A 72,089-nucleotide genomic window follows, 5' to 3' on the forward strand; every position below is an offset into this window, starting at 1 on the left:
TCCAAAAAATGTGAGACCAATTGCATTTTTCTCCTTTTAATTTCTAGTTTCTAAAAATGATTTTTAATATGTTTTTATTTTATCATTTGATATTTTTTATGAATTTTCTCTTTTCTACTTATTTTTAATTCATTTTAAATAGTTTTTGATATTCAAAAAATATAAAAATATTTTTCCAACCTCTTTGAATGATGATAGATCTATGAAAAATATTCTCATCAATTTATTAATTGATTTGAGATTTATTTGAGATTTTAATTCAATTAGGTTATTTTTATGCATTTTTAATTGATTAAAAATAGTTTCTGACTTCTAAAAATGTTGAAATTATTTGTCAAACCTTGTTTGACCTTGTTGAACTTAGGATAATTCACTTGGACTTTTCAAAGTTGATTTGAAGTGAGTTTGAAGTTTGACCTTTCTTTATTATTTTAATTCAAGTTTTATTTTAATATTAAAAAATACCAAATATATTTTATTTGTTTCTTGACTTCTAATCTTCATTTTGCCTCTGTTTACTATTGTTTGACCTTGATCTTCTCTATCTTTGGTCAATGCTTGTTGATTATTTCATTCCATTTCCATTAATGCACTTTAATATTCATCTTCTTCTTCTTCTCCTTCTTTTTCTTTTTTGATCAATGAGTTAAAGATTGGTGGTTAGCCTTGATACATGGGAGGCTTAACCTTCCTTGATTCAAATCTAATTCATCTTGATCATGGATCAAGTGAATGGCTTTGCATTAAGGATAAGTTGCTTCCTAATCAAGCAAAGAACCTATATCAATACAAGATCATTTCTCATCTTCTTTTTGGCATGGCAAGTTGTAGGAGTTTGATTCACTAATAAAAATCTCTAACTTGTGTTGTTGCCTACATTATTATTGACCGGCCTCAGATAGTTGTGACTTCTACATAAGTCCAATTACGATTGCTTAACATAGCGCAAAATTGCCTTATGGCACACTGACTCTAACACTAACCATTAACCATTAACATTTAATTCTTGCACTTTACATTTATGCAATTTACTATTCTTGTACATATTATTCATTTGCTTTTGCTCTTTGCTCATTTGAGCACATGTTTATATTAATGCAATTTGCCTTTTGCTCACTTGAGCACATAATTGTGTATATATTATTGTATTTGTGTTTTGTTTTGATTGTTATGGACCAAATGCAAAAATGGACAAAATGGACTTAGATTCTAGGACATTCCCTATGCAAAAATGGAGTAGAAATGCCTCAATGTTGAAGATGGATTAGAAGGATCAAATCTCTAAACTCACTCTTGTCCATTCTTGATTTACTTAATGGAACCTTTTGATGTGTGTGCTTTTGTGCTAGGGAATCCTATTTGAGCCAAATTGAAGAACCATTGTCATGTGCTTCAAATAGAAAGATACAAGAGCCATTGGGGATCTTCTAAGAGCTTGCTTGATTAATTTGATTGCTTGAGCTTACACTTATTTGCTTGCTTATTCCAAAGGATGGGAGCTACTTGGATCATCAATATGATCTCAAGAGAGGAACTCCATTTGTGGTCTTGTTTCTTATCCTTCATCCCTTGTATGATTAGGACTTTAGCCATTCTTCTTCTTCCCTCCACTCTAACCCAAGCCAAAACTTTTGTGCAAACATTAACACTTGTTTTCAAACATTAGAAACCTAAGAGTTATGCTTTTGATTTTCAAACTTTCTTTTCATAACACTTATTTTGAATTGAATCTTTAAATCAACTTTGACCATATTTTGTAAATACTTTTCTTTGGTAAATATAACTCATTCAAATACTTTTGTGGTTTCAATGGCCACTTCTTATCAAAAACTTTTCATAACCTTTAGTTATTAGGTTTGAGTTATCCTTGAGGTAGATGTAATACTCACCTATATCCTTAGTGATGGACAATGAGTCTTCCATGCTTATTATAGGATTAACCCCTCACTAGCATGTTGAAGCTATCCTCACATGGTGGATTTGTAGTTTTTAGGTTGAGTTTTCTCCCTTGGATAACAAAATACCTTAAAGCTTTTGGACCAATCAATTCACCAACTTGTTTTGAGATTTTTACCCCGAACTACGAGGTTTTGATCCTAATCTTTTTTTAAGATGGTACGTAGGCAATGGGTTTATCCATCCAAAAACAAATTGTAAATAACTTGTATATTCTCTTCTCATCTCTTCAATCATGTTTGCACAAACAATTTTTCACAAAAATACCAACCTTACAACAAGTGTGAAAAGGGCTCCCTAGGAGTACCTAGGATGTTTTGGGTGCTTAAAACCTTCCCATTGCATAACCAACCCCCTTACCCCGATCTCTGACATTTTTACTAGTTTTTGATTCGATAAAACTATTAGGTTTTTGTTCGCTTTCTAACCATTCCTTTGGATAAATAGAAGTGCGGTGGCGACTCGACTTGTATGATTTACTTTTGATTTAGTCAATAAATCTAAAGGTAACAAATACCCCGCTACAGAAAAGTGGCGACTCTGCTGGGGAATATTTGCCTAGTGGGTTTTGCCTACTTTTCATATTTGTTGTATTGTATTGTATATTATTTTGTGATATATTTTTGTGCAATTTGGGATTACTGTATTGTATGTAATGATTGAATTTCTTGATACAATAATTCCTTGTATGCTTGGTGATCTTTGTGAGATGAGTTCTATACCCGAACTCGAGTGCACTTAGGATAGGAGAATGGCATAGTCTTGTTGACTTGTGAGGAGTTATTCCATAGCAAGTTGACTTGCAAGCCCATTCACTTGGTGGAGATCATGTTGGGATCAATAATGTCACACGAGTAGTCGTGGTTAGACATTACTCTTTCCAATATAGACCTTAGAAGCCAAGGACCTTAGTTTACCAAGCCCATCTTGGCCTATTTTTTAGGACGTAGTGCGAAGGTCGTTCAAGTGTAAGATTTGATACGATTGTTACGCGATACTACACTCATAAGAGTCTCTCTTGAGAATATTTTTGGAATATGAGTAGTCGTTTATTCGATAATATTCGAAAGATGGGATGATGACTGTGGGAATCTCTTGTAGAACATGTTTGGCAGGTTTAAACCCTAGTACACTCCCTTTGGGCAGTTCTTGACCGAGACTCCATGCTCGTGACTTGCAACAAACCCTTGATTCATGGTTGATCAGTTCTTGTGTATCCTTAATATCAATGGAACTTGGGTGTTGATAAGGTGTAAACCATAATCCACCAAAATGGATGATTGATATTAAGGATGACTTGATCCATCCCATGACCTTTGTGTGGTGTGCTTTGCTTGATCCTTGAGTGTGATTGTTGCATCCATGCATTCATGCACCCATTTGCATCCATATCATCAATAATGAGAAAATTTTCAAGGAACTTAAGAGGTCTATTTGCAAATTTTCAGACATGGATAAACAAAGAAGGAATACGAAGAAGTACAGTTTCAGACAACCCGACTTGAAAGAGTTAAGGAATTTGACATCCTATGTACTAGATCCCTAGGGTTTCAAGGCTCGTCATGGGAAGCTTCTATCTATTCTGGCTACTTAAGTGGACGAAGGTTTGATGAGTGTATTGGTGCAGTTCTATGATCCCTTGTACCGTTGCTTCACATTTCCGGATTTTCAGCTGTTGCCCACGCTTGAGGAGTATGCCTATCTTGTGGGTATACCTATCCTAGATCAGTTGCCGTTCAGTGGCTTAGAGAGAGTTCCTACTTCTCAAGAGATAGCTGATTTGTTGCATATAGATGAATCTCTGGTTGATGCTCATATGACTACCAAAGGTGGAATTCAAGGTCTCCCTTCTGAGTTCCTCATCGCTCAAGCTACTATGTATGGGAAGGCCATGAGTGAGGACGCCTTTGAGGCCATATTTGTACTTCTCATCTATGGGCTAGTGTTATTCCCCAACATCGACAAGTTTGTGGATGTGAACGCTATTAGGATTTTCTCTACTCTTAATCCCGTTCTGACTCTGTTGGGTGACACTTATTTCTCTTTGCATATGAGGAATGCAAAGGGTGGTGGTACCATTGTGTACTGTTTGCCTCTGCTGTACAAGTGGTTTATTTCGCACTTGCCGCAGACGGTCGCCTTCAAGGAGAACAAAGGATGTCTACGGTGGTCCACGAGACTTATGTCTCTCACTAATGATGATATCTTTTGGTACAACCGTGTATATGATGGTGTGCAAATTATCGACTCTTGTGGTGAATTCTCCAATGTGCCTCTTCTTGGTACATGTGGTGGGATTAACTACAACCCTATTTTGGCACGTCGTCAGCTTGGGTTCCCCCTAAAGGATAAACCTAATAACATTCTGTTAGAAGGTGTGTTCTTCTAGAAGGGTAAAGATCCCCAAGGCTTGAAGGGAAGGATGGTTCACGCTTGGCGCAAGATCCATAGAAAGGGAAGAAAGGAGCTTGGTCTGAAGAACTGTATTGCTTTGGAACCCTATACCTCTTGGGTTAGGAGGAGAGCTTCCGAGTACCTTATGCCTTATGAGTATCCAAGACCTACGCCTTTGGTTATGGCTGGGCCTTCAACCCTTCCGGACCAAGCAGTAGAGGAGTTGAGAGACGAAGACCGTTCACGTGCCTGGATAGGTGAACGAGAAGAGCTACTTCAACAACTGAGAGAGAAGGATGCTTTGATAGAGTTTCTGGAGCACCAGGTTATTGATGAGCATGATGCATTGATTTCTCTTCTTCCTCAGTCTTCCAAGTTCTAGAAGAGGAAGTACGATCGACTCGCCAAAGAGAAGGCAGATATGGAGGCAGCCTATGAGAGGGAGGTGAAGAGGCTTCGTGCAGCTTATCTTCCAGTTTCCAGAGCTTTAGACGATTGCTTCTAGGGTTCCATAGGATGTTCATTTTCCTTCTCTCTTGTATTGTATTTGGTTACCAAGACTGTACTTCTTTGGTGTAAAAATATTTTCCAGATATTATTGATGTGATATTTCCATATATGTCTAAATGGTTAATATTTTCAAATATTTGCAAATAGGACTCTAAAGTTCCTCTGATAAAAAATAAAAAAATAAATCATATGCACAAGCATTGCATGCATCATGTGCATAAGCAGGTTTTGCTCCAAGCTTCTTGTTCAATGGTCTAACTCTGTGTTCTTCATTTATTTTGAAGACAAGCTGACTCACCGGTACTACACTCGAGCCAATGCTTCAAGACTGATGGATCATTTGGAACAAGAGAACCGTGAACTCAAGGAGGAAGTGGCCAGATTGACTGCCCTGATGGAGTCTTTCATGGCCGCCCAGAGCCAGTCGTCTCCGACACCTTCAACTCCTCCCTAGAGGACAGTCATCTCTGAGATTGCCTCTTCAACCGTGCCTGCGGCCAGCGCCCACTTTGCACCAACTGCTATGCCAACCGGGTTTCCTTGGGGGATGCCTCCCAACTTCGTCCCTGAGGGTCCTGCCCCCACATTTGCTTCTCTACCGGCATCTAGCCCGGTCCTCGCCGTTCCACCTCCTGTCGTGCATACTATACCCAGAGTAGACGACACCATCTACCACTCTGAGCCGTCTGAGGGGCCAGATGTCTATGAAAAGATGGATGCTATGAATGATCAGTTTCTTGAGCTCCGCAAGGAATTGAAAAATCTCAGAGGAAAGGACCTCTTCGGCAAGTCTGCTGTTGAACTCTGCTTGGTTCCAAACATTAAAATCCCTGTAAAATTCAAAGTACCTGACTTTGAAAAGTACAAGGGAAACACTTTCCCTCTCAGCCACCTGGTTATGTATGCAAGGAAGATGTCGACTCAGACCGGCAATGATCAGCTTCTTATTCATTATTTCCAGGACAGTTTGTCCGGTGCTGCCTTGAGATGGTATATGGGCTTGGACAGCGCGAACATCCGATCCTTCAATGACCTTGGCGAGGCCTTCGTCGAGCAATACAAGTATAACATGGATATGGCTCCCGATAGGGATCAATTAAGAGCCATGTCCCACAAGGACAAGGAAACTTTCAAAGAGTACGCCCAGAGGTGGCGAGAGTTAGCAGCACAGATTGTGCCCCCACCGGAGAAGAAAGAAATGACCAAGATCTTCCTGAAGACCTTGAGCTCATTCTATTATGAGCGGATGATTGCGAGCGCTCCTTCTGATTTCACACCGAGATGGTGAACATGGGGATGCGTTTGGAAGAAGGAGTCAGGGAAGGGCGCTTGACCAGAGAAGAAGGCTCTTCTGCCAAACGATATGGGGCGTTTGGAAAGAAGAAAGATGGTGAGGCACATTCTGTGACCTCCCATGTTAAACCAAGAAGACCCTCAGTAAGGAGGAAGACCGTGCGTCCTGCCGGTAATCAGCATTAGGTGGCTCACATAGCACCTGTTTTCAGAGAAAATCAGCACTATCAGCACAACAATAACCAGCAACAGCAATATCAACAAAAATTAACAACAACAGCACCATCCTCAACAGCAGACCTACCAGCCTCGAAACAACAATCAGACTAGTACAAGCTATGAGAGAAAGAGGGTCACCTTTGATCCTATTCCTATGACCTATGCAGAGCTCTATCCCTCTTTGATAGAGAGGAAGCTGATTACTCCACGAGACCCACCGGCTATACCTACCAACCGTCAGTGGTGGTATAAGCCCGAGCTACACTGCGTTTATCATTCCAGTGCTCCCGGACATGACGTGGAAAACTGTTACCCGCTGAAGACCAAGGTTCAAGACCTTGTGAGATGTGGTATCTTGTGTTTCGAGGACGTAGGTCCCAATGTAAAGAAGAACGCATTGCCCGAGCATGGGAAATCCTCTGTCAACATGGTCCAGGGTTGCCCTGGTAAATATAAAGTCAAATATGTCAGCCATATTCGACAATCTTTGGTCGAGATACACAGACTATTGTGTGAATACAGTCATTATGAGCACGACCATGACAGATGACGAATCTGCACTGTCAATCAGAGGGGATGTCGCCAAGTCCGTAAAGACATCCAAGAAATACTGGATGAAGGTGTAATTGAAATACTTCAGAATCGAGATGTTGATGATGATGAAGTTAATGTGATATCTCCGGTATTTTGGATCCCTGAGCCTGTTGTCATCAGGTATGATGGTAGCAAACAAAAGGCTTCTCCCTCTTTGATTATTAAACCAGCTGGCCTTATGCCATACTCTTCTGATAAAGTTGTCCCCTATCGTTACAATGATGTGGCATTGGAAGATGGGAAGGAGGTGCCCCTGCCCTCTACTTCTGTTGTTAATATTGCTGATGTCAGCGGCCTGACCCGTAGCGGTCGTGTTTTCTCGGCTCCACCGAAACCCCAGGCTGACGTCCGAAGGGCCGATGTTGCTAATTGTGCTGTGCGCCCGGTTGGGAATGCTGTTATTGCTCCGAATCCGGCACTTGTTGCCAATAAACCTGCCTTTGTTGTAAGAACTTCTGTCTCTGCTGGCCAGAGTGGCACCATGAAAGAAGACTGTGATGAGATGCTGAGCCTCATCAAAAGGAGTGAATACAATGTTGTAGATCAGCTTCTACAAACGCCATCAAAGATCTCGGTGCTATCTTTGTTTATGAATTCAGAACCACACCGTGAAGCTCTGCAGAAGGTGTTGGATGTGGAGTATGTAGATCATGACGTCACAATAGAACAATTTGATAGTATTGTTGCAAACATTACCACTTGTAACAATTTGAGTTTTTGTGATGCTGATCTCCCCGAGGAGGGAAGAGACCACAATTTGGCACTTCACATATCCATGAGCTGTACGGATGATGCCATGTCCAATGTGCTGGTAGACACTGGATCATCACTGAATGTGTTGCCGAAATCCACTCTTGCTAGATTGTCATTTCAGGGGCCTCCCATGAGGCAGAGTGGAGTAGTGGTTAAAGCTTTTGATGGATCCCGCAAAATGGTGATTGGCGAGGTTGAACTCCCAGTCAAGATCGGATCAAGTGATTTCCAAATCACTTTTCAGGTCATGGATATCCACCCATCATATAGTTGTCTGTTAGGCAAACCATGGATTCACGAGGCAGGCGCCGTGACATCCACCCTACACCAGAAACTGAAATTTGTCAAGAACAAGAAGCTGGTGGTGGTAGGGGGAGAAAAGGCTCTCCTAGTTAGCCATTTGTCTTCCTTTTCTTACATAGATGCTGAGGATGAAGTTGGAACGCCGTTCCAAGCTTTATCTATTGCTGAGCCTACTAAGAAAGGAACTTCTTCATTTGCGTCCTACAATGATGCTAAGTTGGCCATTGAGCATGGCACAACTACTGGTTTAGGACAAATGATCAAGCTAGAAGACAACGAATCTCGGGCTGGCATAGGGTATTCTTCGGGTGATTTCAACAAGCATGGGCTGTTTCAGAGTGGTGGGTTCATCCATACCGTCCAAAATGAGAAAGCTGTTGTTGTTGAGGAAGAGGATGCAGAGGAAGATTCTGGCAACTTTGTCATCCCTGGAGGGGTCTACAATAACTGGCTCGCTGTTGATGTTCCAACAGTCATCCATAAGTCAACGTAATGTTCATTTTGTTCAAAAAACCCTTCTCCCATGCCAAAAGGAGGAGTGATGACATTGTTGGCTCATAAATACAATGATATTTTCATTCAATAAATTCATGTTAAATGTTTGTTTTTCCAATTATTTTCACTTTTCATTTTTTTGCATGAAATTGGTGATCACATAAAACCTTAAAAATAGAATAAAATCAATCTTTTCATCTGCATAATGATTTTCCTTGTTTGAATTCTAAAAATATCTTTATATCCAAAATCATTATGCAGGTTGATCAAACCCATTGAACATAATGATCCAACACCATCTCCCAACTTTGAGTTCCCTGTATTTGAGGCGGAAGAAGATGGTGTTGAAGAGATTCCTGATGAGATTAACCGTTTTCTTGAGCACAAAGAGAAGATCATTCAGCCGCATCTTGAGAATCTGGAAACAGTCAACTTGGGGTCTGAAGATTGTGTGCGAGAAGTGAAGATTGGGGCACTCTTGGAAGAATTTGTAAAGAAGGGGTTGATTGAGTTGCTACGAGAATACGTCGACGTCTTTGCCTGGTCATATGAAGACATGCCTGGTCTGGATACTGATATCGTGTAACATTTCTTGCCTTTGAAGCCTGAGTGTGTGCCTGTGAAGTAGAAGCTCAGAAGAACTCATCCTGATATGGCAGTGAAGATTAAAGAAGAAGTTCAGAAGCAAATTGATGCAGGGTTTCTAGTGACTTCTACATATCCTCAATGGGTGCCAATATTGTGCCCGTGCCTAAGAAAGATGGAAAAGTCCGAATGTGTGTGGACTATAGAGACTTGAATAAAGCTAGTCCGAAAGATGATTTCCCTCTACCACATATTGATATGTTGGTAGATAATACAGCTAAATTCAATGTCTTCTCGTTTATGGACGGATTTTCCGGATATAATCAGATCAAGATGGCACCCGAGGATATGGAGAAGACAACATTCATTACACCTTGGGGAACATTATGTTATAGAGTGTTGCCCTTCGGTTTGAAGAACACCGGAGCCACGTATCAATGAGCTATGACTACCTTGTTTCACGATATGATGCACAAGGAGATCGAGGTATATGTTGATGATATGATTGCAAAGTCAAGAACGGAAGTTGAGCATGTAGAGCACTTGTTGAAGCTATTTCAGCGTTTGAGGAAGTATAAACTTCATCTGAATCCTAACAAGTGTACATTTGGAGTCCGTTCCGGCAAGTTATTGGGCTTCATTGTTAGTGAGAGAGGTATTGAGGTTGATCCTGCAAAGGTCAAAGCAATACAAGAGATGCCTGCACCCAAAACTGAGAAGCAAGTCCGAGGTTTTCTTGGCCGCTTGAATTATATTTCCAGATTTATATCCCACATGACTGCCACGTGTGCGCCGATAATCAAGCTCCTCCAGAAAGATCAGTCTCATGATTGGACCGAGGATTGCCAAAAAGCCTTTGATAGTATCAAAGAGTATCTGTCCGAGCCGCCGATTTTGTCTCCACCTGTGGAAGGGAGACCCTTGATTATGTATCTAACAGTTATTGAAGACTCAATGGGTTGTGTCCTTGGTCAGCAAGACAAAACAGGGAAGAAAGAATATGTTATTTACTACTTGAGTAAGAAGTTCACCGATTGTGAGTCTCGATACTCGATGCTTGAGAAGACATGTTGTGCTTTGGCTTGGGCTGCTAAGCGCTTACGCCAGTATATGTTGAATCATACGACTTGGTTGATATCCAAAATGGATCCAATCAAGTATATCTTTGAGAAGCCTGCTTTAACTGGGAGGATTGCCCGTTGGCAGATGTTGTTATCTGAGTATGATATTGAGTATCGAGCTCAGAAGGCTATAAAAGGTAGTATCTTGGCTGACCACTTGGCACATCAACCAATTTAGGATTATCAGTCAGTTCAGTATGACTTGAAAATGAAAGATTGTGATGAGCCTACGCTTGATGAAGGGCCAGAGCCTGGTTCCCGATGGAGCATGGTGTTTGATGGCGCTGTAAATCAATATGGAAATGGAATTGGGGCAATGATTATTACTCCTCAGGGCACACATTTTCTTTTTACAGCAAGGCTAACTTTCAAATGCAGGAATAATATGGCTGAGTATGAGGCATGTATCATGGGATTGGAAGAATGTATTGATCTTAGGATCAAGCATCTCGATGTATATGGTGATTCGGCCGTTGTTGTTAATTAGATCAAGGGTGAATGGGAGATGAATCAGCATGGCCTCATCCCATATAGAGATTATGTGAGGAGGATTTCAACATTCTTTACTGAGGTTGACTTCTATCATATTCCTCGAGATGAGAATCGGATGGCAGATGCACTTGCTACACTTGCTTCGATGATCATGGTGAGACTCTGGAATGAAGTTCCCAATATCACTCGGATGCGCTTGGACAGACCAGCTCATGTATTTGCAGTAGAAGAGGTGCAGGATGATAAACCATGGTATTATGATATCAAATGTTTTCTCCAAAGTCAGATTTACCCGCCTGGGGCATCTGTGAAAGATAGAAAGTCTTTGAGGAGATTATCAGACAGTTTCTACCTCAATGGTGATGTGCTTTATAAGAGAAATTTTGACATGGTTTTGCTCAGATGCGTGGATAGACACGAAGCAGACCTGTTGATGACTGAGGTCCATGAGGGTTCATTTGGTATGCATTCCAATGGACATGCCATGGCTAGAAAGATGTTGAGAGCGAGCTACTATTGGCTGACAATGGAGTCTGACTGCTGCAAATATGTTAAGAAATGCCACAAGTGTCAGATTTATGCGGATAAGATTCATATTCCCCCGACACTTCTGAATATGATTTCATCACCATGGCCTTTCTCCATGTGGGGAATTGACATGATTGGCATGATAGAGCCAAAAGCGCCCAACGATCACCGATTTATTCTCGTAGCAATTGATTACTTCACCAAGTGGGTTGAAGTGGCACCGTATGCGAACGTGACCAGGCAGGTGGTTGTGAAGTTTATCAAGAACCAACTCATATGCCGTTATGGTGTGCCAGATAAGATCATTACTGATAATGGATCTAATTTGAACAACAAGATGATGAAAGAGCTGTGTAGCGAGTTCAAGATTGCCCACCATAATTCTTCCCCTTATAGACCCAAGATGAATGGGGCTGTTGAAGCTGCTAACAAGAATATCAAGAAGATTGTCTAGAAGATGGTTGTTACGTACAATGATTGGCATGAGATGCTGCCATTTGCTTTGCATGGATACCGTACATCTGTCCGCACTTCAACAGGGGCAACCCCTTTCTCTCTTGTTTATGGCATGGAGGTTGTGCTCCCAGTAGAGGTGGAGATCCCATCAATGAGAGTCTTGATGGAAGCCAAGTTGACTGACGCTGAATGGGTTTAGAGTCGTTATGACCAACTGAATTTGATAGAAGATAAGAGATTGACTGCTATGTTCCATGGTCAGTTATATCAGCAAAGGATGAAGAAAGCCTTTGATAAGAAGGTCAAGCCTCGTGTGTTCCGAGAAGGTGACCTCGTGCTCAAGAAAGTTTTGTCTTTCGCGCCCGATTCCAGGGGCAAGTGGACTCGAAACTATGAAGGTCCATATGTTGTTAAGAGAGCCTCTTCAGGCGGTGCTTTGATACTTACAACTATATGAAATTCTGGTATCAGATATAAGATGTCGAAGGTAATGTCACGACACTGATATCTGGTTATAAACAATGGATAGACATATACATAATGGTAAAGCAATTAACACAATCAATTGTTAACCCAGTTCGATGCAACTCACCTATGTCTATGGGCTACCAAGCCAGGAAGGAAATTCACTAAAATAGAATTAGTTCAAAGACTATCCGTACACTTCACCAAGTTACAGTCTTTCTCACCTAATCTCTACCCGTACAATTTCTACCTAAGCACTCTTAGATATGAGAACCCACTCACTTCCCTTACAATCACACACCCGTGATTTTAAACAACAATCCCTTCTGAAAAGAAAATACTTTTCAATTACACACTCTTGATTTTACTTCACAGTTTCAATCAAGAAGACACACTCTTGATCTTGCTTCAAAGCTTTGATCAAGAAGACACACATTTGATCTTGCTTCACAGCTTTGATCAAGTGGACACACACTCTTGCTTAACAGCTTTAGAGTGACAAATTACAACCACAAATCAGTCCAATTCAATCATCAATGGATGACTTGAATGACCTACAAGTCTTACGACTAAACAGACACAAACCCTAGCACTCTCTCTCAATTTCGCTCAGTCTTGGTTGTGTGTAAAAACAAGTTTTCTAAGTCCCTTTTTATAGAAGCATTGGACATCCTGAAAACCCTAAATATATTTTCCAATCAAATCTTTTTATAACAGCTGTAAAGATCTCCTTGGAAAATAAACAAATCTGGTTGTAATCCATGATTGAATGCGCCAGCTAGCCATATCTTCAACCATCCAATGATTGCCATTAATTGTGCAATCACAAAACACCAGACATTCATGCTGAATGTTCTGTGTACAGGATGTCATGACATCGAGTCTGACATCCTGGAAAAATCCTGCATAATCCAGTTTCCTTTTATAGCAGGTACAACCATATCAGATACCATGACATTATGTATGTCATCTGAAACAATCTTGCATGAACAAGTCTTCTATAAAAGCTCCAGCAGGTACAACCAATATCAGAAGCCTTGTCATTGTATGTGGCATTCTGAAACAATCCTGCTTGCATATGTTCTTTAACTCCAGCAGGTACATAGGATATCTCATGTTAAGACATCACACATGACATCTTGTGAACACTCTTTGTTTTACCAAAATTGCTGCCAACACTTAGAATCAACAAACTCCCCCTTTGGCAAATTTTGACTAAAACATATATCTGTCCTTTTTGTTCACAAGGCAAACTATCAGTAGTTTAATCAGCAGCAGAAGCAAAACAATTACTAGCTATGGTAACTAGTAATACACACATGCACAAGGGTACTTCTCCTCCCCCTAAATTTGTGCAACAACAATAGAATTACTAGTTATGGATGCAAGTAGTAAGACACACAAATGCACAGTGCACAAGGGTACTTCTTCTCCCCCTAAATCTGTGCATACAACAACCATAACAGCTACTGAACTCCAGTACCTGTACCAGCCAGAATGTCATACTGACATCTGCTTCAACATCAACACCTGTGCACTTCTTTCAATAATAGCTGTCCTCCTGTTCAGCCACAAACAACTCTCCACAACTGCTTCCATATCAACACTGTCTTCTCCCCCTTTTTAGTCAAAATTGACCAAAGGTGACCAATCAGACAAAATAAATGTCCATTAGTCTGTCAGAGAATGTCAGGACAGATGTTATAACATTAAACATGTTAAAACATAATATTCATGTAGTACAAACCATCATTATACACAGCTGTGATAGCTGGAATAATGAACAAATCCAAGGAACTCATTAAGAGCCCTAAATATTACATAACAGGCATCAAGAGGACTGCCACAAAATACAAAGAAACATTCAAGACAACAGCCTTTCAAACAGCAACAGCTTCCACCAACCCTTCCAGCACCCCCTCAAGTCTTCAATACAGGCAGGAACCATTAATCAGAAGAAGAAGTATCTTCTTCACCATCATCTTCATCTTCAGAACCCTCAGAGCTTCTAGAGCTGCCACTGGATTGTGTTTTTCCATCTGAATCTTTTCCATCTTTCTCCAACTCCTCCTTTTCCAGGCTACAAATAAGAGCTTCCAAAGCTTCTTTTCTTGCCTTGGCCACCTTCATACCTTTCTCCAATTCCTTGCAGGTATCTTTCAATTGATCAATTAGGCTCCCTTGAGATGAAGGTTCCCTTCTGGCAGATGTCATAACAACATCATTGACATGACTACCCTCAAAAAGCTTATAGTGAATTGATAGAGGGGTCTTTCTCCTGCTTGGAATATCACTTGTACTCAGGATTCCTGGTTGTTGACTTAGGATGATCCCACAGATGATAGATGGGAATGCAATGGGCAACTTTACAGCATTGGTGGAGGCATGTCTGATGGTTTGATCAAACACAAACTTTCCAAAATTATAGTTTATCTTAGTTCCAATGGCATGAATGATCCTCCCAAGAGCAATGGAGATGGTAGATATGTGATTAGTAGGTACCCAATTTGCAGAACCAATCTTATGCAAGATGGCATACTTGACTGTTAGTTTACTAGCTGAAAGGTGTTTCCTACTAGGCCATTCCTTAACTTGACCAGCTGTAATCCTCCTACAGATCTCATTATCTGTGGCCTCTAGATCTACTCCTCCATCAGTTCCTCTCCCTAGGAACCTGTTGATAATGGTTGGTGTAAGTTTCACACACTTACCCCTAACAACCACTTTGCAGACCTCCCTGCTTCTTTTTCCATAAATCTCATCAGGAATGTTTACAATGAATTCTTTGACTAACCCTTCATAGCATTGAGGCAGAGCAGTCACAGTTTTCATAAGACCAGCTGCCTTGATTAACTCCTTACTTCCTTCACTTCAACAGTCTCTTTTCTCAATTCTCTTTCAACTGCTACCCTTCTTTGAGTGACAAACCTCCATTTGTCTAGGTGCTCAGCAGCTACTTTGTTGGAAGACTTCTTTACAACCTTTCTTTTGTCAGAGGAGATGTCTGGGACATCGTCTTCAACATTCTCATTGGATTCAGAACTCTCACTATCTTTCTTCTTCCTGTCCTCTACTTTACTCCAAGATTTGGAGGGACCTATACCAGCAACCCTTTTCTCTTTTCTATCTTTCCTTATCTCAGCCACACTCTTCCTTTTTCTCAGTCTATTAGCAACACTTGTTTTCACAAGATTGACCAACGTGTCATCTTCTTCCTCAGACCCTTCTTCCTCTTCTATTTTAGATGAGTTGTCATCTTTCTCAGCTTAGCTTTCCACCTCAGGTGAGGGGTCCCTTCTGGACAGAGGGGTAAACATGTCCTTAACTTCATGCTCTTCGTTCAGTATCCTAGTAACTGGTATCATATGCAGAGGAGTCACGTCCATCGAATCTTCATCTAAAAATTCCATGGAGGAAGTTCTAGTATGACAGGATTTTGAGCTAGATGTTGTAGGATGTTGAGACATGTAGTTGAACTTTTGAGAAAACTTTCTTTGCCCTAGCAGAGGTTCTTTGAGAAGTTTGATTGTGTTCAGGCAGAGTGTGCTATTTCCAATACTAGGAGATGGTTCATTACTAATGTGGCCTTTTCTTTTCATTGGGCAGACAATATTCTTGTTGCCTTTTCCACTCCTCATTAATTGCCATATTTTCTCAAGAAACCAATCCCCTAATTTTCCCCAATCCCTTGCAGTCCTGTTGGTTAGTTGCATTTCATGCTGTAGAACTATGAGTTTGTTTTCTACATATTTTCTACATGAGCAAGTGATGGACTTGGTCCAGCTGTGTTGAATATGATCTTTGGACAAGGGTGTACCAACCAGGTTGTCATAATATAATGTCATAACATCGAGTGTGACATTGTATGTAATCATCAGAATTTTCATCCAACTTTGTTGAGCATTGTTGCTATCATCTGATATCTTCTTAATTTCCTTTGCACTCATAGTCCCTTGTGTCTCAGCAAGGCTCTTACTACCTTCAGACTTCATACCACCAGTCAAATGTTCAGGTGTTTGGGCCATCATGACCTTTTCTTCCTTGAGGTTTGGCATCCTTATCTGACACTTTTCCTTTCCCTTGAAGATTTTTCTTGCAACTGTACTTATCTTAGAGGGATTATCTATTTGAGAGCTCCACATGTAGCAGTTGTTGTTGGTCCTGATTCCTTTCATAATTACTTCACTGTCTTTGTTCATAATCAGACATTCAGTATTAGTGAAGATGATACTCAGACCTTGATCCCCTAGCTGACTGATGCTTATTAGATTTGAAGTCAAGCCCTTGACCAGTAGAATATTGTCAAGTTTAGGAGCTCCAGGACACTCAAGCTTGCCTATCCCCTTTATTTCACCTTTAGCTCCATCACCAAAGGTTACATAGCTTAAGTCATGAGGGTGAAGATCAGTTATCAAGTCTGAGTTCCCAGTCATGTGTCTAGAGCATCCACTATCAAAATACCACTCTTCTTTGTGAGCCATTAGACTGGTAACATTAGTCTTAGGAACCCATTGCTTCTTGTTGATAGGCCTGTGATGTTTGGGTCTGGGTTGATAGTGGGTCTGTTGATGAACATGGCTAGGATAACCATACAGCTTATAACAGGAAGACCTAGAGTGTCCAGCTTTCCTACAGTAATGACATCTCCATCTTTGGTTTTTGCCACCCTGATTTTTTCTCTTCTGCTGATGTTGATGAAGGGGGGGGGGGGGGTAGGGTAACCATACAGCTTATAGAAGAAGGGCCTTGAGTGTCCAAATTTCCCACAGTAATGACATCTCCATCTTTGGTGTTTGTATTTCTGCTGTTCTTTCTTCTGATGGTGTGACATATGATGTGACATCTTGGAACTGCTCTTACTATTGCTGCATTTAGGTTTAGCTTGAGGTTTGCAGCCAGTGTAACTACTTTCAGCCTTGGTTTTATGGTACCCTATTCCTGATTTGACTCCTGTGATTTGTCCAGTTTGAAGAATCTTGTCTAAGGAGTCAGATCCATTGTTCAGCATCCTTACATACTTGGTTGTCTCTTCTAATTTTGAGGTTAAGAGCACAACTTCAGTTTTTAGCTTGAAGATGGTTTCCACATGTTCTGCTTTTTCTTTCTCCAGTTGAACTATCTTCTGGCTCTCAACTTGTTGATCTTCATCTAGCTTGACCTTTAGAGCCACAGCTTCTGTTTTCAATTTTGAGATGGTTTCCAAGTATTCTACCTTCTCATTCTCAAGTTGAGTTATGTCTTTCTTCTGGTTTACAGACTGCTTGTTCAGCTATACACTTCTCTGACACAGCTCTCTGTAGGTAGAGGCCAATTCCTCAAAGGTTACTTCACCATCACTTGAGTCTTCATCAGATCCCCATCTTCCTGTCAGAGCAGTCACAAGATTTGCAGCCTCCTTTGTATCACTCTCATCAGACCAGGTGGCAGCAAGACTCATCTTCTGCTTCTTGAGGTAGGTACCACATTCTGTTCTAATGTGTCCATACCCATCACATTCATAGCACTTTACTTCTTTTCCGTCTTTGGTATTTTCTTATGGCCTTAGTCTTCTTCCATTGCTGATGTCAGATGAGATGTTTTTGATATTTGCCTTGGATCTGACATCCATTTTTTTTAACAATCTGTTAAACTGTCTCCCCAGCATTGCAACTTCATTGGCCCACTCTTTATCCATATCTTAACTGTTTTCTTCTTCTGTGTTGGATACAAAGGCAATGCTCTTGGTTTTCTTTTCAGTTCCTTCAATCAATCCCATCTCAAAGGTTTGGAGGGAGCCAATTAGCTCATATATCCTCATGTTGGAGATGTCTTGAGACTCTTCTATGGCAGTCACCTTCATTGCAAATCTCTTAGGGAGTGACCTAAGTATTTTTCTCACCAACTTTTCATCTGTCATCTTCTCTCCCAGGGCTCCTGAAGCATTAGCAATCTCAAGGATACTCATGTGAAATTCATGAATGTTTTCATCTTCTTTCATCCTTAAGTTTTCAAACTTGGAGGTGAGCAGCTGAAGTCTAGACATCTTTACCCTAGTGGTGCCTTCATGAGTGACCTTGAGAATGTTCCAAGCCTCTTTGGCCACTTCACAGTTATTTACCAGCCTGAAAATATTCTTGTCTACCCCATTGAATATTGCATTCAAGGCTTTAGAGTTTCCAAGAGAAAGATCATCCTCCTCCTTGGACCATTGTTCTTCAGGCTTTTTCTCAGTGGTGGCTACTCCTTCGTTAGTAATGACAGGATGCGCCTAACCTGTTAGCACAGCTTTCCAAGCCTTGTTATCAAGGGATTTCAGAAACGCTACCATTCTAGGTTTCCAATAGTCATAGTTAGAACCATCCAAAATTGGTGGCCTATGAACAGATCCTCCATCTCTCTCCATTGTACCAGAAAGTATTGCCCCTAGATCTCACCCAGAACCAGAGCAGGATGCCTGCTCTGATACCAATTGAAATTCTGGTATCAGATATAAGATGTCGAAGGTAATGTCACGACACTGATATCTGGTTATAAACAATGGATAGACAGATACATAATGGTAAAGCAATTAACACAATCAATTGTTAACCCAGTTCGGTGCAACTCACCTACGTCTGGGAGCTACCAAGCCAGGAAGGAAATTCACTAAAATAGAATTAGTTCAAAGACTATCCGTACACTTCACCAAGTTACAGTCTTTCTCACCTAATCTCTACCCGTGCAATTTCTACCTAAGCACTCTTAGATATGAGAACCCACTCACTTCCCTTACAATCACACACCCGTGATTTTAAACAACAATCCCTTCTGAAAAGAAAATACTTTTCAATTACACACTCTTGATTTTACTTCACAGTTTCAATCAAGAAGACACACTCTTGATCTTGCTTCAAAGCTTTGATCAAGAAGACACACATTTGATCTTGCTTCACAGCTTTGATCAAGTGGACACACACTCTTGCTTAACAGCTTTAGAGTGACAAATTACAACCACAAATCAGTCCAATTCAATCATCAATGGATGACTTGAATGACCTACAAGTCTTACGACTAAACAGACACAAACCCTAGCACTCTCTCTCAATTTCGCTCAGTCTTGGTTGTGTGTAAAAACAGGTTTTCTAAGTCCCTTTTTATAGAAGCATTGGACATCCATGATTGAATGCGCCAGCTAGCCATATCTTCAATCATCCAATGATTGCCATTAATTGTGCAATCATAAAACACCAAACATTCATGCTGAATGTTCTGTGTACAGGATGTCATGACATCGGGTCTGACATCCTGGAAAAATCCTGCATAATCCAGTTTCCTTTTATAGCAGGTACAACCATATCAGATACCATGACATTGTGTATGTCATCTGAAACAATCATGCATGAACAAGTCTTCTATAAAAGCTCCAGCAGGTACAACCAATATCAGAAGCCTTGTCATTGTATGTGGCATTCTGAAACAATCCTGCTTGCATATGTTCTTTAACTCCAGCAGGTACATAAGATATCTCATGTTAAGACATCACACATGACATCTTATGAACACTCTTTGTTTTACCAAAATTGCTGCCAACACTTAGAATCAACACTATGGAAAGGGAGGATTTCACTCGTCCTGTGAATTCAGATGCAGTCAAGAAATACTTCGCCTAAAATAAAAACAGAATAACTCGCTAAGTTGAAAACCCGAAAGGGCGGCTTAGGCAAAAATGAGCGTCTCGGTGGATTGAAAACCCGAAAGGGCGATCCAGGAAAAAGTTAGAGACATAAAAATGAATCCCGCTAGATTGAGTACCTCACCCTGGGGCAATCTAGGCAAAAATTAGGGATTTGGCAAGTAACTGCATCCTGACAGGACTTTGTTCTACAGCTGTCATCTGTCAAAGATTCTCGCTCAGTCATCGTCAACTGAAGCTTCAAATACATCGGATTCAGAGTTAGTGGAGAAATGGTCATTATGTTCAATGTAGCCCTTTTCCAATATATATCACCAATTTCAAATTTGTAAAGATCCATGGAGTCTTTCCATTTGCAGACTACCATTCCATCAAATAAATTTGAGCCTTTATCCAATTCTTTGCACTCTTATTTGTTCAACAAATGTTTTGCATATTTTAATTGAAAAATATCATTGTTTTAAATAATTAAAATTTTCATAAATTGTTTTTAAACAAAAGTGAACATTCACAATGACAAAACGAATACTTGGGACGTCTTCAGTGCTCTCCCAAGGATGGCATGATTCCCAAAAGGGTAAGACATTTGTTCATATTCCCAGCATACTTGTATCCTCATTTATCTTTCAGGTGGTCTCCTCTGCGAGCACAGAAGAAAGTTGTACATCCCACCAAATCCCCCAGGGAGTTTGGAGTTTTGGATGCGGTCTCAATCTCCTAATTCCCTAGTGAGTCTGGATTTAGCATCGGTGTTATCAATTATATGGTTGTCATCCCTTGCGCGGATTGACCTAAAATCCCTTATAAATTGATAAATTGAATATGCTAATCTTTCCGAAGGAGTTGGTTTTCCCTCGCTTCGATTTAGAATTTTTTTCCCCGCTGGAGTGAGCAAGAAATCCCCCAGCATAAGCAGAGTCATCCTCATGTTTGGTTTGTGGCTTTTCCCCTGTGGGCTTGTCTATTTTTGCTCTCCAGCAAATTTGATCTTCGAATATCCTCAGCAGGGTTGATCCCACTTTTACTCCCCAGAAAGTGTCTATCTTTTCTTCCATATTCCCCACTGAGTTATGTCCTCGTGGATGATTGTTATTTCCCAAAACATGTATTGGGATGGAATTACTCCCCTGAGTTATATCCTCATTGGGTTGAGTCTTGTTTCATTATGTCTCTCTAGTTTGTTCCTAGATTGGTTACCTCTTGTTTTTCCCCTGCACTTCCTTGCAATATTAGATGAATGATTGCTCAGTAACCGGTAATTGTCCATCTTTTCCCCGGCGGAGTCTGTGGCCTTCTACCCAGTAACCGGTATTTGTAAGTCCTATTTCTGCGGTTTTCTACCCTCATACCGGTAGTTGTAAACCCCATTTCATCCCCTTGCAGAGGTAACCTCGTTTTGTTCATCCTAAACGATGACGGTTACTCTTCCGTGGTTTTCTACCTAGTATCCGGTAGATGTAATCCCCTCTTTGTCGGTTATCTTTATCCAATATTAGGTATTGATATTCCTTCACTTTTTGAGTATATCCCCCAGTAACCGGTGATATATCTCTCGGATCATTGCCTTTGTCAATGTATCCCAAGCGAGTCATCTTTCATTTAACTTTGGTTGGTAATGATCGTTTCTCCCTTTGATTGGTCATCATTATATACCTAATATTCGGTATCCCGATGTCCTTTCCTTTCGGTCGATTTGTCCTTTATTAACCCAGTAACCGGTTGTGGTTAATCTTCCATGCGAGTATGTTATCTACGTTCTGACGGTAATAGATAATATATCTCATGTGCTCTTCAGTCGAAGTCTTTTGTTCTTCCCCAGTCGAGTAAGATTCGTATCCCCTTTTGCGGAGTCGAATGTTGATCACACTAAAATTTACGTATTTTCGACTCCGATTTCACATGCATTCTAGTTGTTTTATTGTCATTTTGTTGTGTTATTAGTATGTTTTCCTTTGTTTTCAGGTTTTTACTTTAATCGGAGCCCCGATCGTGAAAAGAAGCGAAAAAGAGCCAAAAACCCTAAAAATCAGCATTTTGTTCTTGTGGCCTACCCCATGGCGGGCGCCATAGACCATGCCATGACGTGTCAAATTCAACTTCCGTCAACTCCCACGTTTTCCCACTACTTCCACTAAGGCGCCCCACATTGTGCTTGTGGCGGGCGCCATGGCCTTGTGGCGGGCGCCACAAGAAGAAAAACGGTTTCCTCTATTTTCAAGTTGAAGGGCATCCAAGTCAATTCCACTCTTTTTATTTGCCTATAAATAGAAACGCGAATTCAGTTTTACAATTACCCAAACTTAGAGCAGACGAAGATCCGAACTTGGAACAAGGCAAACGCAGAAGCAACTTTGTTTCACTTAGGCATATATTCAGTTTTATAAAGTGGTCCAAACTCGATTACAGTCTCTATCACAGACTCAATTACACAATTGTGGTAACACTCCAATGCGAAGCGATTACCACTTTATAAAACTGAATATATGCCTAAGTGAAACAAAGTTGCTTCTGCGTTTGCCTTGTTCCAAGTTCGGATCTTCGTCTGCTCTAAGTTTGGGTAATTGTAAAACTGAATTCACGTTTCTATTTATAGGCAAATAAAAAGAATGGAATTGACTTGGATGCCCTTCAACTTGAAAATAGAGGAAATCGTTTTTCTTCTTGTGGCGCCCGCCACAAGGCCATGGCGCCCGCCACAAGCACAATGTGGGGCGCCTTAGTGGAAGTAGTGGGAAAACGTGGGAGTTGAGGGAAGTTGAATTTGACACGTCATGGCATGGTCTATGGCGCCCGCCATGGGGTAGGCCACAAGAACAAAATGTTGATTTTTAGGGTTTTTGGCTCTTTTTCGCTCATTTTCACGATCGGGGCTCCGATTAAAGTAAAAACCTGAAAACAAAGGAAAACATACTAATAACACAACAAAATGACAATAAAACAACTAGAATGCATGTGAAATCGGAGTCGAAAATACGTAAATTTTAGTGTGATCAAACTCTCCCACACTTAAACCTTTGCTTGTCCTCAACCAAAACATCGAAAAGCTCATAAAAGAAAATTTGTGTAAACGAGTGCTTCAGGTAAAAATTCCAAGTTCAAGTCGGGATGCAGTGATAGGTACTAACTGAGTGAACTAAGGGTATCATGATGACACTAATCCGCAAATATGGACATAAACTTCATTCCTATATTAACCAACCTATATTATCCCACAATACGTAGGCCTGCCTCTTCATCTCTTTTGTGTCCTTTTCATTCAGGCGCAATCACATTAAGCCCGTTATCCGTACATGCTTCGTAGTAGAGTGGCCTGTTAGTGATTATGATCTGAACATGGGATTTCTGGCATATAAATATGTGTAAATCCTTTTATTGGACCCAACTGTAATTGTGGTGGATCGGATCGTAATCCGCCCTACCGAGTTCAGTGCCAGATACCTCTGAACCAACTAGCAGTGGGTACTGCTTTTTCTTTTTTCTTTTTCTTTTTCTAGCAACTTTTTACAATTCTTTGGTTTAAATGACTTTGTGAGGGTCACCTATACCGGAGTTGCCTTTTTGCTTTCTTTTGTTTTTTTTTTTGTTTTTTTTTTGTTTTTTTTATTTTTCTGGATCATTCACTTATTTGCATCGGTCCCCTACGTAGAGGATGCTTAGGCCGGAGCTGACTGCTGAGATAAACTACTAAGGACTTATACGGAAATGATGATTAAGGCCATGGTATATGGGGTTTCGGGAATGTTTCCTATATTTACGAAGTCTATGGTGCTAAAACAGATACTGATGTTTCGCAAAGTTCTCCCAAGTCACCGCATCCTTACTCAAAACATGTCCTTAAAACCTAAAAACTTTCGAAATAACACTATTTTTCTTTTGCAAAAAAACTTTTGGTGAGGCTAAAGGTATGGGGAGGTAGGATTGTACTAAAGATCTACTATATTTGGTGACTCGTCAGACTCATGCATTATACTAGAAAGCAAAATAAACAACTAAAAGGAAATAACAATAAATAAACTATCTAAAAACAACAAAGAAAACGATAAAGGAAAAAGGAAAAACAAGAAAAACAATAAAGAAAAGACGATAGAGTCTCCTCCCACACTTAAATCGAACATTGTCCCCAATGTTTCGAAATAAGATAAGGAAGAGTTACCTGGCAACCTATTGCTGACCACTAGTGCCCTCGCCATCCTGAGGTGGACGACGGGATCGGGTACGACGACGGTCTCTCTGATCCATCCTCGTCTGCAGGGCATCCTGAGCGGTCCTCACTTCTTGAAGGTTACCTATAATGGAACCTTGGGTGGCTTCAATTAGTGCCATGTGTCTCTGGTGGTATTGTTGCTGACGGGCTTGTGTATTTGTAATCACCTGCAGAGACTGTAGAACAGTGTCGTAGGACCTGTCTGACCTCCGTTGTGATTCTTGCATGAAGTTCATATTATCCGTCATTTGTTGCTGGAGGGTAGAGAGTGGGTCATCACGCCTTTGCTCTCTAGCCAGGTGGTCACGCCACATCTCCTCTGTAATATAGAAGCCAGGAGTGGTACCTGCAGAAGAAGGAGATGGTGCGGTGTGTGGTGGTGAAGGATGATGGGGGGGACACATGTGGTACGGGAGATCGCTCTCTCCGATCATATTCATCATCAGTGTCTTGTCCCGCCTCATCAGGAATGTTAGGGGGAAGAGGACCCAAAATAGGTGGAGCATCTAAATCGTAGGTCCAATTCCTGTCATCGCGTATGTCTGTACGTCTAGTGCAAGCTAGAATGACATATGGGATGGCTACACCATGAATCATAAGTGTATAACCTCCTTCTCTCCTTGAACGACACAATTTCATGTCTCTCAGAAATTTTAAATTAATTGTGCGAGGAGGTAAGGGGTCTAGGGTAGCCATCTCATTGTTCAGGTTAAGTGCCCGAGCAATAGACGTAATCAATCCACCAAAAGAAATCGGTCCCGCCTTATTCAGAGTTAAAATCATATGGGCGAGCATAAACGGAACCGAATTAATTTTCCTATTTGTGAGGCTTCCTTGCAAATATAGAAGCTCTCTAGCGTTAACCTTATTTGGATTCTCCCGGCCAAAAATAGTGCATGCCAACATATATCTAAAAACTCTGATGGCCGGGTTATGGATGGTTGAGGCAAGAACTCCTTCAAAAGAGTTAATGGAGGCGTTTGATAAACGCTCCCAGAAGGAAAATACCTCAACCGGCCATTCGGAATCCAAAGGGGCCTCACAAATAGCACCCTCCCCATGAGGGATCCCTAACAGACTGGCTAGTTCATCGGTACTGAATTGGTATTCAACAGCAAACATTCTAAATTGGACAGTACCGACTGTGCTAGCAGTGTTAGGGCTGACAATATAAATTAAGGAACTTAGAAATTCGATTGTCAGCCGCTCATAGGTGGGTTCTTTGTTGATAAAGAAATTATGCAAACCTAAGATGTCTAATAAATGGAAAATGCTATGGTAGATACCTAAAGTGTAGAGACAATCTTCGTCAACATACCTTGTCGGGAGAATTTCCCGATTTTGCAACCGTTCAATGATTTTTCTTTGTCTCTCCCCCTGTTTCCCTCCTCGAAGAATGAATCCGTTGAACTCCATTTGAATGCTCTTGAAATGTGGATGAAGAAGATGAAGTGGTTGGTGAAAAGGTTGGATTTTTACAAAATCCGGCGGATGAAATCAAAAACGGAAAGTGGAACAATGATATGTGTGGTATTATGGTTAGGAAAGTATGAGCTTTTTGTGGGTTCAAGGACTTTTTCTCAAGGTGAAAAAATGGGTTTTGGAGGTTGTAAGTTGCAAAAAATGGTGAAGAAAAGGGGTCTGCCCCGACCATTTACAGACGTTGTGGCGGGCGCCACAGGTCCTATGGCGGGCGCCACAAGGCAAAATCTGGCTGGGCCAGATTTTGGTCCTTTGGTTTGGGCTTCGCTTGTCTTTTGGCTTTGAGGGGTCTGGATAGCATTTGTCTTGTGATTCTCCTAGTAACTTCGACTTGCATAATTTTTATAAAAGTAAAAACAAAAATAAAAATTGAAACTGAAACAAAAACAAAAACAAAAACAGAAATTAAATGTAAATAAATAAATAACTGAAAAATTAAAATGCAAATAAAATAAACATAAAACATATATAGATAAAAATACTAATGTATGGTAGTAGTTCATATAATATTCTAAATGCGGTAATATAAAATGAGTAAAGCAAATACGATAAATATAAAAATGAGACGAAATAAGATTAAACGGTGAGATCATGTAGTCGGGATGTCATCTTCCTGAGTGGAACCACGGAGCATGGCTACTTCTTGCTTTAGCTCTGCGATCTCCTGATATAGACAATCTGCTTCAGTAGCATGGGTGAGATCAGACACTCCTATCTGTAAAGTTAGGTCCGCCACTTCCTGTCTAAGCTCTGCAATCTCTCTACGGCACTCAGCGATCTGGGTGCGTATGTCGGGTGTCTGCAATGAATGATTATTAGAGAAAACAGTGATTCTAGGAGATGGTGGTGTAGGCGTGTATTCAGCAACGGGTGGTGATCTCGGTGCTTCGACGGTCTCTCCCTGTCCCTCTAGAGCATAACTCCAATTCGCTGGATCATGCACACTGGTCATCATAGGGTCTGGCAATATGAAGTAATGGATGGCCTCACTTTCGACTAGCAATCGGAACTGACATGGGTGGAAAGAGGCTCTCCTCATCAATCCTCTGGTCAAACAGAAATCGATGTCCATGGTAGTATATCCACAGTAGGTCCGAAGATGCAACAGTTTGCGAGACAGACCTAAAGCGACAACAATCTGTGTGATGATTCCACCAACATGGATGACTCCTTCGGTGGATCTAGAGATACCGCTGAGATTATTCAATAAAAAGTTCCCACATGCGACTGGGCGAGACTGGGACGCGCAAATAATAGGAAGATCTCCTCTTCACTCAGTAGTGTCTCTGCATCCGGTCTTCCCAAGAAGGAATGTGCTAATATCATCTGAAAATATCTGAAGGCTGGGTTATGTATGACATAAGATAACTGTGTAGATGGATCCTGGCTTCCGCCACCTGATATATCACTCCAAAACTTCTCCACTTCTTTACCCAGGAAATATCCCAAAGGTGTCTCCGGGATAGCATCAGGAGTAGTCTGGAAACCCAATAAGTCGCCGAACTCTTTCTGGCTGAAGGAGTACTCAACTCCAAAAAGTCTGAAAGCGGCATTCCCATCTGGTCCAGAATATGGATCGTAGTCGAATGAACTCAGGAACTCTAGAGTCAGGTTCCTATATGTGTTTCTCAAGTCATCAGCAAATTCGTCCCAGTGGAGCTGGTGGCTAAGGAATCGGATACTAGGCTCGATACCCAGTGCCTCCATACAGTGCTGATCAGGGTAACGTGTGGGTGCCATATGGCGCTGATACAAAGCAATGTAGCGCTCCCTCTGAGCATTGTCTCTATAGGCAACATGCATGTCATCAAAACCCTGCATCCTGTAAATGTTAAGAAAGTGATCCTGAAAATGCAAACCATTCAAATCTTAGTCTCAATGCAAAATATGATAAAATAAAATAAAAAATGTAAATAAATGCGAAAAGAGTAAAATGAAAAGAAAAACCATGGGTTGCCTCCCATGCAGCGCTTGTTTAACGTCAATAGCTTGACGATCAGAATTTATACACCTGTAGTAGTAGGAATCGGTGGATCAATCAGGGTGTGGCTTGAGTAGTATGTTGGAATGTCTCCTCCTTCGTAAAGCTTCAGTCTTTGTCCATTTACAATGAATGGGATACAGGTTTGGTTCTTGATTTCTACGGCTCCGGATCTCAGAATCTTGGATACTTCGAAAGGACCAGTCCATCTTGAACGTAGCTTTCCAGGGAAAAGTCGTAACCTAGTGTTGAAAAGGAGAACAGAATCGCCTATATTGAAACTTTTCTTTACTATTCTTTTGTCGTGATAGGCCTTTGTCCTCTCTTTATATATTTTTGCGTTCTCGTAGGCAGATTGCCTAAGTTCTTCTAATTTATGAATATCTAGGGTACGCTTTTCTCCAGCAGCTAAGTAGTCTAAATTCAATGTTTTAATGGCCCAATAGGCTTTATGCTCTAACTCGAATGGCAAATGACATGATTTTCCATAAACTAGTTGGTAAGGAGTAGTTCCTACAGGGGTTTTGAAAGCGGTTCTATAGGCCCATAATGCTTCTTGAAGTTTCTGAGACCAGTCTCTCCTAGAAATAGAAACAGTTTTCTCTAGGATTTGTTTTATCTCCCTATTAGATACTTCTACTTGGCCACTAGTTTGTGGGTGGTACGGTGTTGCTAATCTATGCCTAACTCCATATTTTCTTAAAAGGTTGTCAAATATTCTCGATATAAAGTGTGATCCTCCATCGCTTATGACTAAACGTGGTGTTCCAAATCTAGGGAATATATAGTTTTTAAATAATTTGATCACTACCCTAGTGTCGTTTGTGGGTGCAGCTATAGCTTCAATCCACTTAGACACATAGTCTACAGCTACTAAGATATACCTATTTCCTAAGGATGGTGGAAAAGGTCCCATGAAATCTATACCCCATACGTCAAAGAGTTCTACTTCCTGAATGTTTCTTAAGGGCATTTCATCTCTTCTTGAAATGTTTCTAGTGCGTTGGCATCTATCACACTTGACAATGAAAGCATAGACATCACGCCACATGGTAGGCCAGAATAGGCCAGCTTGAAGAATCTTGGCGTATGTCTTAGAGGTGCTTGCATGTCCACCATAAGGTGCTGAATGACAATGCTCGATAATACTATTTACCTCTTCTTTTGGAACGCAACGGCGAAAAATGCCATCTTTACCCCTTTTGAAAAGGAGTGGTTCGTCCCAATAGAAGTTTCTCACATCATGGAAGAATTTCTTCTTGCGGTGGTAGTCTAGATCAGGGGGTACTATATCAGCAGCTAGGTAATTAACGAAATCTGCATACCAGGGTACGTTACTTATTGCTAGGGAATTTTGGGGGTGCTTAAAAGGATCTGGGTTATTGTCTTCAATGGTTTCTACTCTAGCGATCAGTCTATCATAGGCGAAATCATCATTTATGGGTACTAGTTCAGGTTTTAGATGTTCTAGCCTAGAAAGGTGATCGGCTACTACATTTTCAGTGCCTTTTTTATCTCTTATATCTAAATCAAACTCTTGTAGTAATAGAATCCATCGGAGTAACTTGGGCTTGGCATCTTTTTTACTTAATAGGTAACGAATGGCAGCATGATCGGTGTAAACAATAATTTTTGCTCCTACTAGATAAGATCTAAATTTGTCTATAGCGAAGACTACAGCGAGTAATTCTTTTTCAGTTGTTGCATAATTAAGTTGGGCAGCATCTAGGGTTCTACTGGCATAATAAATGGCATGTAATTTTTTATCTTTCCTTTGTCCTAGAACGGCTCCAACTGCATAATCACTAGCATCACACATTATCTCAAACGGTTCTGACCAATCAGGTGGTTTCATAATGGGTGCAGATACTAATGCTTGCTTTAGAAGATTAAATGCGTCATTACATTTTTCATCGAAAATGAATTCAGCATCTTTCATTAAAAGTCCGGTTAAAGGTTTAGTTATTTTGGAGAAGTCCTTAATAAAACGCCGGTAGAATCCAACGTGTCCAAGAAAGCTTCGGACCTCTCTGATGGTTTTTGGGGGTTTTAGGTTTTCTATAACTTCTATTTTAGCTTTATCTACCTCTATACCTTTTTCGAAAACTATATGTCCTAAAACTATTCCTTCGGTTACCATGAAATGACATTTTTCCCAATTAAGCACGAGGTTTACCTCCACGCATCTCTCCAGGATTTTCTCAAGGTTAGCAAGACAATTGCGAAAATCGAATCCACAAACCGAGAAATCATCCATAAACACTTCCATGATACCATCTAGGTAATCTGCAAAGATTGACATCAGCAACGTTGGAAAGTAGCTGGGGCATTACAGAGGCCGAACGACATTCGTCTGTAGGCAAAAGTTCCATAGGGGCATGTAAAGGTAGTTTTTTCTCGATCTTCAGGGTGAATAGGTATTTGGAAGAATCCAGAGTATCCATCTAGATAGCAGAAGTAAGAGTGTCTGGCTAGACGTTCCAACATCTGGTCAATAAATGGTAAAGGGAAATGATCCTTCCTAGTTGCTTTATTTAATTTTCTATAATCTATACACATCCGCCATCCTCCTTCTAAACGTTTTGCTACATGTTCGCCTTTATCGTTTTGCACGACTGTGATGCCTCCCTTTTTAGGTACTACATGCACAGGGCTCACCCACTTACTATCCGAGATCTGGTAGATTATACATGCCTCAAGCAACTTAAGAACTTCCTTCTTAACAACATCACTCATTATAGGGTTTATTCTTCTCTGATGCTCCCTAGAGGGTTTTGAATCTTCTTCTAACGAAATCCGATGCATGCATACGGATGGGCTTATACCTTTCAGGTCAGAGATATTATATCCTAAGGCTGAGGGATATCTTCGTAAAACGTCTAAAAGTTGGTTCGTCTCCTCTTGGCTCAAGGTAGCACTGACTATGACTGGGCGGTTCATCTTTTCATCGAGGAACTCATATCTCAGGTTCTTAAGCAGTTCCTTAAGTTCTAAGGTTGGTTTCTTAGGGCATGGCATAGGATCTGGGGTAAGGGATAAACATTCCTAAAGGTTATCATCGATGTAAGGTTCTTTAAAGTTATCATCTTCCTTTATGGGGGTTGATGGTAACTTGATTGTTTTTATAATTTCTTTTTGTTCTAATTCTCTAACACATTCAACAATGATATCTAAGGCATAACACGAGTCTCCCATCACAGATGCCATAAGGAATTTCGAAAGTATAAATTCTATTTTGTCGTCACCTACCTCAAATGTCAACTTTCCTTTCTTGACATCTATTATGGCTCCTGCAGTCGATAAGAATGGTCTACCTAGAAGAATTGGTATATCATTGTCCTCTTTGATGTCCATGACAACAAAATCAGTAGGGATAAATAACTGACCTATCCTAACAGGAACATCTTCTAAAATGCCTATCGGATATTTAACAGATCTATCGGCTAACTGAAGTGACATCTTAGTGGGTTGTAATTCTCCTAAGTTTAACCTCTCACAAACCGCTAGAGGCATTAAGCTCACACTAGCTCCTAAGTCTAGAAAGGCTTTCGATCTTACCCAACGTCTTTTTAAACTTAATTGTTTTTAACTATTTCAAAAACAGCGAAAGCGCTTTGTTTAGTTCATTAGGAGATTTTAACATAAAGAAGAAAAGAGATTTTAAAACTATTTTTAGACGCGTTTATAAGTTTAGAGTTTGGTTCGTGAGAACCTCTTTTGGTTAAGATATCCAGGTTATAATACTTTTCAACTTAGTCAAGATACTGTATTTCTTAAAAATAGGTTTACTACTCTAACGCAATGCGCGCCTTTTTATAAGTGACAATAAGAGGGTTTGATTAGGGAGTACAACTCGGTTCTGAATACGCGAAAGCGACAGTTCCTGTTAAATTAGTTCTTTTCAAAGTAGGAAACACTGCCCATAAGTAGTTCTATTAGCAAGTACTTGGATTATCAATTAATTATGTGAATTACATTCGACCCTGTCTTTATTAACTATCTTTATTTCAAACTTTACTTTTCAATTGCACACTACAAAAACACCTATTTTATTGCCTTTGATAAACACCATAACAACAGATAACGATAGATTGACACTTGGTCTCTGTGGTTCGATAATCTTTTATATTACTCTGACGCGTTCGTACACTTGCGAAAAGCAACAAAAAGCACGCATCAAATGTCCATCCTGTAAATTGAGTTTTATTTTTAGCCCTCCTTTTGGATGATGAGTGTCTTGTAAATATTCCCCAATTCACGCTTGGTTGGTCACCTATTATATGCCTAGTAGCCGGTATCCTTGGTGTTCCTTCCTTTCTGCTCCCTATTATGACTTTTTGTCCCCTGTGGAGTCAGATTTCCCTGAGTTGAAATACACCCTTTTAGGTTTTCCTCAGATGTTTTGGTTGATTGATATCTCTCACCCTTATACCGGTCTTAGATATTCATTCTCCCCGAGCGTGTTATTCTCTCACCCTTATACCGGTGTTTCGATCACATGTCTCCTTGAGCTTATTATCCAGTAACCGGTAATACCTCATCCTGTTGTTTCCTCAGATGAGTCCTCTTTAGACATTTCCCAATGAACTCCCATAGTGGATTTTCCACGTCTGAGTCCGGATTTTTATCCGAGGTATCCGTTATGGATAGTTTTGTTGTATTGGCATATTCCCCAATACATGCATCTCTGAGTCAGCTCAAGTCTTTCCATTGATTTATTTTCATGGAATCCCTCTCGTGTCTCTCAGCAAGTCTTAAGTCGTGACCTGCTCACGCATTTTATTCCCTCTCTTATCCCCATAAGAGTTCCTAGAGTCTCTGTCCCATTGAGTGTACTACTCATATGGATTGTCAGTTTCTCCTGATTTCTTTTCTCTTTGTGGACACACATCTCCATAGAGTATTACCTTTTGCATACATACATTTGCATCATGAGGTCTCTTAGGGACCAAAATTCGTCTCTTTGTTATTATTTAAGCCCATTCTACCTCGTCGAGACGAAGATTTTAACCTTCACTTCCCCGGCTAGAATGACCTTAAATAGGGGCATCTGTAAGACCCTAATTTTGACCCTAAGATCCCTCATGGCATCATAACATTGCATTTGCATCTTGCCTCAAGGATCATAGCATCTTGGCTCCTTACCTTTAGGAGGGAACTTTTGAGAGTTGGTTTGAGATCACCAAGCATGCTTGAATTGTATATTATTGCTTTTCTCATTTTATTTACTAACCAAAAGCACAAAAATATGTCACTAACATCTTGTGTTTGTAGCTTGAGTAGTCACAAGATCCAAAGCTTCTAGGAGATCCTATGTGCATTGATATGGCCAAGAGGAGATGAAAGCAAGCATGGCAATGGTTCCCAAAGCTCTCATCCATCAAATATGCATTCCAAGTATCTCAATTCATCATTTTGATCAAAGCAAATCAAAGGGTTTGAGGCTTGTTTCCCAAGGAAACCCTAATTCATCTGTTCATCAACTGTGCCTTGCTCATGAAGCAACCTCAACTCATGATCAAATACAATCAAGGGAAATTATTTAATTCATCATTTAATGCATATTTGAACTTATTTGAGTGCCCTCAATCATCAATTCATCAAGATATGAGGTTTGGACTTGAGAAGTTGATCAGTCAATTCATCTGACTATTTTGAAATACACTGAGACCTAACTTTTGATGTATTTGTCAAATGGAAATGACCCCAAGAGCAAAAATGTTCTTAAGAACCATATGAACAACTTTTCATGTTCATCAAAAATTGATTTGAAGCTTGAAAGGTCATCATCCATTCCAAAACATTATAGGTCATTTTAACTGAAACCCTAATTTTGGGTCAACTTCCCAAAGACATAAATCATTCATTTTTCATGATTTTGAGGTGGGATCAAATGCGTTGGAAAGCTTAAGATGTCTAATTCAAATGTTATGTTGAGAAAAATTTCAAAATCTTAAAATAAATGCATGTGATAATGCAAAACATTATAGGTCACTTTGGACCAAAGGCATTGAAATATGAAAAAGTCCAATTTCAAGTGCCCATAACTTCTTCATAAAAAACCCAAATGATGCAAAATTTAAGTCCAAATTGATTGCCTTGAAAAGATATACAACTTTGATGTTTAAGATTTTGTCATTTAGAGCGTGCATCATTGAAACAGAAGGGCTTGAACTTTGGTCAATTTTGAAATTCTCACATGTACATGTTTTGCACCCTACACTTCATGACCACTTTTCATGAATTTCCAAGTTTCAAATGAAGTTTTGATCAACATAACAAATGATCCTCATGCAAAAAGATTTCCAACCATTACTCATAAGGTTGTGTTTCAATTATGGACATGGCATTTTCGAAGACATGAACACATTGGTGCATTTTTGAAAATCAATAAAATTTGCATTGCATGAGCCAATACTACATAATCTGCACGTCCAGTTTGCATATGCTGATGATTAGCTGCCAAATCCAAGTGGAATTGGGCCCTCCATGCGCCTGTACAGGCCCATGCATGGAGGCCCTTTCCATTCATGCAACACTTTGATCATGCATTTCAGCCATGCTTTTGCTATAAATACAATGCTCATGCCTCTCATTTCAGCAACCTAAAGGCGCCCTAAATGCTGCACGACTAATCCCTCAACCACACTCAAAAGGAACTCACCAATTTTCTCTCAAATTTTCAGATCTAAAATTCAATTTCATTGGTTGTTTTTAGATCTAAAGTTCCTTAGCCTTGCTTACACTAATCCATATAGTATACTGCAAGCATCCACAATAAGAAATTGTGCTCTCAAACTCTGCAAATCAGAGGTTTACTTCAAACATAATTTTCTTCGAATCTGCTCAAATACTGATTGTTTCTTGTTATTATTGTGTGATCTGAAGTCCTCTCCATAGAGGCAGTTGATTTGAGCTTTAAAATTTTAAATTCCAACAAGTTCAGTTGAACACCACAGAAATTCAACCTCTGATTTCTCTCAATGTAGAAACCTAGAGTGGATTTGGTTGGCACAGGGGTGATGTACATCACACCAGCTTTCGTTTGGTACCTGGATCGTGGCTTTTCATGCACATTTATTTTTCTATAAATTTGAGCCTCGCCGGAAGCTGGCCGGAGAAGACGGTGGCGCAGGTCACCGTCCAATCTCTAGATTGAATCTGAACCATCCATTTGCTTTTCCAGATTTAATCCAGGCCACTCAATGTTATGACTTGTTTTAAGGCCATGTGTGTTTCAGTTGACTAGAGTGTATGGTGAACGCGCGCTTCCTGGCCGCGTGATGATCCACGTCAATTAATGATATCACATCAGACGCTCCACGTTTTTTCATTATTTTAATTTCTGATTTTTATTTCCTTTTATTTCTTTTAATTCCATTTCATTTTTAAAATTCATATCTCCTTCATTATTGGTCCAAACAATGTGAGACCAATTGCATTTTTCTCCTTTTAATTTCTATTTTCAAAAAATGATTTTTAATATTTTTTATTTTATCATTTGATATTTTTTAGGAATTTTCTCTTTTCTGCTTATTTTTAATTCATTTTAAATAGTTTTTGATATTCAAAAAATACAAAAGTATTTTTCCAACCTCTTTGAATGATGATAGATCTATGAAAAATATTCTCATCAATTTATTAATTTATTTGAGATTTATTTGAGATTTTAATTCAATTAGGTTATTTTTATGCATTTTTAATTGATTAAAAATAGTTTCTGACTTCTAAAAATGTTGAAATTTTTTGTCAAACCTTGTTTGACCTTGTTGAACTTAGGATAATTCACTTGGACTTTTCAAAGTTTATTTGAAGTGAGTTTGAAGTTTGACCTTTCTTTATTATTTTAATTCAAGTTTTATTTTAATATTAAAAAATACCAAAAATATTTTATTTGTTTCTTGACTTCTAATCTTCATTTTTCCTCTGTTTACTATTGTTTGACCTTAATCTTCTCTATCTTTGCTCAATGCTTATTGATTATTTCATTCCATTTCCATTAATGCACTTTAATATTCATCATCTTCTTTTTCTCCTTCTTTTTCTTTTTTGATCAATGAGTTAAAGATTGGTGGTTAACCTTGATACATGGGAGGCTTAACCTTCCTTGATTCAAATCTAATTCATCTTGATCATGGATCAAGTGAATGGCTTTGCATTATGGATAGGTTGGTTCCTAATCAAGCAAAGAACCTAAATCAATACAAGATCATTTCTCATCTTCTTTTTGGCATGGTGTAAGACCCCAATTTTGACCCTAAGATCCCTCATGGCATCATAACATTGCATTTGCAAAGCCTCAAGGATCATAAGCATCTTGGTTCCTTTTACCTTTGGGTGGGACCTCTTGTGAATGGTTTGAGATCACCAAACATGCTTGAATTGTATATTATTGCTTTTCTCATCTTTATTCACTAACCAAAAGCACAAAAATATGTCACTAACATCTTTTGTTTGTAGCTTGAGCAATCACAAGGTCTAAAAGCTCCTAGGAGATCATTGGTGCAAAGATGTGGCCAAGAGAAGATGAAGGCAAGCATGGCAATGGTTCCCAAAGCTCTCATCCATCAAATATGCCTCCCAAGTATCTCAATTCATCATTTTGATCAAAGCAAATCAAATGGTTTGAGGCTTGTTTCCCAAGGAAACCCTAATTCATCTGATCATCCATAATGCCTTGCTAATGAAGCAACCTCAGCCCATGGTCAAATACAATCAAGGGAAGTTCTCTAATTCATATTTCATGCATATTTGAGCTTATTTGAGTGTCCTCAATCATCAATTCATCAAGATATGAGTTATGGACTTGAGAAGTTGATCAGTCAATTCATTTGACTATTTTGAAATGCATTGAGACCTAACGTTTTATGTGTTAGTCAAATGGAGATGATCCCAAAAGCAAAAATGTTCTTACGGACAATATGAACAACTTTCATGTTCATCAAAAATTGATTTGAAGCTTGGAAGATCATCCCCCATTCCAAGACATTATAGGTCATTTTGAATGAAACCCTAATTTTGGGTCGACTTCCCAAGAACATAACTCATTCATTTTTTATGATTTTGAGGTGGGATCAAATGAATTGGAAATCTTATTGTGTCTACTTCAAATGTTATGTTGAACAAAATTTCAAAATCTCAAAAGAAATACATGTGATAATGCAAAACATTATAGGTCACTTTGGACCAAATGCATTGAAAGGCAAAAAAGTCCAACTTCAAGTTCCCATAATTTCTTCATCAAAAATCCAAATGATTAAAAATGTAAGTCCATATTGATTGTCTTGAAACGATCTACAACTTTGATGTTGGAGGTTTTTCCATTTGAGGCTTGCATCATCAAAACAGAAGGGCTTGAACATTGGCCAAATTTGGAAACTTCACTTATGCATGCTTTGCACCTTATGTTTTAAACTCAAAATTCACTAATTTCCAAGGCTCAATTGAAATTTTGTTCAACATAACAGTTGTTCCTTACATCAAGACCTTTCCAACCATTACCCACATGCCTATGTTTCAATTTTTCAAGTGGCATTTTCGAAGAGATGAAGTTTTAGGCTCATTTATGCATAACATGTTGAAATTCATTACACAAGCCAATTCAATCACATGTACACGTCCATTTCATCTTGCTTGCATCTGAACACTCATTTGCCATTGCATTTGGGCCTCCCATGCGCCTGTACAGGCCCATGCATGGAGGCCCTCTCACTTCATGCACACGAGTTTTCCACCTCCTTGCATCACCTTGTGCTATAAATAGATGCACTGCTCCATTCATTTGGAGACCCTGAATCAATCTGAAATGCTGCAGAAATCAAAACCTAGCCATCACTAAAGGAATACTCGTTTTTCACTTCTGATTTCCAGTTTGAATTTCAACAAAATTAGTTGATCTTTAATACTTATTCCTTAACCTTGCACTCATACCATACTTCAAGTTCAAGCTGCAAGCAAGAGTTGGAAGGAATCGTGTGAATTAAAGCTGATCTTCAAAGGTTTACACCTCAACTGTTTTGATCCATATCTCTTTGTATAATGTGATTTGTTTGTGTCCAATTGGTTTTCTGAAGTCCTCGTGCAAGAGGCAAGCCAGTGGTGGCTTTGATTTTATGTTTTGATGAACTTCAGTTTATGCATCTGGATTTTCCAACTTTGATTTCTCATTCCATAGAAACTTTGAGTACACTCCAAGGCCATAGGGGTGATGTACATCACCCCAGCTTTCCAATGATATGAGGATCGCCCATTTTTATTAAGATTTTTGAACCTGCAAATGTCACCGGAAAACGCAAGCTCGCCGGAGAAGACGGTGGTGTACACCACCGTCTCTTTGCCAGATCAAATCTGAGCCATCAGATGCGTTTTCCAGATCAAATCGTGACCATCAGTTGTTATGACTTTTTTTAATTCCACATGTTACTCAGTTGATTAAGGCCTATCATGGGCGCGCGCATGTGGAGCGTCTGATCAGCCACGTCAATTAATGAGGCTTGATCAGACGCCTCTCCTTTTTTCTGATTTTCTTAATTTCCATTTTATTTCTTTTATTCCATTAAACTTCAAAAAATCATAACTCTCTCATTTTTAATCCAAAAAATATGGGACCAATTGCATTATTTCTCTTTTTAATTCTAGTTTCTAAAAATGATTTTTATTTTTTTTTATTTTATAATTTGATATTTTTTGTGAATTTTCTCTTTTCTGGTTATTTTTAATTCATTTTAAATAGTTTTTGATATTCAAAAAATACAAAAATATTTTCTCAACCTATTTGAATGATGATGGATCTATGAAAAATATTCTCATCAATTTATTAATTGATTTGAGATTTATTTGAGATTTTAGTTCAATTAGGTTATTTTTATTCATTTTTAATTGATTAAAAATAGTTTCTGACTTTTAAAAATGCTGAAATTTTTTGTCAAACTTTGTTTGACCTTGTTGAACTTAGGATAAATCACTTGGACTTTTCAAAGTTGATTTGAAGTGATTTTGAAGTTTGACCTTTCTTTAATATTTTAATTTAAGTTTATTTTGAATATTAAAAATGCCAAAAATATTTTTATTCATTTCTTGACTTTCAATCTTCATCTCACTTCTATTTTTGAGTGTTTGACCATGATCCTCAATGTCATTTGACAACACTTGTTGATTGGTACATTCTATTTCATTTAATGCACTTTATTCTTTTCATTTCCATTTCCATTATTCATCTCCTTCTTCTTCTTTCTTTTTCCTTTTGATCAATGAGTTAAAGGTTGATAAGTTAGTATTGATTATGAAGGTTTAATCTTCCTCAATACAAATCTAATTCATCTTGATCAAGTGATCTAGTGAATGGCTTTGTATTAAGGATAGGTTACTTGCTAAATCATGCAAAGGACTTAAACCAATACAAGATCAATTCTCTTTTTCTTTTGGCATGGCAAGTTGTTGGAACTGGATTCACTAATCAAGACTTCTAACTTGTGTTGTTGCCTACATTATTATTGACCGGCCTCAGATAGTTGTGACTTCTACATAAGTCCAATTACGATTGCTTAACATAGCGCTAAATTTGCCTTATGGCACACTAACTACTAACATTAACTATTAACCATTAACATTTACTTTTTGCACTTTACATTTATGCAATTTACTATTCTTGTACATATTATTCATTTGCTTTTCTCTTTGCTCACTTGAGCACATGTTTATGTTAATGCAATTTTCCTTTTGCTCACTTGAGCACATAATTGTGTATATACTATTGTGCTTGTGTTTTGTTTTGATTGTTGTGGACCACAATGCAAAGAATTGGACAAAATGGACTTAGACTTTAGGACATTCCCTATGCAAAATGGAGTCAAAGAGCAACTAGGCCTCATGCCTTTAGAGTGCTATAAATGTCAAAGAGCAACTAGGCCTCATGCCTTTAGAATGCTTAATGTTGAAAGATGACTTTGAAAGGACCAACTTCTAAACTCTTCTAGTCCATTCCTTCTTTGTTTGCTAGAATCTGTTAATGTGTGTGTTCTTGTGCTAGGGATTCCACCTTGATTCAAATTTGAGGAACCATTGCCATGAGATTCTAAGAGAGAGAGAGATCCAAGATACATTGAGGAGCTTTCCAAGAGTTCATTTGATTGTTGGTTGCTTGAGCTTATGCTTATGTGATTGCTTATTCCAAAGGATGGGAGCTACTTGGATCATCAATATGATCTCAAGAGAGGAACTCCATATGTGGTTTTGCTTCTTATTCCTTACCTCTTGTATGTTTAGGACTTTAGCCATTCTTCTTCTTCCCTCCACTCTAACCCAAGCCAAAACTTTTGTGCAAACATTTCACATTTGTTTTCAAACATTAGAAACCTAAGCATTATGCTTTTGATTTTTAAACTTTCTTTTCATAACACTTATTTTGAATTGAATCTTTAAGTCAACTTTGACCATATTTTGTAAATACTTTTCATTGGTAAATATAACTCATTCAAATACTTTTGTGGTTTCAATGGCCACTTTCCTATTAAAAACTTTTCATAACCTTTAGCTATTAGGTTTGAGTTATCCTTGAGGTAGATGTAATACTCACCTATATCCTTAGTGATGGACAATGAGTCTTCCATGCTTATTATAGGGTTAACCCTCACTAGCATGTTGAAGCTATCCTCACATGGTGGATTTGTGGCTTTTAGGTTGAGTTTTCTCCCTTGGATAACAAAAGACCTTAAGGCTTTTGGACCAATCAATTCACCAACTCACTTTTGAGATTTTTACCCCGAACTATGAGGTTTTGATCCTAATCTTTTTTAAGATGGTACGTATGCAATGGGTTCATCCATCCAAACACAAATGTAAATAAACTCGTACATTCTCTTCTCATCTCTTCAATCATGTTTGCACAAATAAATTTTCACAAAATACCAACCTTACAACAAATGTGAAAAGGGATCCCTAGGAGTACCTAGGATGTTTTGGGTGCTTAAAACCTTCCCATTGCATAACCAACCCCCTTACCCAGATCTCTGACTTTTTTACTAGTTTTTGATTCGATAAAACTTTTAGGTTTTTGTTTGCTTTCTAACCATTCCTTTGGATAAATAGAAGTGCGGTGGAGACTCGACTTGTATGATTTACCTTGGATTTAGTCAATATCTCTAATGGTAACGAATACCCCACTACAGAAAAGTGGCGACTCTGCTGGGGAATAGCATATTGACCTAGTGGGTTTTGCCTACTTTTCATATTGTGTTGTATTGTATTGTATATTGTTTTGTGACATATTTTTGTGCAATTTGGGATTACTGTATTGTATGTAATGATTGAATTGCTTGAATATTAACTCCTTGTATGCTTGGTGATCTTTGTGAGATGAGTTCTATACCCGAACTCGAGTGCACTTAGGATAGGAGAATGGCATAGTCTTGTTGACTTGTGTGGAGTTATTCCTTAGCAAGTTGACTTGCAAGTCCATCCACTTGGTAGAGGTCATGTTGGGATCAATAATGTCACACAAGTAGTTGTGGTTAGACATTACTCTTTCCAATATAGACCTTAGAAGCCAAGGACCTTAGTTTACCAAGCCCATTTTGGCCTATTCTTAGGACGTAGTGCGAAGGTCGTTCAAGTGTAAGATTTGATACGATTGCTACGCGATACTACACTCATAAGAGTCTCTCTTGAGAATATTTTTGGAAAACGAGTAGTCGTTTATCCGATAATATCCTAAAGATGGGATGATGACTATGGGAACCTCTTGTAGAACATGTTTGGCAGGTTAAACCCTAGTACGCTCCCTTTGGGTGGTTCTTAGCTGAGGCTCCATGCTCGTGACTTGCAACAAACCCTTGATTCATGGTTGATCCGTTCATGTATCCTTAATATCAATGGAACTTGGGTGTTGATAAGGTGTAAACCATAATCCACCAAAATGGATGATTGATATTAAGGATAATATGATCCATCCCATGACCTTTATTTGGTGTGCTTTTCTTGATCCTTGAGTGTGATTGTTGCATTCATGCATTCATGCCCACATTTGCATACATATCATCAACATAAATAAGAAAATTTTCAAGGAACTTAAGAGGTCTATTTGCAAATTTTCAGACATGGAAAGACAAAGGAGGAATACAAAGAAGTACAGTTTTAGATAACCAGATTGGAAAGAACTAAGGAATTTGACATCCTATGTATTAGATCCCTTGGGTTTCAAGGCTCGTTTTGGGAAGCTTCTTCCTCTTCTGACTACTCAGGTGGATGAAGGGTTGATGAGTGTATTGGTGCAGTTTTATGATCCTTTGTACCGTTGCTTTACATTTCCGGATTTTCAGCTTTTGCCCACGCTTAAGGAGTATGCCTACCTTGCAGGTATACCTATTCTAGACCAGTTGTCGTTCAGTGGCTTGGAGAGTATCCCTACTTCTCGAGAGATAGCTGACATGTTGCATATAGAAGAATCTCTGGTTGGTGCTCATATGACTACCAAGGGTGGAATTCAAGGTCTCCCTTCTGAGTTCCTCATTGCTCAAGCTACCGTGTATGGGAAGGCCATGAGTGAGGATGCCTTTGAGGCCATATTTGTACTTCTCATCTATGGGTTAGTGTTGTTCCCCAACATCGACAAGTTTGTGGATGTGAACGCTATTAGGATTTTCTCTACTCTTAATCCCGTTCCTACTCTGTTGGGTGACACTTATTTTTCTTTGCATATGAGGAATGTAAAGGGTGATGGTGCCATTGTGTGCTGTTTGCCTCTGTTGTATAAGTGGTTTATTTCTCACTCACCGCAGACGGTCGCCTTCAAGGAGAACAAGGGATGTCTACGGTGGTCCACGAGACTTATGTCTCTCACTAATGATGATATCTCTTGGTACAACCGTGTGTGTTTGATGGTGTGCAGATTATCGACTCTTGTGGTGATTTCTCCAATGTACCTCTTCTTGGTACATGTGGTGGGATTAACTACAACCCTGTTTTGGCACGTCGTCAGCTTGGGTTCCCCCTAAAGGATAAACCCAATAACATTCTGTTAGAGGGTGTGTTCTTTCAGGAGGGTAAAGATCCCCAAGGCTTGAAGGGCAGGATGGTCCGCGCTTAGCGCAAGATCCATAAGAAAGGAAGGAAGGAGCTAGGTCCTAAGAACTGTGTCGCTTTGGAGCCTTACACTGCTTGGGTTAGGAAGAGAGCTTCTGAGTATCTCATGCCTTACGAGTATCCAAGACCTACACCTTTGGTTATGGCTGGGTCTTCAACCCTCCCCGACCAAGGAGGAGAGGAGTTGAGAGACGAAGACCGTTCACGTGCTTGGATCCGTGAACGAGAAGAGTTGCTTCAGCAGATTAAGGAGAAGGATGCTTTGATCGAGTTTCTCGAGCATCAGGTTATTGATGATCCTAATGATGCGTGGACTTCTCTACTTCCTCAGTCTTCCAAGTTTTGGAAGAGGAAGTACGATCGACTCACTAAGGAGAAGGCAGATATGGAGGCAACCTATGAGGAAGAGGTGAAGAGGCTTCGTGCATCTTATCTTCCTGTGTCCCGAGCTTTAGATGATTGTTTCTAGGGATCCATAGGATGATTATTTTCCTTTTTCTCTTGTATTTGGTTACCAATGCTGTACTTCTTTGGTGTAAAAATATATATTTTCCAGATATTATTGATAAGATGTTTTGAAAGTGTAATATTTCCCCAAATTTGCAAATAGGACTCTAAAGTTCCTCTGAAATAAAAATAAATCATATGCACAAGCATTGCATGAATCATGTGCATAAGCAGGTTTTGCTCCAGGCTTCTTGTCCTATGGTCTAACTCTGTGTTCTTCATTTATTTTGAAGACAAGCTGACTCACCGGTACTATACCAGAGCCAATTCTTTGAGACTGATGGATCACTTGGAACAAGAGAACCGCGAGCTGAAGGAGGAAGTAGCCAGATTGACTGCCCTGATGGAGTCATTCTTGGCCGCTCAAAGCCAGCCTTCTCCAACACCCTCTACTCCTCCCCAGAGGACGGTCATTTCTGAGGTCGTAACTTCTATTGTGCCTGCTGCAACGACTCATTTTGCGCCATCTATGCCAGCCAGGTTCCCTTGGGGAATGCCCGCCAATTTTATGCCAGAGGGTTTTGCTCCTACTCTTGCTTCGTTGCCGGCATCTAGCCCGGTCCTCTCAGTGCCACCTCCCGTCGTGCACACATTGCCAAGAGCTGAAGATACCATCTATCATTCTGAGCCATCTGAAGGTCCAGATGTTTATGAGAAGATGGATGATATGAAAGACCAATTCCTTGAGCTTCGCAAGGAACTGAAGACTTTGAGGGGGAAGGACCTCTTTGGTAAGAGTGCTGTTGAGTTGTGCCTTGTGCCCAACGTGAAAATCCCTATTAAATTCAAAGTGCCTGACTTTGAGAAGTATAAGGGAAACACATGTCCTCTCAGTCATCTTGTGATGTATGCTCGCAAGATGTCGACACAAACTGATAATGATCAACTGCTCATCCACTATTTCCAAGACAGCCTGTCCGGTGCCGCTCTACGGTGGTACATGGGTCTGGAAAGTTCGAACATCCGTTCTTTCAACGATCTTGGCGAGGCCTTCGTCAAGCAATATAAATATAATATGGATATGGCTCCTGATAGGGACCAGTTGAGGGCGATGTCCCAGAAAGAGAAAGAGACCTTCAAAGAATACGCCCGGAGGTGGCGCGAATTGGCAGCTCAGATAGTGCCACCCCTAGAGGAGAAAGAGATGACCAAGATCTTCTTGAATACCTTGAGCTCGTTCTATTACGAGAAAATGATAGCTAGTGCTCCCTCATACTTCACCGAGATGGTGAATATGGGAATGAGACTGGAAGAGGGGGTCCGTGAAGGACGTTTGACTCGAGAGGAAGGCTCTTCAGCAAAGAGATATGGAAGCTTTGCAAAGAAGAAGGAGGGAGAGGCACACGCTGTGTCTTCCTATGTCAAAAGACCCTCTGTGAAGAGGAAGATTGCTCGCCCAGTCAATAACCAGCATCAGGTGGCTCATATAGCACCCGTTTTTAGGGAAGCTCAACATTATCAGCAACCACAAACTCAGTAATATCAGCAACAACAACAGCGTCCATAACAGCAGGCCTACCAGCCTCGAAACAACAACAACAATGCCAGCACCAGCTACGAGAGGAAGAGGGTCACCTTTGATCCAATTCCAATGACTTATGCTGAACTCTATCCATCGTTGATTGATAGAAAGTTAATCACTCCACGAGACCCTCCCACTGTACCTGCTAACCCCCAGTGGTGGTACAAGCCAGAACTTCATTGCGTATATCATTCCGGTGCTCCCGGACATAACGTGGAGAATTGTTATCCCTTAAAGACCAAGGTGCCAGACCTTGTGAGAAGTGGGATTTTATTTTTCGAGGATGTAGGTCTGAATGTAAAAAAGAACCCATTGCCCGAGCATGGGAAGTCTGTTAATATGGTTCAGGGCTGTCCTGACAAGTATAAAGTTAAATACGTCAGTCATATCCGGCAATCGCTGGTTGAGATGCATCGCTTGCTGTGTGATTATACCCATTATGAGCATGACCACGATAGATGCAGAGTATGTTCTGTTAATCAGAGAGGATGTCGCCAGGTGCGTAGAGATGTTCAAGAGATGTTGGACGAAGGAGTCATTGAGATCCTTCAAAACAGAAATGTTGACGAAGATGCTCTCGAAGTCAACGTAATTTCTCTAGTATTCCGGATACCTGAGCCTGTTGTCATCAAGTATGATGGAAGCAAGCAGAAGGTTTCTCCAGCTCTGACAATCAAGCCAGCCGGACCCATACTGTACTCCTCCGAGAAGGCGGTTCCTTATCGCTACAATGTTGTAGCAGTGGAAAATGGGATAGAGGTGTCCCTGCCCTCCTCATCTGTCGTAAACATTGCTGACGTCAGCGGTTTGACCCGCAGCGGTCGTGTTTTTTCAGCTCCGTTGAAGCCTTAAGCTGATGCTCGAGGAAGTGTTGATGTTGATTTTGTCGAACGCCCGATTGGGAATGCTGTGAGCGCTCCAAATCCGGCACTTGCTGTTAAACCCTCCTATACGTTGAGAACTCCTACTCCTGCTGGCCCGAGTGGCAATGCGAAAGAAGATTGTGATGAGATGCTGAGGCTCATCAAAAGGAGCGAGTACAATGTTGTAGACCAACTTCTACAAACTCCATCCAAAATATCTGGGTTATCATTGCTTTTGAATTCAGAACCACACCGAGAAGCTCTGCAAAAGGTATTGGATGTAGTGTACGTAGATCACGATGTCACGCTAGAACAATTTGATAGCATTGTTGCAAACATCACCGCTTGCAACAACCTGAGTTTTTGTGACGCTGATCCACCCGAGGAGGGAAGAGACCACAACTTGGCATTACATATATCTATGAGCTGTAAAGACGACGCCATGTCCAATGTGTTGGTGGACACTGGGTCATCGTTGAATGTATTTCCGAAGACCACTCTTACGAAGTTGTCATATCAGGGGCCTCCCATGAGGCAGAGTGGGGTAGTTGTGAAGGCTTTCGATGGGTCTCGCAAAACTGTGATTGGGGAGGTTGATCTCCCAGTCAAAATCGGACCAAGTGATTTTCAAATTACCTTCTAGGTTATGGATATTCACCCATCGTATAGCTGTCTCTTAGGCAGACCATGGATTCATGAGGCTGGCACCGTGACATCCACCCTACACCAGAAACTGAAATTCGTAAAGAACAAGAAGCTGGTGGTGGTAGGGGGAGAAAAGGCTCTCCTGGTTAGCCATTTGTCTTCCTTCTCATATATAGATGCTGAGGATGAAGTTGGAACTCCCTTCCAAGCTTTATCTATTGCTGAACCTATTAAGAAGGGAACTCCTTCATTTGTTTCCTATAAAGATGCAAAGTTGGCCATTGAGCATGGTGCAACTGCTGGTTTGGGGCAAATGATTGAGTTGGAAGACAATAAATCCCGGGCTGGCATAGGCTATTCTTCTGGAGTCTTCAACAAGCAAGGTTTGTTCAAAAGTGGAGGTTTCATCCACACTGGTCAGGACGAAGAGGCTGTTGCCATTCTAGAAGAGGAAGAGGATTCTGGCAATTTCATCATCCCTGGAGGGATCTGCAATAATTGGGTCGCTGTTGATATTCCGACAGTTATCCATAAGTCAAAGTAATGTTCATTATGTTTAAAAACCCTTCTCCCATGCCAAGAGGAGAATTGATGACATTGTTGGCGCATAAATACAATGATATTTTCATTCAATAAATTCATGTTAAATGTTTGTTTTTCCAATTATTTTTCCTTTTCACTTTTGCATGAAATCGGTGATCACATAAAACCCTAAATAAAAATAAAATCAATATTTTCATCTGCATAATGATTTGCTTTGTTTGAGTTCTAAAATCTTTTCATACCTAAAATCATTATGCAGGTTGATCAAACCCATTGAACATAATGATCCAACACCATCTCCCAACTTTGAATTCCCTGTATTTGAGGCGGAGGAAGATGATGATGAAGAGATTCCTGACGAGATTACCGGTCTACTTAAGCATGAAGAAAAGATCATTCAGCCGCATCTGGAGAATCTGGAAACAGTCAACTTGGGGTCTGAAGATTGTGTGCGAGAAGTGAAGATTGGGGCACTCCTGGAAGAATCTGTTAAGAATGGGTTGATTGAGTTGCTACGAGAATATTTTGACATCTTTGCCTGGTCGTATGAAGACATGCTTGGTCTAGATACTGATATCGTGCAACATTTCCTACCTTTGAAGCCTGAGTGTGTGCCTGTGAAGCAGAAGCTCAGAAGAACGCATCCCGATATGGCAGTAAAGATCAAAGAGGAAGTTCAGAAGCAAATTGATGCAGGGTTTCTGGTGACTTCTACATATCCTCAATGGGTGGCCAATATTGTGCCCGTGCCTAAGAAAGATGGAAAAGTCCGGATGTGTGGACTATAGAGACTTGAATAAAGCTAGTCCGAAAGATGATTTCCCTCTACCACATATTGATATGTTGGTAGAAAATACAACTAAATTCAATGTCTTCTCATTTATGGACGGATTTTCCGGATATAATCATATCAAGATGGCACCCGAGGATATGGAGAAGACAACATTCATCACACCTTGGGGAACATTCTGTTATCGAGTGATGCCCTTCGGTTTGAAGAACGCCGGAGCCACGTATCAACGAGCTATGACTACCTTGTTTCATGATATGATGCATAAGGAGATCGAGGTATATGTTGATGATATGATTGCTAAGTCAAGAACGGAAGTTGAACATGTAGAACACCTGTTGAAACTTTTTCAGCGTTTGAGGAAGTACAAGCTTCGTCTGAATCCCAACAAGTGTACTTTTGGAGTCCGTTCCGGCAAGTTATTGGGCTTTATCGTTAGTGAAAGAGGTATTGAGGTTGATCCTGCAAAGGTCAAAGAAATACAAGAGATGCTTGCGCCCAAAACTGAGAAGCAAGTCCGAGGTTTTCTTGGCCGCTTGAATTACATTTCCATATTCATATCCCACATGACTGCCACATCTGCTCCACTATTCAAGCTCCTCCGGAAAGATAAGTCTCATGATTGGACCGAGGATTGCCGAAAAGCCTTTGACAGTATCAAAGAGTATTTGTCTGAGCCTCTGATTCTGTCTCCGCCTGTGGAAGGAAGACCATTGATTATGTATCTGACAGTTCTTGAAGACTCAATGGGTTATGTCCTGGGTCAGCAAGATAAATCAGGGAAGAAAGAATATGCAATATACTACTTAAGTAAGAAGTTTACTGATTGTGAGTCTCGATACTCAATGCTTGAGAAAACATGTTGTGCTTTGGCTTGGGCTACTAAGCGCTTACGCCAGTATATGTTTAATCATACGACTTGGTTGATATCCAAAATGGATCCAATCAAATATATCTTCGAGAAGCCTGCTTTAACAGGGAGGATTGCCCATTGGCAAATGTTGTTATCTGAGTATGATATTGAGTATCGAGCTCAGAAGGCTATTAAAGGTAGTATCTTGGCTGACCATTTGGCACATCATCCAATTGAGGATTATCAGTCAGTTCAGTATGACTTCCCAGATGAGGAGATTCTGTATTTGAAAATGAAAGATTGTGATGAGCCTACACTCGATGAAGGGCCAGAACCAGGTTCCAGATGGAGCATGGTATTTGATGGCGCTGTAAATCAATATGGAAATGGTATTGGGGCAGTGATTATTACTCCTCAGGGCACGCATTTTCCTTTTACAACAAGGCTAACTTTCAAATGCACAAATAATATGGCTGAGTATGAGGCCTGTATTATGGGATTGGAAGAATGTATTGATCTAAGGATCAAGCATCTTGATGTTTATGGTGATTCGGCCCTCGTTGTTAATCAGATTAAGGGTGAATGGGAAACGAATCAACCTGGCCTCATTCCATATAGAGACTATGCGAGGAGGATTTCAACGTTTTTTTACTGAGGTTGACTTCCATCATATTCCTCGAGATGAAAATCGGATGGCAGATGCTCTTGCTACACTTGCTTCAATGAGTGTGGTAAGACTTTGGAATGAAGTTCCCAATATTAGTGTGATGCGCTTGGACAGACCAGCTCATGTATTTGTAGTAGAAGAAGTAAAAGATGATAAGCCATGGTATTATGACATCAAGTGTTTCCTTCAGAACCAGATTTACCCGCCTGGGGCATCTGTGAAAGATAGAAAGACTTTGAGGAGATTGGCAGGTAGTTTCTACCTCAATAGCGATGTGCTTTATAAGAGAAATTTTGACATGGTGCTGCTCAGATGCGTGGATAGACACGAAGCAGACCTGTTAATGACTGAGGTCCATGAGGGTTCATTTGGTACTCATTCCAACGGACATGCCATGGCTAGAAAGATGTTGAGAGCAGGCTACTATTGGCTGACAATGGAGTCTGACTGCTGCAAATATGTGAAGAAATGCCATAAGTGTCAAATTTATGCGGATAAGGTTCATATTCCTCCAACACTTTTGAATGTGATTTCATCACCATGGCCCTTCTCCATGTGGGGAATCGACATGATTGGCATGATAGAGCCAAAAGCGTCCAACGGTCACAGATTTTTTCTCGTAGCAATTGATTACTTCACCAAGTGGGTTGAAGCGGCGTCATATGCAAATGTGACCAGGCAGGTGGTTGTGAAATTTATCAAGAATCAACTCATATGCCGATATGGTGTGCCAGATAAGCTCATTACTGATAATGGATCTAACTTGAACAACAAGATGATGAAGGAGTTGTGTAGCGAGTTCGAGATTGCACATCATAATTCTTCTCCTTACAGACCTAAGATGAATGGGGATGTTGAAGCTGCTAATAAGAATATCAAGAAGATTATCCAGAAGATGGTTGTTACGTACAAGGATTGGCACGAGATGCTGCCATTTGCTTTGCATGGATATCGTACGTCTGTCCGCACTTCAACAGGGGCAACCCCTTTCTCTCTCGTTTATGGCATGGAGGTTGTGCTCCCATTAGAGGTGGAGATCCCATCCATGAGAGTCTTGATGGAAGCCAAGTTAAGTGATGCTGAATGGGTACAGAGTCGTTATGACCAGTTGAATTTGATAGAAGAAAAGAGATTGACTGCCATGTGCCATGGTCAATTATATCAATAAAGGATGAAGAAAGCCTTTGATAAGAAGGTCAAGCCTCGTGTGTTCCGAGAAGGTGACCTTGTGCTCAAGAAAGTCTTGTCTTTCGCGCCCGATTCCAGGGGCAAGTGGACTCCAAAGTATGAAGGTCCATACGTTGTCTAGAGAGCCTTTTCAGGCGGTGCATTGATACTTACAACTATGGATGGGGAGGATTTCACTCTTCCTGTGAATTCAGATGCAGTCAAGAAATACTTCGCCTAAATAAATAAAAATAGAATAGCTCGCTAAGTTGAAATCCCGAAAGGGCGACTTAGGCAAAAAATGAGTGTCTCGGTGGATCGAAAACCCGAAAGGGCGATCCAGGAAAAAGTTAGAGACATGAAAAAATGAATATATGTATCCCGCTAGATTGAGTACCTCACCCTGGGGCAATCTAGGCAAAAAAATAGGGATTTGGCAAGTAACTGCATCCTGGCAAGACTTTGTTCTACAACTGTCACCCGTCAGAGATTCTCATTCATCATCAACCAAAGCTTCAAATACATCGGATTCAGAATTGGTGGAGAAATGGTCATTATGTTCAATTCAACCCTTTTCCAATATATATCACCAATTTCAAATTTGTAAAGATCTATGGAGTCTTGCCATTTGCAGACTATCATTCCGTCAAATAAATTTGAGCCTTTATCCAATTATTTGCACTCTTATTGGTTTCTATTCAACAAATGTTTTGCATGTTTTAATTGAAAAAATATCATTGTTTTGAACAATCGAATTTTTTCATAATTTGTTTTTAAACAAAGTGAACATTCACAATGACATAGGGATACTGGGAATGCCTGCAGTGCTCTCCCAAGGATGGTAAGATTCTCGACAGGGTAAGGCGTTTGTTCATATTCCTGGCATGCTCATGTCCTCTTCCTCCGGAGCCTCTTGTGGTTCTTTCTCTCAAGCAGAGTGTTGGGTAAGATTATTCATCTCTCCCTCCTCAGCAGATACGATTTCATTGGTAGGACAGTATCTGGTGATCTTTAGAAGCTTCTGGTTTATGGTTGTTCCCTTTCAGAGACCCATCCTCCTTTTTGATAACTATCCCGGTAGAGTTGCTTCTACGTCGGAGTACATCTATGCAACGACTCTGCCCCAATTGGAATGACGGATGTTCATTCCTCTGCAGAAATCTTTGTTTTCTTGGTATCTCTCACCCCTCATCAGATTGGATATCTTTCCACTGGGCCTGGCTTTCTCTCTTGAGATGTAGTATCGGATGTTTCCGTGTTTATTCTTTGGACCTGTTTGTGTTAGAAATGTCTGTTTGTCAGCATTCATCATACATAAACCACGCATGTGTGCATATAATTCTAAAACATTCAGATATTCATGTCACATTCTTTGCCATATATCTTTGTTTGTTATCCCCAGTTGGTTGGTAATACTTTTCCCCAAGCAAATGGTTGTGTCTGATCCCTCAATATAGAGTCAGCCCCTTAAGCAGAAAGTGTTTTTCCTTCCTTCCATATTCCCCACCGAGTTATATCCTCGTGGATGATGGTTGTTTCTGTTCCTCCCAACCCATATATTGGGATGGAGTTCCCCATTGAGTTATATCCTCATAGGGACAAGCTTTGTTTCATCGTGCCTATCTAGTTTGATCCTAGACTGGCCTCTTATGACTATTCCCTGCACTCCCCTGTGGTATAGATGAATAGTTGCTCAGTAACCAGTAATTATCCATCTTTGCCCCGACAGAGTTTGTGGTTTTCTACCTTTATACCGGTAGTTGTAAACCCTATTTCATCCCCTTGCAGAGTTAACCTTTTGTTCATCCTAATCGATGACGATTACTTTTCCGTGGTTTTCTACCCAGTATCCGATATGAAATTCTGGCGTAGTCAGAATTCAGATGTTCTACTCTAAGTTATGACATCTGATCCAACATTGTAACTAATACAGCAAGACAGCTATACAAATTAAAACCCTGTACTTAAGCACGCTTTCACAGTTGTCACGACATCTGCTACTATATTACCCTTGACTGGAAGAACACCTAGTTCTGTCCTTCTGTTACTGTATTCCAGTTTGCTGGCCTAGTACTTGTGTTTCCTAAACTAAAGGTCAAGCAAGTTAACCTAATTTCCACATATTAGGGAGCTAACAAATAGGCTATTTGTTAGGTTCATTAATTGTAGGTTAGTTGTTATTTTCCTGGATTTTAGCTCAGCTGTTGGATTCCTAAAAAATAGCCTGAGAAAAATGCTGAAATAGAAAAACTAATTATCCTACAATTTAGCACAAGCTGTCAAGTGTGAATGTCACAACATTCAGTTTGACATCCAGAACATATACCTCATGCTGATTCTGTTATGTTCCTGAAAACAGACTGTGCTAACTTTGATGTACTGTAAAAGACTAACCAGTCTCTACTTCAGTATCAGCCTACACGAACAACTGTCAAGACATCCAGTTTGACAGTTTCACTATGATCCTTTGGCCAGGTCTGTTATCCTCTTGAAGACCAGACTTAACTAAATACTGAACTGAGATCAACAGCCTATTATTCAGTATATGTTGACAATGATGAATGTCAAAACATTCTGACTGACATTCAAACAGAAGGCTATGTACCAGGTCTGTTAGTATCTTGATAAGCAGACTGAAATACTAGGTGAGTTATGGCAGAAGGATTATAACATGCAGAAGGAAAACAAACACAGAAAATTGTTTACCCAGTTCGGTCCAATATGACCTACGTCTGGGGGCTACCAAGCCAGGAAGAAGATCCACTATCAGCAGTATTAATTCAGAGTTAAACTCCCCCGTTTACAACTCTTCACTTAATCCCTACCCAATGCAATCTATACCTAGGAACTCCTAGATAGAAACCTCCAATTTCCATCCCTATCACTACAAATACAATGTAATGTTAAACAACTTGAACTTGCTTCACAACTTCATTCAAGAACAAATAACTCTTACCTACAGGCTTTGAGTTACAAATACTCTCAACTTTGAACACTGAGAAACACATGGTAACCTTCCCACAGGTTGGGAGGTTTACCTCACACACACCCCTAATTTTTCATTCTAAGAGGCTTACAAAATCTAGGTTACAATATGCTATTTATAACCTAATCACCCAACTGGATTTGGGCCTTCAGAAATCGCAGCAACCTTCTTCTTTGTTGTTACAAATACAGCAGAAAATTTCTGCTACAAACAAGGTCTTCAATCCTAAAATCTCTCCATATATATCTCCATATTTGGAGCCTATATATATTCTGATTGAGTCTTTAAGACCTCCACATGGGAGTTAGGATATTCACCAAATATCCTCACTAATCCCAGAATATATACTGAATTAATTAATTCAGTTTTCTACACATGTACGATGTCACAGGAATGATGTCGTGACATCGTACATGACATGTTGGTACAGACGTTGAACTTCTTCAACCCAACATATTAAAACAACGGAGATGATTACATTATTTGTTTTACAAAATTAATGCCAATCCTAAGGTATTAACACGGTAGATGTAATCCCCTCCTTGACGGTTATCATTATCCAATATTCGGTATTGATAAGTCCTTCACCCCCGGTAATATATCTCTTGGATAATTTCCCTGATAAAGCAATTTATCCCCAGCAAGTCATCTTTCATGTACCGTTTGTCGGTAATGATCGTTTCTCCCTTTGAATGGTCATCGTTTTGTACCTAGTTCGCGGTATCCTGATGTCCTTTCTTTTCGGTCGATTTATCCTTTATTAACCCAGTAACCGGTTATGGATAATCTTCCATGCGAGTATATTATCTATGTTCTGATGGTAATAGATAATATATCTCATGCACTCTCTGGTCGAAGTCCTTTGCTCTTCCCCAGTCGAGTAAGATTCGTATCCCTCTTTTTGGAATCGAATGTCCATCCTATAATCAAGTTTTTCTTTTAAGACCTCTTTTGGATGATGAGTGCCTTGGGAATATTCCCCAATTCACGCTTTGGTCGGTCACCTATTATATGCCCAGTAACCGGTATCCCTAGTGTTCCTTCCTCCCTACTCCCTATTATGACTTCTTGTCCCCCTGCGGAGTCAGATTCTCCTGAGTTGAAGTTTACCTTTTTAGGTCTTCCTCAGATGATTTTCGGATGTTTGATATCTCTCACCCTTATACCGGTCTTAGATATTCTTCCTCCCTGAGCATGTTGTTCTGTCACCCTTATACCGGTGGGATCACATGTTTCTCTTTTTGAGTTTTATTACCCAGTAACCGGTAATACCTCATTTGTTGTTTCCTCATCTGAGTCCCTTGTGGACATCCCCACCTGAGTCCGGATTTTTATCCGAAGAATCCGTTATGGATAAGTTTTGCTGTATTGGCATATTCCCCAATACATGCATCTCTGAGTCAGCTCGAGTGTTTCCATGGATTTATTTCATGGACTCCCTTCGTGTCTCTCAACAAGTTTCAAGTCGTGACCTGCTCACGCACTTTTATCCCTTTGCTCCCCCTGTAGAATCCCTAGAGTCTCTGTCCCATTTATGATTGAGTTACTCCAGTGGATTTTCAATCGTTCCTGTTCTTTTCTTTCTTTGTGGACACATATCCCCATAGAGTATTACCTTTTTGCATACATACATTTGCATCATGAGGTCTCTTAGGGACCAAAATTTGTCTCTTTGTTATTATTTAAGCCCATTCTACATCGTCGAGACGAAGATTTTAACCTTCACTTCTCCGGCTAGAATGACCTTAAATAGGGGCATCTGTAAGACCCCAATTTTGACCCTAAGATCCCTCATGACATCATAACATTGCATTTGAAAAGCCTCAAGGATCATAAGCATCTTGGCTCCTTTTACCTTTGGGTGGGACATCTTATGAATGGTTTGAGATCACCAAGCATGCTTGAATTGTACATTATTGCTTTTCTGATCTTTATTCACTAACCAAAATCACAAAAATATGTCACTAACATCTTTTGTTTGTAGCTTGAGCAATCACAAGGTCTAAAAGCTCCTAGGAGATCATTGGTGCAAAGATGTGGCCAAGAGAATATGAAGGCAAGCATGTCAATGGTTCCCAAAGCTCTCATCCATCAAATATGCCTCCCTAGCATCTCAATTCATCATTTTGATCAAAGCAAGTCAAAGGGTTTGAGGTTTGTTCCTCAAGGAAACCCTAATTCATCTGATCATCCATAATGCCTTGCTAATGAAGCAACCTTAGCCCATGGTCAAATACAATCAAGGGAAGTTATCTAATTCATAATTTCATGCATATTTGAGCTTATTTGAGTGTCCTCAATCATCAATTCATCAAGATATGAGTTGTGGACTTGAGAAGTTGATCAGTCAATTCATCTAACTATTTTGAAATGCACTAAGACCTAACTTTTTATGTGTTAGTCAAATGGAGATGATCCCAAAAGCAAAAATGTTCTTACGGACAATATGAACAACTTTAATGTTCATCAAAAATTGATTTGAAGCTTGGAAGGTCATCCCCCATTCCAAGACATTATAGGTCATTTTGAATGAAACCCTAATTTTGGGTTAACTTCCCAAGAACATAACTCATTCATTTTTTATGATTTTGAGGTGGGATAAAATGAATTGGAAATCTTATTGTGTCTACTTCAAATGTTATGTTGAACAAAATTTCAAAATCTCAAAATAAATACATGTGATAATGCAAAACATTATAGGTCACTTTGGACCAAATGCATTGAAAGGCAAAAAAGTCCAACTTCAAGTGCCCATAACTTCTTCATCAAAAATCCAAATGATGAAAAATTGAAGTCCATCTTGATTGTCTTGAAACGATCTACAACTTTGGTGTTGGAGGTTTTTCCATTTGAGGCTTGCATCATCCAAACAGAAGGGCTTGAACATTGGCCAAATTTGGAAACTTCACTTATGCATGCTTTGCACCTTATGTTTTAAACTCAAAATTCACTAATTTCCAAGGCTCAATTGAAATTTTGTTCAACATAACAGTTGTTCCTTACATCAAGACCTTTCCAACCATTACCCACATGCCTATGTTTCAATTTTTCAAGTGGCATTTTCGAAGATATGAAGTTTTAGGCTCATTTATGCATAACATGTTGAAATTCATTACACAAGCCAATTCAATCACATGTACACGTCCATTTCATCTTGCTTGCATCTGAACACTCATTTGCCATTGCATTTGGGCCTCCCATGCGCCTATACAGGCCTATGCATGGAGGCCCTCTCACTTCATGCACACGAGTTTTCCACCTCCTTGCATCACCTTGTGTTATAAATAGATGCACTGCTTCATTCATTTGGAGACCCTGAATCAATCTGAAATGCTGCAGAAATCAAAACCTAGCCATCACTAAAGGAATACTCGTTTTTCACTTCTGATTTCCAGTTTGAATTTCAACAAAATTAGTTGATCTTTAATACTTATTCCTTAACCTTGCACTCATACCATACTTCAAGTTCAAGCTGCAAGCAAGAGTTGGAAGGAATCGTGTGAATTAAAGCTGATCTTTAAAGGTTTAGACCTCAACTGTTTTGATCCATATCTCTTTGTATAATGTGATTTGTTTGTGTCCAATTGGTTTTCTGAAGTCCTCGTGCAAGAGGCAAGCCAGTGGTGGATTTGATTTTATGTTTAGATGAACTTCAGTTTATGCATCTGGATTTTCCAACTTTGATTTCTCATTCCATAGAAACTTTGAGTACAATCCAAGGCCATAGGGGTGATGTACATCACCCCAGCTTTCCAATGATATGAGGATCGCCCATTTTTATTAAGATTTTTGAACCTGCAAATGTCACCGGAAAACGCAAGTTCGCAGGAGAAGACGGTGGTGTACACCACCGTCTCTTTGCCAGATCAAATCTGAGCCATCAGATGCGTTTTCCAGATCAAATCGTGGCCATCAATTGTTATGACTTTTTTTAATTCCACATGTTACTCAGTTGACTAAGGCCTATCATGGGCGCGCGCATGTGGAGCGTCTGATCAGCCACGTCAATTAATGAGGCTTGATCAGACGCCTCTCCTTTTTTCTGATTTTCTTAATTTCCATTTTATTTCTTTTATTCCATTAAACTTCAAAAAATCATAACTCTCTCATTTTTAATCCAAAAAATATGGGACCAATTGCATTATTTCTCTTTTTAATTCTAGTTTCTAAAAATGATTTTTAATTTTTTTTATTTTATAATTTGATATTTTTTGTGAATTTTCTCTTTTCTGGTTATTTTTAATTCATTTTAAATAGTTTTTGAAATTCAAAAAATACAAAAATATTTTCTCAACCTATTTGAATGATGATGGATCTATGAAAAATATTCTCATCAATTTATTAATTGATTTGAGATTTATTTGAGATTTTAGTTCAATTAGGTTATTTTTAATCATTTTTAATTGATTAAAAATAGTTTCTGACTTTTAAAAATGCTGAATTTTTTTGTCAAACTTTGTTTGACCTTGTTGAACTTAGGATAAATCACTTGGACTTTTCAAAGTTGATTTGAAGTGATTTTGATGTTTGACCTTTCTTTAATATTTTAATTTAAGTTTATTTTGAATATTAAAAATGCCAAAAATATTTTTATTCATTTCTTGACTTCCAATCTTCATCTCACTTCTGGTTTTGAGTGTTTGACCATGATCCTCAATGTCATTTGTCAACACTTGTTGATTGGTACATTCTATTTCATTTAATGCACTTTATTCTTTTCATTTCCATTTCCATTATTCATCTCCTTCTTCTTCTTTCTTTTTCCTTTTCATCAATGAGTTAAAGGTTGATAAGTTAGTATTGATTATGAAGGTTTAATCTTCCTCAATCCAAATCTAATTCATCTTGATCAAATGATCTAGTGAATGGCTTTGTATTAAGGATAGGTTGCTTGCTAAATCATGCAAAGGACTTAAACCAATACAAGATCAGTTCTCTTTTTCTTTTGGCATGGCAAGTTATTGGAACTTGATTCACTAATCAAGACTTCTAACTTATGTTTTTGCCTACATTATTATTGACCGGCCTCAGATAGTTGTGACTTCTACATAAGTCCAATTACGATTGCTTAACATAGCGCTAAATTTGCCTTATGGCACACTAACTACTAACATTAACTATTAACCATTAACATTTACTTTTTGCACTTTACATTTATGCAATTTACTATTCTTGTACATATTATTCATTTTCTTTTCTCTTTGCTCACTTGAGCACATGTTTATGTTAATGCAATTTTCCTTTTGCTCACTTGAGCACATAATTGTGTATATACTATTGTGCTTGTGTTTTGTTTTGATTGTTGTGGACCATAATGCAAAGAATTGGATAAAATGGACTTAGACTTTAGGACATTCCCTATGCAAAATGGAGTCAAAGAGCAACTAGGCCTCATGCCTTTAGAGTGCTATAAATGTCAAAGAGCAACTAAGCCTCATGCCTTTAGAATGCTTAATGTTGAAAGATGACTTTGAAAGGACCAACTTCTAAACTCTTCTTGTCCATTCCTTGTTTGTTTGCTAGAATTGGTTAATGTGTGTGTTCTTGTGCTAGGGATTCCACCTTGATTCAAATTTGAGGAACCATTGCCATGAGATTCTAAGAGAGAGAGATCCAAGATACATTGAGGAGCTTTCCAAGAGTTCATTTGATTGTTCGTTGCTTGAGCTTATGCTTATGTGATTGCTTATTCCAAAGGATGGGAGCTACTTGAATCATCAATATGATCTCAAGAGAGGAACTCCATATGTGGTTTTGCTTCTTATTCCTTACCTCTTGTATGTTTAGGACTTTAGCCATTCTTCTTCTTCCCTCCACTCTAACCCAAGCCAAAACTTTTGTGCAAACATTTCACATTTGTTTTCAAACATTAGAAACGTAAGCATTATGCTTTTGATTTTTAAACTTTCTTTTCATAACACTTATTTTGAATTGATTCTTTAAGTCAACTTTGACCATATTTTGTAAATACTTTTCATTGGTAAATATAACTCATTCAAATACTTTTGTGATTTCAATGGCCACTTTCCTATTAAAAACTTTTCATAACCTTTAGCTATTAGGTTTGAGTTATCCTTGAGGTAGATGTAATACTCACCTATATCCTTAGTGATGGACAATGAGTCTTCCATGCTTATTATAGGGTTAATCCCTCACTAGCATGTTGAAGCTGTCCTCACATGGTGGATTTGTGGCTTTTAGGTTGACTTTTCTCCCTTGGATAACAAAAGACCTTAAGGCTTTTGGACCAATCAATTCACCAACTCACTTTTGAGATTTTTACCCCGAACTACGAGGTTTTGATCCTAATCTTTTTTAAGATGGTACGTAGGCAATGGGTTCATCCATCCAAACACAAATGTAAATAAACTCGTACATTCTATTCTCATCTCTTCAATCATGTTTGCACAAATAAATTTTCACAAAATACCAACCTTACAACAAATGTGAAAAGGGCTCCCTAGGAGTACCTAGGATGTTTTGGGTGCTTAAAACCTTCCCATTGCATAACCAACCCCCTTACCCAGATCTCTGACTTTTTTACTAGTTTTTGATTCGATAAAACTTTTAGGTTTTTGTTCGCTTTCTAACCATTCCTTTGGATAAATAGAAGTGCGGTGGCGACTCGACTTGTATGATTTACCTTGGATTTAGTCAATATCTCTAATGGTAACGAATACCCCGCTACACATGGCAAGTTGTAGGAGTTTGATTCACTAATCAAAATCTCTAACTTGTGTTGTTGCCTACATTATTATTGACCAGCCTCAGATAGTTGTGACTTCTACATAAGTCCAACTACGATTGCTTAACATAGCGCTAAATTGCCTTATGGCACACTAACTCTAACACTAACCATTAACCATTAACATTTAATTCTTGCACTTTACATTTATGCAATTTACTATTCTTGTACATATTATTCATTTGCTTTTTCTCTTTGCTCATTTGAGCACATGTTTATGTTAATGCAATTTGCCTTTTGCTCACTTGAGCACATAATTGTGTATATATTATTGTGTTTGTGTTTTTTTTTTATTGTTATGGACCAAATGCAAAAATGGAGAAAATGGACTTAGATTCTAGGACATTCCCTATGCAAAAATGGAGTAGAAATGCCTCAATGTTGAAGATGGATTAGAAGGACCAAATCTCTAAACTCACTCCTGTCCATTCTTGATTTACTTCATGGAACCTTTTGATGTGTGTGCTTTTGTGCTTGGGAATCCTATTTGAGCCAAATTGAAGAACCATTGTCATGTGCTTCAAAGAGAAAGATACAAGAGCCATTGGGGATCTTCTAAGAGCTTGCTTGATTAATTTGATTCCTTGAGCTTACACTTATTTGCTTGCTTATTCCAAAGGATGGGAGCTACTTGGATCATCAATATGATCTCAAGAGAGGAACTCCATTTGTGGTCTTGTTTCTTATCCTTCATCTCTTGTATTATTAGGACTTTAGCCATTCTTCTTCTTCTCTCCACTCTAACCCAAGCCAAAACTTTTGTGCAAACATTAACACTTGTTTTCAAACATTAGAAACCTAAGCGTTATGCTTTTGATTTTCAAACTTTCTTTTCATAACACTTATTTGGAATTGAATCTTTAAATCAACTTTGACCATATTTTGTAAATACTTTTCATTGGTAAATATAACTCATTCAAATACTTTTGCGGTTTCAATGGCCACTTCTTATCAAAAACTTTTCATAACCTTTAGTTATTAGGTTTGAGTTATCCTTGAGGTAGATGTAATACTCACCTATATCCTTAGTGATGGACAATGAGTCTTCCATGCTTATTATAGGATTAACCCCTCACTAGCATGTTGAAGCTATCCTCAAATGGTGGATTTGTGGTTTTTAGGTTGAGTTTTCTCCCTTGGATAACAAAATACCTTAAAGCTTTTGGACCAATCAATTCACCAACTTGTTTTGAGATTTTTACCCCGAACTACGAGGTTTTGATCCTAATCTTTTTTTAAGATGGTACGTAGGCAATGGGTTTATCCATCCAAACACAAATTGTAAATAACTTGTATATTCTCTTCTCATCTCTTCAATCATGTTTGCACAAACAATTTTTCACAAAAATACCAACCATACAACAAGTGTGAAAAGGGCTCCCTAGGAGTACCTAGGATGTTTTGGGTGCTTAAAACCTTCCCATTGCATAACCAACCCCCTTACCCCGATCTCTGACATTTTTACTAGTTTTTGATTCGATAAAACTATTAGGTTTTTGTTCGCTTTCTAACCATTCCTTTGGATAAATAGAAGTGCGGTGGCGACTCGACTTGTATGATTTACTTTTGATTTAGTCAATAAATCTAAAGGTAACAAATACCCCGCTACAAAAAGGACAAGTTGATACTACACTATTTAGGAAGACTCTGAAAATGATATCTTAGTTGTTCAAGTTTATGTTGATGATATTATTTTTGGTTCTACTAATTCTACTCTCTGTAAGGAGTTTTCTGAGACAATTCGGGCTGAATTTGAGATGAGCGTGATGGGAGAGCTGAATTTTTTCTTTGGAATATGTATCAATCAATGCAAATATGGAGTCTATGTTCATCAAACTAGATATACCAAAATGCTTCTGAAGAAATTCAAATTGGATGATTGCAAGATCATGACCACCCTATGCATCCAACCTACAATCTGAGCAAAGAGGAGAGTAGCACCAAAGTCTATCAGAAGTTATACAGAGGTATGATTGGTTCTTTACTTTATCTAACAACTTTTAGACAAGATATTTTTGTTATTGTATGTCTGTGTGCAAGATTCTACTCAGATCCTAGAAAGACTCATTTAACTATTATTAAGAGAATGTTTAGGTAGATGAAAGGAACTACTAATCTAGGACTATTTTATAATAAAAAAACCTTAGACTAAAAGTTAGATTGATTTTGTGATACTAACTATACTAGGGATAGAATTGGGAGGAAATCCACTAGTGGAAATGGTTAAAAGCAACCATTGCCTTATCTAAAGTAGAAGCAAAATACATCTCAGCTTCAAGTTGTTGCACACAACTACTCTGAATGAAATATTAGTTGGAAGATTATCAAATGTATGGAAGCAGTATTCCAATCTTTTGTAATAATACCGTTGTTATCTGTTTGACAAGGAATCCTATTTAGCATTCAAGAACCAAGCACATTGAAATTATATAAAGGAAAGCATGATAATAAGTAAGCATCAGATTATTACATGCACATCACCCATTCCACAACATAATTCCACATAATCCACACAATGACTATTCACACATAATAGCAAAATAACAATCATCCAACATAACCACAACATAATCAACCATACAACATAATAACAACATAATCAACCATCTAACATAATAACAACATAATCAACCATCCAACATAATAACAAATGCAATCAATGTACAATACAATGAGACTCAATAACTCGACTCAACGCATGTGACACCAATACGTGAACACTCAAGTTCATCACTTCGATCCTCACCTACTATTATCAAAGTCATCAATTCGTTACCATCACCTTCGATAACGTCTCACTGATTTCATCACCTTCAAAATCAACTATCGGCCCAATCCACACAATGGGATTTGAGGCTCACCAATAACTGACCATCTATCAAACAACATGAATGCATACAACATACAATACATGCAACAACAACATCATGCATAAGGACCCACCTCCATAGTCAATGTACACGGCCAATACTGGTCATCATACATCAAACACATGTTATACAGCTTAACAACATCAACATACAACATAATAAGCAACAATAATGCATTTAAGGTTATGTCACACAACCACATAAATAGTACAATGCATGCCAACATAATCACACAGAAAAATATTCATTTTCAGGTACTAAAACAAATATTAAACGATACTACACACTCTTAGCTTTCCGACACTTCGAACCGCGCGTCAAACGGAGTTACCGAGCTCAAGTTATGTCATTTTCAATTTCTCAATTTTTTATGTAATAGTGGTAACCGGTTACGTTCAAATCGGTAACCGGTTACGGGCTCAAAAACATCCCAGAAATCTATTTTTCAAGTGGTAGTCGGTTACACTCAGATCGGTAACCGGTTACAGGTTTGAAGAACAGCCTAGAAACTTATTTTTCTTCGCTGGAGGCATTTTGGACCTCCGAATTCGATTCCGTAAAAATCTATGATCTCAAAATTCGACATACTATAATTATTCAATGATTAAAATAGAAAATTCACATTATATCATAGATTATCATAAAAATAATCATTCATTCTCATCCATTCATATGTACCCCAAACCTCTCAACAACAACAATTGCAACAATTTATCATTCTAACTATGACCCGAAACCACATAAATTCACACAACTTTTACATCACACAATCCAATCAAATTTCACGGGTTTAACAATAATATTTTCATCATTCATACAATTCAATATTCATCATTCCCGTTGTAGTACCCCAAAATACTAATGTATCCAAAAATTTGCCCATTAAGAGTGGACGTAGTGATGAGAGTTTTGTGGTTTACCAAGCAAAGGTTGGGCTTTGGATTAGTCAACAAAATTGGATTTTTTCTTTCTTTTCTTGCTTGCAAAGCTTCATGTTATGCTTTATGAATGTTATGCATGAGTGAAACGGCGTGATTTATGCATGATAATGATTTATGCAATGGTTAAGCCAGATGCTCATATAGAGGGCGGTGGGAAATTTGGGGCTAGGATAGTGGTCATATAGACATGATTCTTCGACACCAACCTCAGGCTCGAAAGCTGTTGTAACACTTCTGGATTATGTCCGAAACATGGAGAGAGTTCGTACCTGTGTAACATGCCTCTGCCCCAATGTACTGGGTATCTGCACCAACTGCCCTAGTCACAAGTTATGGAGTGGCCTCATCATCTGAGTATCTCAACCTGGCTTGCCCCAACGTCTTGAAACCGTATTCCCTTGATTAACCATCTTGGGAGTGATTGACTTCTCGTGCTCCTAGGGTAGCTTGCCCCAATATGAGCCTTAAAGTAACTTTTGCCCCTGTCCGGATGATTGAGAGAGATTTGTAGAATCTCGACGTGGTTGCCCCAGATTGACTGACATTTGAAGAGATCTGAGCTATGGAGTATCAGGAATTTGATCAACTTTCCCATTGTAAGCCTCCTTGATGTCAAGTTATTGTTCGTATGTAAAATGATCATTTTGAAAATGATAATTGTAATGTCATGCTCATGCAAGTTTTGAAAACTCAAGTGTGTTCACTAAGATTATGACATCTAGTGAATCACTGATTAAAATGTCATATCAGTATCAATACAGCTGAAAAACAAATCTTTAGGAGTCAGCTTAACGCGATCTTACCATAGTATGCTTTTGAAATAGACCATGCTTTAATTAGGTCTTTTGAGGGTTGTGACGTGGCCTGGTTCACAGTTTCAAAAAGAAAGGATATAAGGCTCAAAACCTAACCTAACCCTCCCATTCTCCATGATGTTCTCCAATCCTATGCTCAGTTAGCTTAAGACAAACGTTCATCTTTCAGAAAAGGATTTTGAGTATTGTCGGAAATGGTTAAGGAACCCACGAGAATTTGGAGTGATAGCCACTCACCTTCTGTTTTGATTTGCAGTCACAGAGATTTGCTCTTGCTAAGGATTTTGACATTGATCCTCTGATTCTCTTGTTTTGTTTACCCTTATTTTTGCCTGGGCTGGTCCTTTGGGTCTGCAGCCCACCGGGATACCCTAACTTTTGCCTAAGTCAATCTTGTCTTCAAGCTTTTTGACTTAGCGGGCTTTTCATTTGCTTTTGATTTTTTCATTTTTTTTTGTACTAGAGCAAATCTTGTGATACTCTGCTTGTTTGATTTGTTGTACAGGTTCGTGACTATCTCACTCCTTTTGATGGGTAAGGGATAACCATTCTGGATTTGTGATTTATCCTCTTAAGAAGGATATGATATGATTGATCACTAAATAAGATCTTCTTCTTCTGAAATTTGAATGCAAGTCTAGACTAACTGAAGACTATCCTACCCCTGGTTAAACATGAGGGTTGTATGTGTTAAAGAAAGAAACTCCTACTACAAGGCCCAAAGGGCTTGACTAGGAATTAACTTCCTTATATCTCCGGTGTTTAGGGATTGAACAATGCCTTACATCATCAACACGGTCTTATTCAAAAGCATACAGGCAACGATCTTGCGCATTTTCATTCGCGTAATTCTCTTTTAATTTTATTTGACAAATAGTATGATACTGATAAAATAAAGTATGAGTGAACACGAATGGATTTAAGCAAAACATGCACGTTTATTCCATTATGATCATTATTCAAAAACAAACAAGTTCACAATTGAATGATGCATTGACATACAAGAAAATATTACAAATGAGACATGATTGAGTCAATATGATATTTCTAGCTTTGATACTCCTCTGAAGAAGCAACTGAGTCTGAGTAACCATCTCCACTAACTGCATTCACAACTTGTCCATAGTGGTCTGGAAATAGGTTGGTTATGACATCGGGTCCTGTCTCAGGGAATGACAAAACCTTCTGGTCGATAAGCTCTTGTACTCTTGACTTGAACAACCCACAATCTTCAGTTGAATATCCTATATAGCCGGCATGAAATGCATAAGAAGCATTAGGGTTGTACTTCGGGCCATAAGGATAAACAACTGATGGTATCTCTTTTGGCAGAATTGCCCCTTGCTGAACAAGATAAGGTAGCAATTAAGCATATGTCATAGGGATCTGATCACGTTGAGAACGCTTTCTATCAAACTGTCTGGTCTGCTTTTTCTTTGACAGTCACGTGGCACAATTTGTTGACTTTTCAGGGTTTGAGCCCGAGGAAGCTGCTGATACCGGGATGTAATACCAAATGGAATTGAGTAGCAAGGCGTAGGCACCAGGGGTACTTGCAATGGAGATGAATAGGAGGAATAACCATTGGTTGGAACATTCGAGCAGGATGCCCCAAGCTAGGATTAATTGTCTGATAAGAAGTCTCGCCATGATGGGTCCCAAGTGTGACATAGGATGCCCCAGTATAGGTGTACTGAGGTGCAACAACAAAAGATGATGCCCCAGGATAGGCCATCAACATTTCAGGATGGTATCCTCGATTCGGATACTGCATAGCAGGTTGAACCATAAGTGGAGTAACTTGCACATGAATCGGAGGACCCTTGTATTCAAACCTTTTCTCAACAGGCGCTTCAGCAATCGCGAGTGTAAAGCTCAAAAACTTCTTATCGATGAGTTCTTGAACTCTGGCCTTGAGAACATGACAAGTTTTTGTAGAATGCCCTACGTATCTAGCATGGTATCCACACGTGGCATGAGGGTCATGTTTACGGCTGTAGGGAAACTTAGCAGACTCGATTGGTTTAGGCACAATTGCCCCAGCATCAACCAATATAGGTAACAGATGTGCATAAATCACAGGAATTGGATCATAGTGAGGACATCTCCTTTCTTGATCTTTGTTTCCTTTGCTGATTTGCTCCTGCTTCGAATTTTGGTAGCTTTGAGCAGGCCTTTGATATAGAAGTACACACTGTTCTTGAGGAAGAAGTGGCAGAATGCCTGTAGCCATTTTCTGTTTGTTATCTTCCTTCAGAATGTCCTCAACTTGCTCATCAATCACAACCTGATTTGGGAAGTTTGTTGTCATGCTATCCAGGAATAGCCCTAAAACCATGTCAGTTCTGTCAATGCTCTTGATCTCTTCCATGATCCTCGGGTGATCGGTGTCGGCGAATCGTTGTCTTTCTGACGGAGGAATGGATAGGGTGAGTTTTCTGGTTAACATGCATGAAATGCAAATGAATGAATGCACATGTTAGGGATGGAACGCAAATAATTATGCAACACCTACAAACTCAAAGCCTTGGTGGTATAACAACCCAAGTTCCAAGCTCCAACACGGGTACAGCAATGCGATAACATAGGTTAACAATGCCAATAGTCTAGATGATCAGTGTATACTGCCTGATGCAGGATCAAAAGTTCGACATTCATGAGAATAAAGGTATGTAGAGGCTATGGTTTCCTGCAGAAAAATCCCATATCCCCCTCACAGGTGTGGACTATGCTCCAAGGTGGTCCCTAGAAGGTCTCCCAGAGTCATCGACTCGAAATGGAAATACCCTGCCGTAGTGAATACTCACAGGAAAAAAGTACTTCCAAGTGAATCTAGTCTGGGTGTGGTTCTCACGACCCCCAATGTGCGAAATGCAGGAGTACATGACTATCCACGAGTCTAACCTATGTGTATACTAAGCTCGGGTATAGAGCTTTCCTCTCATGTAATCTAACCCATCCCAACAACAGTGTAACAGATATTATCCGTAATATATAGAAAATAATGATAGAGCGAGTAAAGCGCAAAGATAAACACCTAAGTAAGCTAAGAAAGCAATCAAAACTAGGCTTTACTCCTACCTGGCGAAGCAAGAAATCCCCGGTAGAGTCGCCAGCTGAAGCTAGCGGAAATATACCCGAACATATCGCACGCTCGAACATACAACAGAGTCGCCATCGAACTTTATTTATCCCCAAAGGGAAGGGAAAACATTGATAAAACCCGGGGGAAAGAGATATACTGGGTAAGGAAGTCGGTTATGCAAGGGGAAGGTATTAGCACCCCAAACATCCATGGTACTCCATGGGAACCGTTTTGATTGTTCTCGCTCGAATAGGTGTTATCTATAGATTACTCGCAAAAGAATGGGTAAAAGGAAAAGAAATAGATAGAGGGCTCGGTGAGGATTAGGGCCCTCATGCCTATGTATCCTCATAGTGCAATGAGGAATTCAGAGCTTCGTAGTTCAAGGAACTAGAGGCAGGAGGTGGAAAGAAGTGTGATCAAAGGTATGGTCTGAACCTAAGGATAATATGATTTGAACTCCAACAAGGATGAAAATGTGAACCCAATAGTAAACATGTTGTTTGAACCGACAAGTGAGGGCGTGGAGAACTTATAGCACTGTCTGGAACAACCGAAAAGAGAAGAATTAGGTGTTTGGGATTAGAGCCAAACAACTCTTGGTTCACAAGGAGGTACAAGATGGAGAACAAAGGTATAGTTTATTTGGCTTAAAGAATAGGTATATCACATGGAGTGATAGAAGGTAGATTATGAATGTATCATGGAATGAATGGAGTGAAGTGACCGAAGTCACAGAATATAGTATCTGGTGATAAGTGAATGAAGAAAGTATTGTTTGAAATTGAAAGGTGAAAATGTATTGGAATCCATAAGAGAAGTGGGATTTTTACCATAGAGGAAAACCGCGTTAACCAATACATCGACTAGCAGGCCGCCACTGTAGGGTTTTAGCTAAAAAGAAGGAATTAAATGTTTGGGATTAGCGCCAAACAACTCTAGGTATGAAATGCGGATAGGTGTCCTAAAAGGATGTATATGGAATACCAAGGAAAGTGTATTTCGAGGTCAAAGAGACAGTATGTCACTGGGTGAATGATTCATGATCGAAGGTAGGTAATGGATTGTGAAAGATATGGATGATGCCCTAAGGCGAAGGATGAATAATTAGAAGTATGCTCGCCAAGGATTCGCATCCCCGTGCCTACGTATTCTCATTCTGTAATGAGAAAGTCAGAGCATTCGTAGTTCGGAACTACGAGAATAAAGGGAGAGATTGGTAGTATGGAGTGTGTCATACGGTGAACTGGACTTTTTTTATGGTTTTAATCGCAATGTCGCGGTTAGCAAGAGTCGCCACCGACTTTTCTTTTATCCAATAAGGAAAGGTGGAAAAGAACAGGAAAAAACTTAATTTAGATTTTGGGTTCGGGAGGTACATTATACAAAGGGAAGGTGTTAGCACCCTTTGTATCCATGGTTATCCATGGGCTCTTAATTGCTCGATCACTTATATTATTTTTGTCTAAAAAAGTGTTTGTGAATTGTTTAGAAAAATTGTTTTGAAAAGAGAATTTAACTTTGTAATGATTCTTGTATGAATGTATACAAAGTGATTATCTCGTTTAGTTTTGAAAATTGTTTAGAAAAATATAACTCGGTAATGATTCTAGTATGAATGTATACCAAGTGGTGATTTTCTGAAGGTATTTTGAAAGGTGTGAGGTGTGAAAAAATGTTTTAGATTGTGAGCCAGCAATTAAGAGGTATACCGACCCAAGGTCTTTATGAGTATTTCCTATCCTTATGAGGGTAAAACTGTCCTTATTATTGAGAAATAAGTAGTTTTATCCTTTGGATGTAAAAGGGTCATCGTAGGGTCATCGATTGGTCATTGAAGGCAACAGTTACGAGGATACCTTAGCATTCGAAGGGACTATCATCTTTTAACCGTAGGCAACATCGGAGGGTCATCGAGGGACAAAGTTGTATATTCGAAGGCAACATCCGAGGGACTATAATTTATTTTATGATGATTTAACCGAAGGGTCTTTGCTAAGGGTATCCCCACGTTCGCGGGACATGACCGTAATATCGTAATCGTAAGGCAACAAAGAGAGGTCCAAGATCACTTATTCAAAGGCAAAGTTTTACAATTAATTATATAATTAGGATGAAACTCCACATTAAAATTATTAAAAATAATATATTAAAAAAATTAATACATTAGAAATTAATACATTAAAAATTAATTTAGGGTGAAACTCCACAAGGGTATCCCACAACTAAAGTGGAATACCTAGCCAATAACCTTTTCCTGGGATATGCGAACCTTTACGAAACTCAAAAAAAAAAAACATGTCAGAACACCAAATCAGGGTGCAATCGAAGATTACACCGGAGAAATATCACAACAATAAATAGGATAGGATGAATAATGCATGGCTATGATAAAACATAAAAAAAAAAAAGAATAGAAAAGTCAGCTACTGTCTCGTTCGCCTCTGCCTCGCCTAGCGAAGGCCACGGATTTTGAATTTGAAAACAGCCCCATGTTAGGAACTTTGAATTTTATGGCATTTTATCACAGGAATAACATGGTCAAACATTCAGGGTATTCAGGCATATTTAAATTCCCATACGAAAGCAAATTATATATCAACATTTAATCATGATGCATTATATATGTAGATATGACCAATTGAAAGTATAAACAATAGAGATACGCAAAACCTGTTTGCCAATTCAAGGTTGAAGGGATTGACCACTTGTAGTATCGGAATAAGTTAGGCAGCGGGAATTGGATGGCGATGGCTTCGGTGCAGATGGGCTGCCTTCAGGGTTTCTTTACTCTGAATTCTCCGGGTAGGCAGGGTTCCTATGCCAAAGTTTCTATCCGTCCTTCTCTGTTCTCTTTCTTTCTTTTTTTCTCAAGGTTCTGTTCCAAGGAAACCTCAGAGTGTTTTGCTTCTCTTCCTTCTTTCTCCAGTGAATCTCCCAGTGTAACTCCAAGTCTCTCTCCCCCTACTGAAACTTCAGTATTTATAGACTAATTTCGTGGGTAATGGGCTTGGACTGAGGGAGACCCAAGTCCAAAATAATTTGTTATATTTTATTTATTTAATTAATTAATTAATTAATTAATTAATTAATTAATTAATTATTTAAAAAAAAATTTCTCTTTTTTTTCTTTTTTTTTTTTTTTTTTTTTTTAGGAAAAAATGATGGGTAATTTTTGGGGTATGACAGCTGCCCCTGTTCAATATTCTTGAACCGAGAGATTTAGGATGGCGTGTATGCCATTCGTGGTCTGGAGGTGGAAGATTATTGAACACTAGAATGCCCCAAAAATTTGCACTTGAAAATCGACAGTTGGTCTTGATGGAGATGGGCTTAAAGATGTCATCCGGGAGGTTTGATGACGAAAGCTTCAGATCGCGCCGTATATTAGGCCAATTTGAAGACATGGGTGCCACACTGGGTCGTACGTTAGACCGTATAATGAGTCATCCATTAGGCTGCCGACTTCGCTGGGGAGTCGGAGTGTGTCATATGCTGTTGGGGATAAAGGATCAGAATGGACCATACGCTAGATCGTATCTGAGTTGCAGAATGAGCCGTACGTTAGGCAATCTGATGACGAAAGGGGTAGTCGTACGTTAGACTACACTTCAGAAATGTACCGTATGTTAGGTAGGATCTGATGATGAAAGGGGTAGTCGTACGTTAGACTACACTTCAGAAATGTACTGTATGTTAGGTAGCATCTGAGGGGATGGACATCCGAACGGGTCGTACGTTAGACCGTCGCAGAATGAGTCGTCTGTTAGGCCGCATCTGATGATGAAAGCGGTAGTCGTACGCCAGACTACACTTCAGAAATGTACCGTACGTTAGGTAGCATCTGAGGGTTGTAAGATCCAAACGGGTCGTACATTAGACCGCGTTGGGGTTGTTGAAGTTCAGAATGGATCGTACGTTAGATCGTATCCGAGTTGTAGAATGAGCCGTACGTTAGGCTGTATTCGAAGAAGAAAGTAGTCGTACGCTAGACTACACCCCTGAACGTACCGTACGCTAGGCAGTATCCGAGGATTTGAAGGTCCAAATGGGTCGTACGTTAGACCGCATTGGAGTTGCTGAAGAAGTCATATGTTGGGCTGAATCAGAATGAACCGTACGTTAGGCTGTATCTGATAACCTGTATATGTTGTACTTGCAATAAATGTCTGGGATGGGCTTAGAGATGCCATCGTTAGGAGGATATCGAAGTGTTGTCAGAATGAATGTTCCCATGAACTGTATTTGAAATATGTATCTGAATCTTGAATGTGATTGATAAAGGTGTCTGTCTGAATGAACCTTCTACTTTGACTATATCAGGAGGATAATTAACCTGCAAAGAAAAGTTAGCTTCATGCTATGTCATGATGCATGAGATGTTTCGTGTTATGCTAAAATAAATGTGAATGTTGTATGCATGCGTATGCTGTGAAAGGATGTAATGAATGAGTTATGCGTATGAGAAGTTCTGCTTGGGGACTCTACTGGGGAAAATAAATCCCCATCTACTGATTTGAGACATTTGTG

Source organism: Lathyrus oleraceus, chromosome 4 (assembly GCF_024323335.1).
Source record: "Lathyrus oleraceus cultivar Zhongwan6 chromosome 4, CAAS_Psat_ZW6_1.0, whole genome shotgun sequence".
NCBI lineage: Eukaryota > Viridiplantae > Streptophyta > Magnoliopsida > Fabales > Fabaceae > Lathyrus > Lathyrus oleraceus.